At 36.0% G+C, this 52,008-nt stretch overlaps 4 protein-coding genes across 16 annotated transcripts in view; 3 read left to right on the forward strand and 1 right to left on the reverse strand.

Annotated features, from left to right (window-relative positions):
- The first annotated feature begins 8,667 nt into the window (after window positions 1-8,667).
- Window positions 8,668-9,487, forward strand: LOC105051250 (transcription factor CPC). Its single transcript, XM_010931601.4, has 3 exons — window positions 8,668-8,843; window positions 8,982-9,066; window positions 9,171-9,487. The coding sequence occupies exons 1-3, from the start codon at window positions 8,795-8,797 to the stop codon at window positions 9,256-9,258; spliced, it is 222 nt and encodes a 73-aa protein (XP_010929903.1). The 5' UTR covers window positions 8,668-8,794; the 3' UTR covers window positions 9,259-9,487.
- A 4,016-nt stretch (window positions 9,488-13,503) lies between these two features.
- LOC105051262 (tRNA wybutosine-synthesizing protein 2/3/4) lies at window positions 13,504-27,395 on the forward strand. 10 transcript variants are annotated; one of them, XR_003802057.2, is made up of 13 exons: window positions 13,506-14,048; window positions 15,385-15,575; window positions 16,438-16,768; window positions 18,198-18,597; window positions 19,390-20,565; window positions 20,661-20,790; window positions 22,087-22,322; window positions 22,425-22,560; window positions 23,956-24,032; window positions 25,862-25,966; window positions 26,094-26,208; window positions 26,788-26,894; window positions 26,994-27,012. XR_003802057.2 is itself a non-coding variant. In XM_019853856.3 (12 exons), exons 1-11 carry the CDS (start codon window positions 13,580-13,582, stop codon window positions 27,092-27,094), a joined length of 3,354 nt encoding a protein of 1,117 aa, XP_019709415.1. In that variant the 5' UTR covers window positions 13,507-13,579; the 3' UTR covers window positions 27,095-27,111; window positions 27,224-27,395. The 10 variants fall into 10 exon arrangements, 3 of the variants coding, with proteins under 3 accessions (XP_019709415.1, XP_010929911.1, XP_073108372.1); XR_003802058.2 differs by having other exon boundaries at window positions 26,094-26,193; window positions 26,994-27,008; XR_003802056.2 differs by lacking the exons at window positions 25,862-25,966; window positions 26,094-26,208 and adding an exon at window positions 27,224-27,395 and having other exon boundaries at window positions 26,718-26,894; window positions 26,994-27,111.
- Window positions 27,396-32,556: 5,161 nt separating this feature from the next.
- Window positions 32,557-40,692, reverse strand: LOC105051286 (calcium-dependent protein kinase 2). The gene is made up of 8 exons (XM_010931640.3): window positions 39,701-40,692; window positions 34,384-34,527; window positions 34,093-34,245; window positions 33,864-33,976; window positions 33,619-33,786; window positions 33,403-33,530; window positions 33,157-33,256; window positions 32,557-33,073 (listed from the first exon to the last, which is right to left on the reverse strand). Exons 1-8 carry the CDS (start codon window positions 40,452-40,454, stop codon window positions 32,999-33,001), a joined length of 1,635 nt encoding a protein of 544 aa, XP_010929942.1. The 5' UTR covers window positions 40,455-40,692; the 3' UTR covers window positions 32,557-32,998.
- A 7,632-nt stretch (window positions 40,693-48,324) lies between these two features.
- Window positions 48,325-52,008, forward strand: part of LOC105051295 (uncharacterized) — a 6,046-nt gene continuing 2,362 nt past the window's right edge. For 3 of the 4 annotated variants that reach the window (XR_012138774.1, XR_012138775.1, XM_010931653.4), the window contains exons 1-3: window positions 48,325-48,480; window positions 50,096-51,308; window positions 51,524-51,751. Coding sequence is in view for 1 of the 4 variants with exons in the window: in XM_010931653.4 (XP_010929955.1) it covers window positions 50,098-51,308; window positions 51,524-51,751 (1,439 nt within the window). In the remaining 3 variants the exon portion in view is untranslated. Of the gene's footprint in view, window positions 48,481-50,095; window positions 51,309-51,491; window positions 51,752-52,008 lie in introns of all 4 variants that reach the window. The other variant, XR_012138776.1, reaches the window with a different exon arrangement.

The raw sequence follows: 52,008 nt of genomic DNA on the forward strand, positions 1-52,008 counted from the left end.
TTTGGTATTATATAATCAGTGATCTTAGATTCCTATAGAATATCAAATAGATTATTCATGGATATCCGAGGATTTTTAATCATTGAACCATAACCTACCAAACGTAGTGATCTTAGATCACTGGTGATTAGATTATCATAAGATTCAGACCATTAGTGATTTTAGATTAGCGTGGTGATCTCATTTGGGTCACCAAACGCTATCTTGAGGTTTTGAGAGCTTAATCTTAGTAGAAGCATGATAGTCTATAATGTTTAGGAGATTTTGGTGATTCCTAATCTAATCCGAGGCAAGACAGGTATGTCCAACCCAACCCAATCTAACCCACACTCTCTATTTTATCCAATTTGACTTGAGATGGGTATGGAACATACATATGTATATATTTTTTCATGGTGAGGTGGATACAATTATTGATCGATCCAATCCAAACCCGATCTATTGCCATCCCTACCAATTATCTGTTGACATCTAGCGAGTTAAAGCCATAAAGAATCCTACCACAAATATTCCTTGCGCAATTCTTTTTTCTTATTTTTACTGGCTATATAGATACCTCTGATGTCCCCTCTAGATTAGGCATGGCAATAGGTTAGGCATTGGTCCGATCGCCCAATATTTATATCCGTCCTGTAATTAAAAATCTCATATTCATACCTATTCTATACATATCGGCCTCAAATCGGGTCAGATTAGATCAAGTAGAGATGTGGATCGTGTCAGATCTAGTCAAGTCAGATATATATAAATATTATAAAATAGTTATAATTTTAAAAAAGAGATATAGATTAAGATTATATTGGGTTAGATTCGAGACAGTGCATGTCATTATCCATATCTGATCCAAATCTATTTTGGATATTTTTTTTAAAATCTATACCTGCTCCAAGTTTTGAGTGGGTTGGATTGGGTCGAGTAGCTGATGGGTCGCTAAAATTGCCTTTCCTTCTTTAGGTTTGGCCTCTTTTTGGTCACGGTTCAAGCCATCCTCTACTATATTCTTAGTTCCATCTACTACTCACTAGGACTTGACTTGGTGCTCATGTCCACATATTGGTTCTTCAGAGAAGTCCATTTTGCATTTGCTTATTCATGAATAAGAGATTTTTCAGAACATATATTTTTTAATATTAAATATTTTTAATAATGTAAGTTCTTTTAATCTTATTTGTATTGGTCCAATTTTATCAGATGTATCTAAGGAGACCAATAATATAAATCATAATCAACAATATGTAAGTTTCAACAGCTCAAATTATTTCTCATTGTAAAAGAACAACCTCAAGAAAGTCATGAGGCATTTATAAGTTCTAATATTACATTTTATCTATAAAACTAATCATACAATACACTAACATAGATATATCTGATAAACTATAAATTTAATGGAAGGCCCTGATTAGATATGAGAACCCATGCGGATGTATATTTAATCCCATATTGGCTATACAGTTGGTAGATCTTGAATAGATATACAAACCTAATAAATCTAAATAATACTTTTCAACTAGTTTTTTTTTAGATGAGGTCATGGATTTTAATAAATGGTATCAGAATGATCTTGACCCATGGTCTATGTGAACTGGGGGATACTGCAGCATGGGTCTAACTACTACTCCACCTAGAAGAAAATTTTCAGAGCTAACTGTAGTGAATCTCAAGAGCAAAAGATAACTCAACGTATTAATGGACTAATGAGAATCGACAAGAATCACTGCTAGGACTGAGCAAATAATTGAAACTCGAAAAAATCCATCCAATCCGACCCAATAAACATCGATTTCGGTCGGTTGAAAGATATAAATTGGATGAAATCAGATTGAGATTTGTAAAAAAATGGATTATTTACAGTCAGATTCAGTTCCTATATTTTTAACCCATATGAAACCAAATCTTACTGATGTAGTATTTCACAAACTCACTTTTATTTTGGGATGGTGTCATTTAGACTTCAATACTTCATTCTAAAAAAACACCCCATCACCCATTTGAATTAATGAAAATATTAATATTGGATTGTTGATGAAAGTACATCCATTTAAGATAATTCTAAAATAAAAGCTTTCAGATGTAGTTGCTTTAAGATGAGTAAATCTTCTCTTTTTCTGCTTTATTTTGTACAGATTCAAAAATAAGCTCAAAATTTATAACTTATAATGTTTAGATCTTTTTTGCATTAAATTAACAAAAAAAAAATAAATAAACTTAAGTAGGCCAATATTGAACTTAAAATCAATATTGGGTCAACATTAAAGCCTAAACCGATACAACCCATCTGAACCCGTTATAAATCATTTCTTTCAATTTCAAACGGTTTATACATGATAAACGGTCGGTAGCGGGTTGAATTTTCTTCAACCTTATTGGGTTCAATCAGATAAAATTTTTTTCTCAATTTGATCGAACCTGTCTTGTGCTCAGCCCTAATCGCTGCAAGGAGCCCCATCTCTTGTGCCTTAGATTCAAACAAATAGCTTTTAAGATGACTCCCTCTTCCATCTCCCAATAGGCGGAGGAGGAGATGGTGGCGGTGGCCGTTTAGGGAGCTAGGAATGGAGAGCTTTTCTTGAGATGTCTTGAGATGTTTTCTTTCTAAGGAAATGGAGCTGCGCTGCAGCAAGCATAAAGGAGCAACCTAGGAGCTGTTTATAGTGGAAGAGGGGCTTTTAGTAAAGAGAAACCTTTGGCTTTGGAAGGGTTGGGAGATTTTACTAGGATTTTAAGGGTGGAGAGAAGAGATGGCCAATGGAAGGTGGCGTGGACCCTGATGGTCAAAGAAGATCACTGGTCCATACCATATCCAAGTCTATTTGGAGCATAGTTGTGTTCTTCACACAAAAGAAGGATATGCCTTCCTTCATGCCAAACAAACATTGGATTATCTGCTACTTGCTTTGAGATCTATGTAGGTAGATGAATGATGGGTTCGGAGTGGTCCAAGCGCTGTGTAATGGATTATATAATGATCATCGGATGCGAAGGAAGATATATCTTTCTCTTGCTCAAAGGAAACAATTTAAATTTTGCTGAACCAGATGATTTATATCCATCTATTTTAGGTGCAATCAATCATATTGGAAAACAAATTATTCTTAAACTGAAAAGGAGTAGAAGAATAAGTCATCTAAGGATCTGTTTGGATGGTTGGACTCAAAATCTTATAAAATTCGTCGCCCAAGCATAAAAAATAATGAAGTATAAGTAGATCAGGCCATTTATTTACAAGTATCCAGAACCAATGTTTGAATGGACTGGCCGCTGAGATCATTTTTTTTCCTATGGGATTCAGACCAGCCTACTCAAAAATAATTTTAGATACTTATAATATAAATATAGGGTCTGATATACTTATAATCCAATATTTTTTATGATTGGATCATGAATCTCATAAGATTTTGGATCTAACCATCCAAATAAATCCTAAATAATACCATCCGAGTGATTTGCTACGTATCTTGCCACTTTATCTGCCGCTTTATCTGGCTCATGATATATATGAATTGCTGCAAACAAGACACAAACCGCCATTAAAGTTCATACACCCATAAGCAAGGGATGGCATCCTTCAATAGATCGTTGTCTTGTAATAATTGTCGCCGAGTCTCCTCCCAAAAGGACACAAGTAGCTTTCAAAATTAAAATTGCATGCCGATTCTCCTCAAGCTCGTCTTGATTCAGCCCCCGGGACAGTGATATCAAAAAGAGACATCTCACCAACCGCCAATAACTCAAGAGTATGGCTTTGATTTATTTACATCAACAACAAAAGGCCCTCTGATCAACACACTGCACCGTGCCAGCATGCAATCTTTTTTTTTTGAGGGTAAAATGCCAGCATGCGGTTATAAGACAGTTCCACCATCCTTGAGTTATTGTGGTTATTGGAAAATAATAGAGTCGAATTGTAGGATGGAGTGGGAAGTCTAGAGTTGATATTATAATAGTAGAGATAAAGATGTCATATATATAGATTACTTGATAGATTTCAACTAGCAATTGACATGGTTGTAATCTCACTAATTGTCTCACTGTCCTGAAGCAAAGATCAATGGAGATGCCAATTATATTGAGTTCGGGGGGCTCAGATTTTTTTGTGATTGTTTTATTCTATATTTCAAAGCTTTTTCCCCTCCCCACCCCACCCCCACCCCCACCCCATGGTTTTTCCCATGGTTGATTCAAAAACATAAAATACAGCCGGGTTTCAGCTGGAATCTCTCTATTCTAGTTCTCCAAAAATAAAATAAAAAATTTCATATAATGAATGCGAGAAACCAACAATTGACTTGTATGTACTACATATTATGAGCTACTATCCATTAAAAGTTCTCATGATTTACCAACTCTAATACTAGGGCTTAATCTCCGTAACGATTTTTAGAAAACTCCAGGTTACGAACATAGAATGATAAGAATCAACGATAACTTGTATGGAAAAGAACTAATGAGATGCTGACCACCAAACTTCCGTGGAACCAATGCCAAGACGAGGACAAATTTCACCAACAACCTTGGAAAACTTGAGGCTTGAAACAGTCACAATTAATCTTTAATGGTCTTGAGCGAATATTCCTGTTGGAATCTGGCACCACGAGATTCGATCTACAAGAAGCTTAGAATAAGGTTCGGGACGACGAACGGAGTCCAACGAGATTAAGAACGGAGTTCAACGAGATTAAGAATAGTCCAAACGAAGTTCAGATGAAGAAATTATGCTTGAAGAAAATCTGCACGGAGATCAGATCAGTGGCGGGCGTGCGCAATGGCCAGCCCAAGCCCAGTGCAGGAGCGACGGCACATAGGCCCAGCGCATTGCTATCATCACGGTCCACGGTGGATCGCAGTCCATGGGGGTCCACATGGATCGGGAGAGTGTTCTCTTATGTTTCTCATGGTCCACGATGGATCGGAGTGGTTTCATGGGTATTTCTCAGGTATTTTGCGCTATCGGACGGTATGCGGCTGATTCTAGTGTGATCTAACGGTTAGGATGCTTCTAGGAGAGATCAAACGGCTACGGACAGCTGGGAAGTGTGATCTAGCATGACCTGGGAGGAGTCTTGCACGATCAGGGGGCCATGAGCATAGGCGGCATAGATCGGACATCCGTGAAGATATTAGGGCTTTCTAGAGAAGGGATTTAAGCCTTTTGAGCTGTTTGACTGTGAGGGAGTGTAAACCTGCAGAGAGTCGCAGAGCAGCGACACAGGTTCTCGGTCTTAGTAGGAGACCGAGAGGATATCAGTAGGGTCTCGATAAGAGACTCGGAAACATCTTAGCAGGATGGTGCAGAGACCGAGACCGAGGCAGGGAGCGCTAGAGTGCTATAATAGTGCATCCCTGGTAGCGCGGGGCTGAGAGAGGCTCGATGGTGCAGCAATCGATGAACGTATCTCAAGAAATCCATCGGGAGTGTCCTGAGTTCGGTCAGATGGAGTGGCCGACATAGGTAAGGACGGCTGGGAGTGCCAGGGGCATCTTAGGGAGATTGGGAGTAGATCTCAGGGAGCGTCAGAGGCATCATACAGTCAGGAATGTCCTGTAACGGCGAGATTACCTAGGGACAGACTAGAGCATGATGTAGCGGCTGAGAGTCTCACAGGATGTCCAGGAGTATCGAGGATCCTAGACCGGTAGATCTGTGAAGGAGTCTTCTTCTTAGGGTTATTGAGAACATTGTATGGGTGAGTGCTTTTGGGTTGTGAGAGAGGTTTGAGAGTTGAGAGTATCTCCTTTGTATTTTGTTCTCTCTCATGAGTGGAGCATTGCATGTCCTATGGATGTAGGCAGGTGGGCCGAATTACGTATATGATTGTATTTGTTTTATCTTCTTCGGTCTTTCTGCTATAATATATGGTGCCAGATCTCTTAGGATGATTTTGGACGGATGATCCATGTTCCATAGTTGACGGATCTATCCCAACAATCCCATTGCAGATATCATAAGGGAGATGGCTTAGGTGCTCCATGTCAAGAGAAGAAGGAGAAAAAAAAAAAAGAGAGAAAGGCAAAGAAAAATTTTATGACTTAAAAGCGGTTTGATAGTTTGAAGCAAAAGGTTATTGTCCCTTTCTCTAAAATATATTCGTGTGCTAAAGAAATTATAGGTTTACTATTGATGATAGTCAGAGAATTGTCCGTTTCTATCACTTATTTTCTGTGGTTCAATGAACAGAAATAATTAACTTGTGTTGGCAGTCAAGATATGGTTACTTAACGGCTTTAGCCTTGGTAGAAGGTTGAGCTTTTTCTCCACCAATACCCCCTACCCTAATCCATGGTTAGGATTTGTTTTAGGTTTTGAGGTTTTCGGGTGATGCAACATGTGGAAAGAGCATTCGTCCACAGCGTTTTATTATGGTTACTCTTTTGTTCTCGGTGACTCATCCAAGGCTTTGCCGGATACTGGTTGCGAAGTCTTGCTTCTCTCATTTATCAATTCACTCTATCCATCAGCTTTGATTACTTCAGGGTAAATTTTTTCTATTAAAACTCCAGTATCACGGTTTATAGTTTTGTTCTAATGCTCCGGAATGCAAGATTGTGGAAACCCTGCAACGCTGGGCATTGCTCTCGATTGTTCTCTGTCATAAGATTTTCATAGAGAAATTAGAACTATTTTCCTTTTGTATAACCAAGCCATGGAATATGTGAAGAGCCTGTCTCTTAGAAGAAAGTAATTCATTATATTGAATTATCCACCAATGAAAAATGTTTCTAATATCTCTATTATTGGCTCAATAAAAAATGTCCAGATGTAGGTGAAAAATTGGGCATTTGGAAACTTCAGGAGAAGGGCAATGACCAAATGAATAGCCAATAGACACTATCAAGAGAACTGCTTCCAAGAATTTGGCTCATTTATCTTTTGATGTTAGTCATTTTGTATTTTGGCCATTTTGATTTTTTTCATTTGGGAAAAAAAAATGGTGTCTGCTTTATTTGTACACTGCTATTTGATTTTGAGAGTTTTTTTTCCCTCTCTCTCTCTCTCTCTCTCTCTCTTTCCTAAAGTCTATGACTTGTGCAAGCAAGATCCTGGAATTCTTAGTCTCCTAAACTAGATTGGTGTGCATCAAGTCTGTTGCGTTGGAGAGAGGATATTTCTACTTCTTTCATCAGATAATTTATGAGAAATAGTCTCCTTGATGAAGCAATTGTTGGTTTCATAAATTTAGTATTGGGACATGCTGCCGCTCTTGTTTCTTATCATCGATGTTTCTATTTGTTATCAAATATAAAATCCAATGGACAACTAAGAGCTGATGATTCAAATGGGAATGGGCTTAGGTTAGCCGTTTGCAACACTTTCCAAAGACCTAGCCCAAAAATCCTGCCTCAACGTTATAGGGATGAAAGTAATATGGATATTATCCATTCAGATATATTTTTATATTCGAATCGATCCGGATATGGATAGAAATTTAAAAATCCGATTAATATCCATATCCGTACCTATATCCATAAAAAAAAAATAGATATAAATATGAATAGATAACTATCCGATCCGTATCCGAATATTCGAATTTATATATAATCCTATATAATATTATATAATTTTTTTATTATTTTTTTAAAAAAATATACAACTATATAAATATGTTATTAACTTGATTTATCATCTATTTAGTAATATCTTTGATTCTGTAGTCATAAAATTTAATTATCTAAATAATATCTATAATTATATCTACATTTTCAGTATCCGAATTGTATCCATATTCGTTTAAAATAAATATGGATACAAATTTTTGTATCTGAATAATATTCGTATCCATATTTATATTTATCAAACAAAATAAATATAGATATGGATATGATGATATTCGACCCATATCCGATCTATATTTAGTCATCATTCGTATAGATTTGCCTGCAGGCTAGCCCACTTTGTATTCCCATAAAAGATTCTAACTCTTAACACAGTGATAAGAGGACTAGTCTTAAAACAAGCTACAGAGTAGCCCTATAGGTTTAGAACCAGCTTCCTTTTATCCCCTAGAAAGATATCAACACTACAACATATCAATACTGTTGAAAGCTATGTTTTGTCACTTCTACATTAACATGCACCAATGCTCACCCTACATTTTCAATACTTAGTCAAACTAAATTATTATCCGATCCTTCTATTGCATTCCTTCTTAAAAGAAATCTTTAGAACCTATCTATTACTGCATCCAATCCCAGTACTTCTTCTAGAAGTCCTATCAACAAATGCCTCTCTCCTTGGACTTCCTGTCTCAGTCAAGTTCGTTTTAGCTAGGAAGTACAAGAACGAATTTAGCATGCCACAATAGGTGAACCACCAGTTTAATCGTAGTTGTACAATCCCTTTATCACATAACATTTCTAATACGATAAAAACTATCTAAAGGATAAGAAATCTAGTTAATTTGAGGAAAGTAATGGTGCAATTTCCATTTTCCTTATCCATGTGATGCAGTGTGGTGTGACTCCAGTCCAAGCCGAAGAGGTACATAGCAGGGGCACTAGAAGAAGGAAGTTACCAAAATAACCATCCAACGTCTCTTTCCAACTACCTATCAAACTTCAAACACCTCTTTCCATCAGCAGCTACCAGTCTTCCCTCCCATTCCCACCATCCATTCTACTAGCCACCCTCCTCCCCCATTCACTGCACTTAAGTATTACTTAAAGAGCTACCACACCTCCACGAACCCCCACATCATTTGATCCTCTTCCAAGGCTTCCTCCTCCGAAGTAGGACTGTAGGAGCTGTAGTGTTGGCTCGGAAGGGACTACTGTTGGTGTTTCCTGCACTTATTGAAAGATGGCCGACTTGGATCAATCATCTGAGGATGTCTCTGTAGATTCCAGAGGTACTATTTTGCAAACCGGTGTTCCTTTTCTCTTCTTAAAAGGAAGCCCCCACTTAGTTTCCCTCCATTTCTTTGATCTCTTGTTTGTTCCAATCGGTTTTGTTGTCCTCTTTCTGACATTGTGGATGTTTGCTTCAGATGGGAACAGCCAGGATATCAAGGTGGAATTCACAGAGGATGAGGAGAGACTGATTGCTAGGATGTTTAGTTTGCTTGGAGATAGGTTTGTGGGCGTTTACTCTGTTCAAGTCTCTCCATTGGAAGGAATTAAACATTAGACTAAGAGCTCTTTTGTTGACTTACCTTGTGAATATCCTTTTGACTTAGGTGGTCTCTGATTGCTGGAAGGATTCCTGGAAGAACAGCTAAAGAGATTGAGAAGTACTGGACCTCGAGATACTCGAACAGTGAATAATGGTGGGCAGGCTAAGGGCGGTTCTTTCTTTACTACTTCAGAGGGCAAGCAATTTTGGATGGTGCCCCGCTTGTGTGTCTCAGAAATTTCAGCTTGCATTCATGTCTGTGTAAAGTGGTTTTTGGGTCATATCTGGTGTTGTTGTTTATTGTTGTTTTGGTTGCTAAGGGAGAAGGAAATATCTTGTCTCCATGCTACTATTTTGTACAACAATCTTTCATATGTTGGTCTGGTCTGTAATTGAGAAATAAATGGAGTGCTATGGATTTTCGCTGAACTCTATCGCTTTTGAGATGGACTCATGCCATTCTACTGGAATCTTATTTGTCTCAAGCACTTCATGCACAAGATGTGGATGCAACCACGCCTTAAGACGGAAGGCTTTTGAAAGAATGAAGAAGAAGAAGTTTCTCGTGTCATGTAGCTAAACTGTTGTGCTGTGCAGCTAATCAATGACAATTGAGGATAAAGTACCAAGCGATCGGTGCTTTGCTTAGTTAAATTAAATAGACATCAGTCATTATCCCAAGGGGTTAGTGCACATTCACGATATAAAAAAAAAATCATCTGAAATAGTTTAAGATTAAAAAGTAATAATAAAAAAATAATGTCTAGAAGCGTGAATTGTATTTGATGACATATGTGGTCAACATGTGTAGACAGAGCATTCCCTTGGCTATTATTTATTGTTAGAGCTGCAACTCTTCACTGTGATAGCCATGGAATGAAGTCATGACAAATAACTGTAATTTATAACAGAGACCTTCACAAATAGTTATGAGATCCCGCCTACAGTACCTTGTTCATGTTGTCTTTCTCCCGAACATTACTCTGGTACTGCTACTACTTTTGTAAATTTTCTCACTGCACAACTATACTGTTGTTCTGTAAACTCTTATTCTATATCTAATATAGCTTCGAACCACTTCACTACCAAAAAAATAAAGAACTTCATTTGATCAAGATTTCAATTTTCAACTCTAATTGGTCCTCTGTTTGAATTTAACTCTTATCAAGTTATTTTGCTCGCGATTATGAACAAATTTATTACTGACATCACAGCAGGGTCATGAAGGGATACAAAACATAGGGTGGTGCCATTGCAAGATATGAGGACAGCAAATTACTGCTTCTTGTTACTATTTCCCCACACTCCTTCCCATCGACCTTAGATACCATGTTTCAAATAAGGCCCTAATTTGATATTTTAATCATATAACTTGCGTTACTGGGATAGCAAGCAGGTAGAGGCCAACTGGCTCAAACAAATTCCTTTCGTTCATATCGCAGATAATTATACAGCAACACATTTGAGATATTAAGAAAATAGACCACTGCTTATCTGCTTCATTTCCACATTGATGTTTGAAGAGTTTTGAGGATTAACAGAATTTTAAGGAGCTCTAGAAGTGCAATAAGTCAAACATTATGCCTGGGCAAGAATTATCATAGGGAATGCGGTCTTTATTTTTGGACATCATATACATAGCAACCAGGTGTATGAACAATTAGTATCGTATGATGCCATTGGAAACTGCAAGGATGTGGCAGATTTTGGAGAAAATGATGTTAAACTATTAATTAGTCATTCTGTAGTTTTATTATTTTTTTTCAAAGAAAATTAGTTCAAATAGTTGAGTTTTGTTTGAACATAGTATTGATCAAGTCATCTGAGGTTTGTCGGTTGATTATATTAGGTTTGTGTCTGAAATCTATTTTACTTATATCATGAGGTTGAAATTGAGATTCATTTTTTCTATAAGCAGTTTCATACTCAGGTTTGTCTTGTGGATTCCAGAGATTCTTTTGGGGACAACTGTTCTTTTCACCTTTCAAGGAAATGGTGGTCTTGAGCCTTTTTTCCATGCACCGGGTGGCCTATGCCTCCCATTATCATCAACAGGAAAAAAAAAGTTTTCTTTTCATGCATTAGCTACTGCAAAGACATGGTTTTCTGTCAAGTGAATCAGCATGGTGGGTGAATGCTACTCTGGGCGTACTGTGCATCTCTGCAAAGAGCATGCTTATTTCAATTAGGTCATTATCTTATGAGGTCATCATGAGTTTATGAAAGTATTAAATCATCTTAAGTTGATGATTGTTTGCATCGATTAAGTGCGATCTTTATCGGGATGATATGGTGGTAGACAGGATGTAATCATTCCTTTGCAGCTTCTTTTAGGCTGCATTATATTGGAATTGACTGAAACTTTTTGAGAGAGCTACTGGGGTGCTGAAAGCATTCCAACCAAATAATCTCTTCTTGCATCAAACATTTAGGTTCTCAATGGTTTTATGATCATATAGTATCATGGGACACCTTAGTTGACTAGCTTAATTTTTCAGTAGAGTCCTTTTTTTCTAGAGAGAAGATTTATTTGCAGAATGCTAATTGCAAAACTTTCCTGGAACTTCTTGTTGGTGGATATAGTTGTCCTGAAACTATCTATATGTAGCAGCTCATGGTTGCTATTAACTGAAGAGTTATATACCGATCAGTCTTCCCAGACGTGGAAACTTTAGGTGTGGGCATTCGGCATTGTAAATTTGGTGTTTTGTCTGAATTATCATGGATTTTGATTCAGCAGGGTGTCACCTGTGGAAGATATATGAGAATAATTTGGGGTATAGCTAGTAGTAGATTGAGTACTAAAAGCCTTTGTTGCATTAGCTTATAAGAAAGGGAACTGATCACTGCTAAATTAGATATGCTAAAGAAGAATCTCAAGGTTCAATTGGCACCAAATGTGTATTAAGCTCTGTAGACTGAACCATTGGCAAGCTTAACCAGTTTTTTGCTCTTAAAAAAAAATTAAAGAAATATGAAAAGCACTAAACTACATTGGAGTTTAATAATGCAATAGATGTCCCTCAGGCATCAAACAAGCATTTCTTGAAGTATTTTGACAAGAAAAAGAAAGAAGTATCCAATGGTAGCTTCATTTCCTACTACTCTCCATGTGTCCATGAGTGTTAACCCAACCCTACCTGATAATTGCTACATAGGATGGGAAATTGAGTACGGAATAGAGTGGCGAGAATTAGTGCTTGATGTCATAACCTTGCTATACGTTGAATCAGCCCTATGAAACCACACCAATCCTTTGGTGTCATGTGGACCACCAATTCTGTGTAGCTTGGGTTTTGCAATGAGCAGTGTTTATAAATTGCTTTTCTTAGGAAGCAGTTTAGTTATATGTTTGAACAGACTGCTATTTTATATTTCATTCTTATTGATTTTTGATTTTTACAATCAATATAGAACTAATGTTGTCCTATTCTTCTACACCACAACAATTTTTAATTGCTATTTTATGTGTTTTTGACATGTTTAATTTAATAATTTTTATCTGCATAAAATATGGATGCTATGTAAAAAAAAATAAATCTAAATGTGGATAAAACATAGGCTTAATATGTATTGGACAAATATAAAATGGTAGTTAATGTGTGAAAAAAATGATTGCATTTTTCTGTCTCTCAAAAAAAAAGAAAAAAAATGGAGAAAACCTCTTCTTGTTTAATTATTTTTGATAAAAATTTTATATTCGATTCTTTGTTTTCGATGGTCGATTTATGTTTAACCTTTAGTCCTATCCACAAGTGCCTATAAAACATGAATAATCATGTATAAAAATTGAAAGGCTTAATTACTTTAAAAATTTTAAATTTTTTTGAAAATTTTTATTTTTATCCTAAATTTCGATTCATTGCAATCAAATCATCAAATTTTTAAAATATTACAATCTCTCTCCTGACTACTACTTCCGTCTGAAGATCGTGACAGAAATAATTACATCACATCACATGACATATAATGAAAGCTGATATGGCATACAACTAGCTTATATAGAATCCTAAACTCTTTCTTCCTTTTTACCCTCTCATAGTTAGGGTTTAAACTCTTTTTTACCTTTTTTTTTCTCTCCTAATTAGGGTTTAAACTATTTCTTCTATCTTTTCCTCTTTTTTTTAGCTAGAATTTCTACTTCTCATTTTTCTCTATTTTTCTCCGCTCCTATTTTTTTTAAAATCTTTATCATTTGTACCTCCTCTTCTGCGTATTAAGGGAGAAACAAATATACCTTGAATATTTTATACAAATTGCTGATTTAATTATGCATGGAGACTAAACATGAGACACTATTTATGTTAAAGGCTAAATATCAAAAGTGAGCCCAACAAGGTAGAAGGTTGGGGAGTCCTAGTGGCAGCTGCTAAGTTTCCTTGTGCTTCATGGGTTTGGATCCGAATCAGGACTCTCGCGACTGTAGCTATAAAACCCTTTGGCGTCGGAGATAGAGAGATAGAGGCACCGGGAATGGAGTTCGAGAAGCGAAAGGCGCAAGCCCTGGCTGGCATGGCGGCGCCGGGGCCGGACAAGTCCCCCAAGGGCACGGTGGACGCCCCCATCGTCCCCCTTCTCGACGCCATCAACCGCCACCCCTCCTTCTTCACCACCAGCTCCTGCTCCGGTCGCATCTCCATCCTCGCCCACCGAACCAACCCGCCCCCATCTTCCGCCGATCCGACAGCGGGAAACCCAAAAATCCAGGCTACGGCGCCCAAGAAGAAGAAGAAGGCCGGCGGAGGTCGTTGGCTCTTCGTCTCGCACGACACTGTCGACCCGGAAGCCGTCGCCGACCTCCTCTTCGGGGACTGCCACGATTCCGAGGGAGGGGATCTGGTGTTCCGGTTCGAGCCCCTCATCGTGGCCGTCGAGTGCCGGGATCTCGCCTCGGCGCAGGCGCTTGTCTCTACTGCTATTTCTTGCGGGTTTAGAGAGTCCGGTGAGGGACGTCTCTTCTTTCTTTGCTTTCAAAATTTCGTTTTTGTTTGTGAGACTTCTTGATTGATCTATTTCGTTCCGATTTCCTTGGGGTTTAGAGAATCAGGTGAGTGATTGCCCCCCTTCTCCTTCCAAGATTTCATCTTTCTTGGTGGCTGTCTCGTTGTTGATCTTTATTATTGCAAATTAATTGGAAAAAAAAAGTAGGAGAAGAAAAGAGTTATTAGAAGAAAGATTTAGTTGGGATTAAGTGAATTCTTGGCCACAATGATATGTGGCAAAAAAATCATACAAAGAATATTTTTTCTTTTTTTCGACAAAAGGGCATAATCTTTCTTAATTACAGAAGCTAATTTCAAAACCGTATTTTGGCTCCTTTTTGGAGCTTTCATATAGAATAAAGCATCTTCCATAACAAATGTTCTCCTTCGGACTGAAACCTAGCCACTGCTACTTGAATACAAAGCAACAAAAGATATTTTTTAGAATTTAAAAGTTGCTTGCATTAGACTCTTGTGGCAAAGTTGAACGTTGCACCTACCCAAAAAATGCATCTCTGCTAGCTAAATCTTCAGTTTTGCATGTGGGCAGTGGCCGCTGCTGCCATCAGTTACATTGATTACATTAATTTGCCAATAGTTCATGGCGTTCAGCAATTCTGCAATATGTCCTTTTTCCATGTTCTGATTTGAAGGATCCCCAATACCTCGATGAGCTTACTCCCATAAGATTATTGATGGTACTTGATTCTTCCTGAAATTTTTGGGCAGATTGCTCCCTGCTTCATTGACTTGTTCTTGAGTTTATGCTTTACTTCATCTTCCTTTCTCTTTTCTTTTTCTAAACTAGTATACTTCAAGTTTTATAATGTATGGTTATCAATTTAAAATTTGTATTCTTCATTCTTACATACTAGTTTAAAATGTAAGAGTCATTTTTACAAATTTAACTATTAGACTATAGAAGTGTGTAGACACGTATAGAATCATGAATTTATATATGATTATCTTTTATTTATCAAGTTTTTATTGATGCCACGAAATACAACGTATGATCTAAGGATTTAAATTGTAAAGCATTCATTCTGTTCAATATAGCTTGGTCTGATGTCACTCCATATGTTGCCAAATTTCTTGGCAGTGTTTATGAAAGTGCTATGTATGCAGCCGCCTTTCAGTATATCTTTTTCTTGGTGTATAGTTTTCTCCTATGCTAAGTGCTTCTTTTTCCTTATGCCCTTTCTATATCTTTATGTTGCACCCGTATATTTTATCTTTACACTTATTATTTGTTTCCAGCATTCTGTCTATTTTTTGACAACATTCTCTGTCGCTTAGGTATGACAAGCATACAGAAACGTATTATGGTTGCTATACGGTGTTCTATTCGCTTGGAGGTGCCATTGGGCCAAACTGGTTTGATTATGATTTCACCAGAGTATGTTCGATACCTTGTTAGGATTGCTAATGATAAAATGGAGGAAAATAGGAAGAGAACGGATGGCTTTCTTCATATTTTACAATCTAAGGTAAGACCTAATTAAATATCTCTTTTTTTTGCTTTGTTTCATGGCACCATGTAATTGTTTGCAAGAATCTATACATGCAAGCATTACTTGGTTCTCTTCTGCATTATTATTATTATTTAGCCTCATAATTTTCTGGTAAGTTGTCCTAAAATATTGAGATTAAAGTGCCTTCCCTCCCTGATCAATGGAACCACCCGATCCAAGTAGTCTCCTTTTCCGGTGCTTTTCTGATGCCACCCTCACTCTCAAGTGCTTTCAACCAAGTTGCTATCTTGTAGGTCAGTATCAGCTGTTTCATTTCAATCTCACATCAATGGTTCTGAGCAGCCTTTTTTTTTTTTTTTTTTTGATTTTGCTGCCTTCCTCAAGACATCTTTTATCTTATATATATGTGTATATATATAAGTTAATCAAGGACCTAGTTTCAAACTTTACATGATCATAAAGCTGATTATGGGGTGTTAGATGTGCTTCTTTTGTCGGACTGATCCTCTAGGTTCTGGAATTTGTTGAATTCTTTTTTTTTTTATTTTTAAGAACAGTAGAGAAAAGAAATGGGAAGTGTTAAGAGAGTGATATTGGTTTGGAGTACATCTTCATCCAAAATAATTTTCTTAAAAGCTTATATTAACAAACAACAGAAGCAACACCTGTTATCTACTTTCTCCCTTTCTTATTTTCTGTACAGTTAAGATAGATAGAAAGATAGAGAAACTGAGATAGAAAGGCCAGATGGTTTTGATAGCATTTGTAGTTTTTATAGTTTGTTAGTTATTTCCATTTATTTTAAAATACATTATATAGTTGTGTTGGTAGTTCCATTTTGACCATGATGGATCTTGAATCTTGATGGAGCTAACAGGGTCTCCCAGGAACGGGAAAGGAGATGATTGATTTTACTAAAAAGGGTCAAGAACAGATTGCTGATAGAGGAGATTCATTAGATTTTGAAGCTAAGCCTAATGCTGTATTGTCAAAGATATCAAACGAGAATCGCACTGCAAAGTCCCATACAGAAGGTAATATCTTGGGCTTCATCAAAGATAGATGTGATTCTGAATCTGCTGGATATTCTGGAGAAGACAAATGCACTGTTGCTTCCTGCAAGAGCTCATTAAAAGGCTCTAATCCTTTACATGATGCGGAAATTGGATACAGCCATAAAGAGATGGCTGACATAGATCCTAACATAGGTAATAATCTGAAAACCACTTTAGGTCAATTGTATATTTCGTGGCTGATACTCTACTGTGTTTTTCTGACTTTGATTTGAAAATTATCAGTTATTTAGTATTAGTGGCATATCTTCTGCAGCATGATCACTGTTTGATGATGTCTTTTGTCTGATTTGTTTATGTGTATGCCTTTCTACAGCACGGTAAAGAAAACTGTTGTCTCTTTGTGATACATTTCCTGAAGTCCCAGGTAATGCAATGCTTTTGGAAAAAATGGCTAACATAAATATGCACCAACCTTAATTTCAAAATTCAGAGTTTATTTTGTGAGAAAGCCATGTCAACCTCTACTAACTGGATAAATTAATTTAGTTTTCTGCTTCCATCAGTAACATGGTCAGATTCATACTGAAATGAACCATGCTTTTATAATCCAGTAAATTGATGACCTTTTCATGAGTCTTCTTTACATAGAATTTATGCTGAACTGCTGTTTTTAGTTAGGAAAAGCAGCTGCTGAGCAATCTGATGACTAGTGTTGTGGTATGCAGAAACAAAAGCAACAAGTCTCATCACATATAACACTGGCTGCTTTTATCAGCGCTGACTCCTTTCTTTTATTGCATGATTAGTGCTGGTCCTGATATGCGCATTAATCATCTCTTCACTTTAAGGGACTAAAACTTGCTGTTTCAGATTCATGAGAAGATGAAGTGAGGTTGCATTTGGGTGGTGGAAATGCTTCTGATTGTTTCCATACATCAAAACATGGCCCACTAACTTAGGAGGTGAATACTTGCACATATGCCTTGTTTCAAAACTTTTTGTTGATAGGAGATTGATTTAGCATGCCATACTCAAGCTCTTGGATTTAGTTTTGTTTTGGAGGTTGAGTGGTCTCTTCCACATAACAAGTTAACAAAAGAAATATATAGTTGATGTCTTCAGGACTATATGGCTACCTATACTAGACAAAATGCAGGCTGATTTTTAATCTAAAGTTTCTATTATAGTTGTAACAATCATTCCTACCTGGGATTTCTGCAAGAAAATATTACAATTTTCTTGTTTGTTTTTCTTCTGATTGAAGTTAGAAGTTTTTAGATGAAATTGCATTTGAATGTATGAATAGATAACCTGAAGAAGCTGTAATCAGAAGGCCAAGATATAAATGAAACTATCTATTCATTATCAAGAACACTGCACCATCCAGCTTGAGAAGATGAGAACTCATTTCTTCAATCTGTGGATATACTATGTTGTGTTTGGTCCACCGATTCTCTTGCTTTTTTAACTACTAAATTTGCATTGCTGTGCATATACGTATAGTGTTACATCACTGTTTAATAATGATATTCAACTTATAATTTTATTCCGTTACATGCTTCCAATGATTAAACTTGCACCACTCTGTTTTGCTATAGATTAAGTTGCAATTTATCAACAGAGTTGTCAGGAACACCAAAGTGCTTTCTTTCTGTTGTCATGTTAAGCATTGTTGGTGAGCCGATTGAGAAGCTCTTCCTCTGGGGTCAATCAGCCTGTACTGTAAACAGTGGAGGACAGGAACATATCCTTGTCTTTGGTGGCTTTGGAGGCTTAGGACGACATGAAAGAAGAAATTACTCCCTAGTGCTTGATCCCCAGTCAGGCCTCTTAAGTGAAATAAATTCTACAAAACCCCCATCTCCACGCTTGGGTCATGCATCTTCCATGGTGGGGGGAGACATTTATGTTATTGGAGGGAGGGGTGGTCCTTCTCAAATTCTTAATGATGTCTGGGTTCTGGACACCACTGAAAATAGGTGGTCATTATTAGAATGTACTGGCGGTGCGTTTAATCCGAGGTAACTAGCTTAACCGAGCCTCAATTTAGACATATTGCTTGCAAGTTTTTTACGGTGCGATATCCTTAAGTTATTAAGTTTGCATCCTTAGGTTATTAAGCTAGCTTAGCATGTTATTTCGCATTATTTTACTAATGAAGTTTGTCCAAATCATCTTTTATCATACTTCAGTATCGAACCTTTCTTCTTCCTTTTTTTTTTCTTTTGCTTTTTTTTTTTTTCCCCTTTGAGAACTATAAAGTTTGGAAAGTGACGGTGGTACCTTACCAACTTGGCAAATGATCTCCCTCTTTTATTTACACTATCAAATCTCTGCAGAATGAAATAAGCAGAGAACAGTCTGAAGAGATGGTGTCCCTTTATTGTGGGACATGTTGAACAGATTTTTAATATTAAATTTCCAAATCATACTCATATATTAATAAGATTCACTCTCAAGGAACTTGACATCAGTATTTTTGGTTCTTAACTCAAGTTACAAAAGAGTTGAATCAGCATTGAGCAAAAATAACATGCCTTTTAGAATTGGAGTAATTTTTTCTTTCTTTATAAAGCTTGGTTGGTACAAAAAAGTATGTTTCTAGATTATTGACGTTTTTCTGATCCCTAATATCAATTGAGACATTTTTATTTTTGTTCTTTAATTTCAAACTGTAACCTGAGAGATTGCTTCAGTTCATACTCCGTCGTGAAGTTTGTTTGGTATCAGTTGTAGAAATACTGAACCGCCATAAATAAATTTAGAGATGCAATTTCATCTTCTTCTTAACATATCTGTTCTATGTCCTACAGGCACCGCCATGCAGCTGCAGCTGTAGGCTCAAATATATATGTCTTTGGAGGTCTTAATAATGAATTGATATATTCATGCATGAATGTCTTAAACACTGAAACTCTGCAGTGGAGCGATGTTAGTATCCAAGGAGATTGGCCCTGTGCACGTCATTCACATTCTTTGGTGGCTAGCGGCCCTCAGTTGTTTATGTTTGGAGGTTATGATGGTGAGAAGGCACTAGGTGACCTCTACAGTTTTGATGTTAGAACGTTACAGTGGAGAAAAGAGGCGACATCTGGGAGAGCTCCTTCTCCGAGATTCTCGCATTCTATGTTTATCTATAAAAATTATCTTGGGATTGTTGGTGGTTGCCCAGTTAGGCAACGGCATCAAGAATTGGCTTTATTGAACATGCATCATCTTATCTGGGTGCATGTGGCTGTTGACTCATTTGCTAGGGACCTTTGGGTTCGCAGCTCAACCTGTCTTATTGGTGATGATCTTGTTATTGTTGGTGGTGGAGCATCATGTTATGCATTTGGAACAAAGTTTAATGAGCCAATGAAAATTAAGTTACATTTATTAGAGTCTCTACACAACCTCCCTTCGGATAAGGAAAATAATCCGTTTTTATGGTATCATGAGACCAATGGAAACATGAATATACAACAGAACAAGCATATATCTGGCATGTTTGATAGTTCTGATGTAGATCGTAGGATTGACATTTCTGCCAAGGAAGATGGACATGATGTGGATGGGAAACACCTCGTTATAAAAGTTGAGAAAAAATATGCTAAACCTGCGAAGGATATGTTAAAAAGGTTTGGATGGTTGGATCTTACTAGGAAGGTTTGGCCAAGTCAGGATGCATGTCATATTCATTTGCCTGTTAGCAGAAATTTTCATGTCTTCTATGTGAAAGAACAATTTAATTCAGAAAATAACTTTGATAATTTGGAAGCATTTCATCAACTGGGGGAATTTTCATTCAAGGGGCTTTCTGTAAATGAGGTTTCTCAATCAACAGCATTGAACTTTTTGTTGTCATGTGGTGGTTCTTTACAAATTGATGATGTAGTCTGCATGAGAAAGGTTCACAAATCTCCTGAAAAGATGATAAAACAATCAGTTTGCTCTTTGCTGAGGACAAAAAGGATGCCTCTGCAGCTGTTGGAGCAGTTGCCTACAAGGTCTATTCTTTTAACAACATATAATAACTGTATAAGTGATTTTGGAATTTAATTCTAGTTCTCTCATTTTATGATTACTATCCTTTGCTGTTTAGGTGGGAAAATCTTGGGGATATTGTTGTGCTACCAAAGACATCTTTTAAGGATCCTATATGGGACTCTGTAGGGAAGGAGCTTTGGCCTGTAGTTGCCAAAGCGCTTGGTGCTAAGCGACTTGCACGGCAAGTAAGTGAAAGTAAAGCAGCCAAAATTTCACTTTATAATTCTTTTCTTTTACATAGATCAGTCTGTGATTTAATTACTTCGCCTAAATTTCGCCTCATATAAGCTGATTGATTTTTTTCCTACTATATATGCAAGTATTCTTTGGATGATTTAGGATTGCACAATTTAGAATGCAGGATTGACTTATGAGTCCACATCCAAGTCTGCCTAATGCCCAGCTATCTTTCTGGCTAAAGTAAAGCATCTAAAGCTGGCAACATCTACAATTTTGTTTGACCTTATTTTCTTCATGGTGAAGTTTTGAACCTTGATTCTAGCTTCTCTACCTAAAAGAACAATACATGCTTAAGGTGTAAAAGGAACATTTATAGGGCCAATAGCATTCATTTTAAAATGGCTTTGTACCTTAAGTTGTTGTACTCTCATGGTAAAAACTAACAACCTAGTCTACAGATAACTTCATACATAAGTGTTCCACAATGTATTCTTCAAGTTTTGACCTAGGTTGTAATGAATGATTGATCATCATTAATAAGCATTCTTTGGACATTCAAACAGCATGTGTCACTTGTCATTGGTAAATCTTGCATTATTAGTGTCAATATAGTATTTTGAATACATATTATATAGTTAATTAGAAACAGCTTTTAAATCCTCATTTATCGGATAAAGTTTTCATTGATGTTTAACATAGGAAATAGAGAAACAAGTAAACTAGATCCTATTTTCCTTTTTTCCCCTTTTGGAAGAAGATCTAGTTTGATGATTAAGCACATGGGTTCCAATTTTGCTGCCGTGATGTTTGTATTCAAGTTTGTTAATCATTGGGACGAAAAATGCTTCCTGCTTACTAGGTTAAATTTTCTAATATCGAAAACATCTTTGCTTCCCCACAAGAGAACCTTTGTGGACATTTTTCCCGGGTTGACCTCGGGAATTTACAGTCTCACAAAATAATTGCCACTGTTATCAGCCATCTTCCATGATTCCATGTACCTTCTCTGAATGTGTTCGATTTATAATTTTCTCAGTGTATGCATCTGCCAAAATTGTGGATACATACTAGTTGCTTGAGTTCACTGAGTTATGACCAACCTGCCACAGATTTTTTTAGATGCTGCCAGAATGTTGACAGGGTTTATTGGATATGTGGGTGCTGTACCCTTAAAGTTAGAAACAGAAGCCTGCCCGCTTCTTGTCTCCATACAATATCTGCATTTGTATTGATATACTTGTGTTTGGGGCAGTCTGTTTTCTCATGTACTTAATGATATGGATTTGCTAACTTGTTATCAGGGTCGAATTTTGCCTACTGGAACAAGAGACAGCACCCTCGAAATTCTTGTGGGAGACAGTGGGTGGGTTACTCATCAAGAGAATGGAATTTTTTATTCGTTTGATGCAACGAAGTGTATGTTTTCATCTGGAAACCTTTCTGAGAAGCTTCGTATGGCTAGTCTAGACTGTAGAGATGAGATTATTGTGGATCTATTTGCTGGAATTGGATACTTTGTGCTTCCATTTCTTGTCAAGTATGACCGGATTTCCTTGACTTTAGGTTGTTTATTTATTTAATGCTTATTCAATGCTAAGTGCTTTTCTGCCCGTAGATTGATAACATAATTCTTGTCCAGGGCTAGGGCAAAACTGGTTTATGCATGTGAGTGGAATCCCCATGCTTTGAAGGCTCTTGAACATAATATCAGTGCAAATTCTGTGGCAGATCGGTGTGTCATACTTGAAGGAGATAATCGTGTCACAGCACCCAAAGTAAATACTGTTTTTTTTGATGTTTTAATCATATATACTAATTTTTTGCCTAATAAACTTTTTTTTTAAAGTATAAGCTTCTGAAAATTGTATTATGGAAGTGAAATATGTTTCTCATCTTGTTTGTTCTCTTCTAAGTGGCAGATGTATATTTTGGTGCATAGTTTTGCAATATTACAATTTTGCAATGTTTGTTTTTATCTCGTATAATCTGAACTATAGAATAAACATTTAAAATACCAATATGCACAAAGTCATAGGATTATCAGTAACCTTAAGTTTCTGTTGATTAGTTTAATCTACATATATTCATTCAGAACATGTTTATACCCTAGTACCAGGCAAGTCAAAAGGATCTAAGGTTAAAAAAAAATAATCAACCAAAGTAGCCTAACTGAGCATACAAGTTGCAAATCTTTTTTATGTCTTAAAATGCTAGTCCAAGTCTTATCAAAAAAATGCTAGTCCAACACAAGTGTTGGCACCATGCTACAAACATATGCCATTGCCTATCTCAGCCCACACAAGCACAATCCTTGATGCTTTCATACTTGTTCTCAAAGACAGCTAGCAAAATTAGCAAAATTTCTAATTTAAAGCTGAAGGCCTAAATATTTCCATGATATGGGAGAGCAAGCTTTCACAGCATGATAACATAGTCAAGGGGCTCTAGCTGTTTTTGATGCCTTTCCTGAACACATAATCCTGAACTCAAAGTAGCATACAAGTTTCTGGACAACCATTGAAAAGAGGGCTGGCCCACCCAATATTTCTGCCCATGGGAGGGCCTGGCACCAAAGCATGTTTTTCCACTCCTAACCATGATGTCTTAGTCGCTAACCCTATTTTTGCCCTTCTGAATTCTCCTCAGATTCTCCTTTTTTGGAGTATGTCTGCCTTCATCAAGTCTTGAGCTCTTTCTTAGTTTCTGCTTTTCTACTATTTTTTAAAAATATTGGGTTTTTGTTGGGATTAATTTTGTCAGTCCCAGCCTGGATCATGAGTGTGAGCATTATTTTGCACCAATTAGAACTATGCTTTTGGACTATGAAATGAAACACTTTGTTGGATATCTTGATCTTCCTAGCTTGGTATGTGTGATGAGCAATGATAACAGAATTTTGTTCCACACAGTCGATGGTCCTAAGTTTCACTTCAGGTTTGCCTAGGCGGTTTATCAGAATTAGTTGCTATTATGTGTTGCAATAGGTTCTACTTATTACATTACGGCTGAGTACATGATGGAAATTTTTTTACTTCCTTAATCTGGATTTCAACAAATTACTTGGTTTAGCTTAAGTGCCTGCTATGACCCTTCTTCCTGTCTTCCAGATGTATAGCATGAGTAGACAAGGGGGTTTTATTTGTGCCTAACAAAAATTATTTCTGCTTTAGGGGGTCGCTCATCGTGTTTGCCTTGGTCTCCTACCTTCAAGTGAGTGTAGTTGGGCTACTGCTGTGAGGGTTTTGAGGTAATGAATGCATCTGGCTGGTAATGTTTCTTTCACATGCTTGTTTTCTACTTACAAAATCAACTAATTTTTTGTGAGTATAGTTTGTTCGACATGGTCACTTTTCTGGCATTGTTTTGTATGTTTTGTTTTAAAATGTTTATCTTTAGAATATTGATATGACGATATGACATACATATTTGGTTCATTGAAATCCAAAAGGGACTTTTAATTAACTACCAAGTTTTGTCCAGCATTGTGCGAATATGATATGATTGAATATTTTTTACTTTTAATATTTTTGAGATGGGTGGTTTGGTGGTGGAGTTCCATAGGTGTTGTCCTAAGATGCAAATTTAGTGGAATTAGATAAAAAATAAGACTCCACTCCATATTGATGCTGACTTGATCAGTTTTGGTAATTGTGGATTTGTTTGACTGCTAGACGGGCTAAATATGAACATGGCTGGTGCTTTGTGGTGTTGTATAATTATTACATGCCTTGACTTTTAAGGATAGAAGACAGCAATAGAACCTACAATGTGTAAGATTAGATTTCTGAGGTCCAAGTTTGTAGGGTTGAACTTGTGGAGAACCCATTGAAACAGTATGGACACAAGCACTTGACAGACCAATTTAAAGTTAATTTGAGGCATATCATGGGCACTAACATGCTTTCGAATGGGTTGGAATGGAAGGTGATGCTCACAATGCCTGCTATTGAGGTTCTGACTGAGTGCATCGGCTAAATTAAATCTTTATGTTGTATTGGAATAATATGTTATCTGAAATGCTGGAACATGCGTTAGAGAGGCAGAGGAAAATTATATGTATTGAAAGCTTGAAGTGACTCAATACATAATGAGTTACATGCAAATGCATTGTTTAAAATTCCTATAATCTATCTATTCATTACATTTAGGGTAAATTACAAAACCCCCTTGAGGTTAGGTCGAAATTACAGTTAAGCTCAGTAATTTCAAAAACTTACACTTACACCCCTGAAGTTTACTTCAACCCTATAGTTTAGTCCTAACCGTTAAGCAATCCGTTAATGGAAAATGAGACCGAAGTGCCACATAATTAAAATTTTCGAAAATGACAGAAATGCCCTTCACCAAAGGTCTAGTGGGATAAAAACCCTTCTTCCTTTCCTTCTTTCCGCACCCCTCTCCGCCACCCTCGACGGCCTCACCGCCCTCGAGCTCATCGGCACCGACCACGGGCCGCCTCTTGGAGGTCTTCACCGTCCTCGCCGACCTCCACTGCACCATCGTCGAGGCCAAGGTTTGGACCCACAATGGCCGGATCGCCGTCCTTATCTTTGTTCGGGATGAGGATTTTGACTCCCCGATCGACGATCTTTAGTGGATCCACTGCATCGAGGCCCGCCTCAGCCACATCCTCAAGGGCGACCATGACATCTGCGGCGCCAAGACGGCCATTGTGCTTCTGCTGTCGCTCACTCCAATCGCCACCTCCACCAGCTCATGTTTGCCAACTGCGACTACGAGCGCATCTTCTTTGCCGAGACCACCTTCTCGTCCTCCTCATCGTCGTCGTAGCCGTCCATTTCGGTCCAGCACGGGACCGAGTGTGGGTACCCGATCGTCAACATCTAGTGCAGAGATCGCCCCAAGCTGCTCTTCGACGTCATGTGTACCCTCACCGACATGGAGTACGTCGTGTTCCATGGCACCATCGATACTGATGGCGATCGAGCCCACTTGGTAAATTATTCGGATTTTTCCTCATTTTTAAGTTAAAATTTGACTTTATTCGGCAATTTTTTGGGGGATTCTATTCGAATTATGGGTTAATTCTTGAATTTACCAATTATTTCTTTCCAGGAATTTTGCAACAGGCATCTAGATGGAAGCCCAATCAGTTCGGAAGAAGAGCGGCAGCATGTGATCCAATGCTTGCAAGCCGCCATCGAGTGCAAAGCATTCGAGGTACCTTTCTCACCGTTCTTTGCAATAAATTAGCTTCGATTCCCTCCTAGAAAGAAAGCCTGATAGGCATCCGATTCTCTAATCCCAACTACAATTAGATTTGATTCCTCTCGTGGGTGAATCTCAGGGATTGTGATTGGAGCTGTGCACGATGGACCGGCGAGGCCTTCTCGCCGACGTGACCCGGGTGTTCTGGGAGAACGGTGTGAAAGTAGAGGGTAAATTGGGTGTGTGAAATGCTGGTAAATTCCATTTATTGAGTTATAGTAGAGGGTAATTTGGTCATTTCAGATTTCTGAAACGGTTTAACTAATGGCGTTAAATTTCGGGGTGTAAGTGTAGATTTTGGAAAAACAGTGGGTGTAACTGTAATAAACACAAACCTCAAGGGGGTTTTTGTAATTTGCCCATACATTTATATTACATGGTGTATCTTTTCTTGCTTGGGCTTATGAACAAGTAAAATAACTAATTCTCCGGAATTAATTCTCTTTGTCAAAATAAAAGTTAACCCTGCTACTGAAAAACAGCTGAGAAGGGTGGCCTTTTTTTCCCCCAAGATTTTCAAAAAAATATTTTCTTTTATAAGAGATATTTCTCTTTCCAATGCTATTTGGGGCATGGAAATGTTGGTGTTCAATTGTTTATTATCTGTCTGTTCATATATCGGGGTCCAAGCAAATCTTTTGACGTCTGTTTTCTGTGCCATTTTGACCTTTGAGCCTGCATTTTTGCACCCTGGTCTTATCAGCTGTTTTGCCAAACCTGAAATAAATGGTGTCCGAAGTCTTTATCAGCTTGCACTGTATCCTGGTTTCCAGGGTGGAAGGTGGTATGCTGCATGTGCATGGAAACGTCAATGACTCGGAGGAATTCTCATGGTCAGAATATGTTGTTAAGTCCATAAGGAGCATTGTACAATCTGAAGGTATTGATAATTCATGTAAAGTTAAAGAGTACTTAAACAGCATGGAAAGCTAGCTTGCTGTAATCCAAATTGAACATTTATATAAGTTATCTGTTTCAGGGTTACATTGGGATGTTTCGATAAAACACATAGAGCGAGTGAAGTGGTATGGGCCTCATATTCGTCATCTTGTTGCTGATGTAAGATGCAAGCAAGTATAGATGCATCACTTGCATGGGTAATGCATATCAAGGAAAAATCATCCCTTGTATATCCTAAAATTTTGTATTCAGTTTCATGGGATCAGACTGTAATAATCTTTGTTTTTATCTATCCCACTTGTGATTCAGAAATATGAAATCTGGAATACATTACAACTGGGAATATGCTGCTGGAATCTCTCCGATACTATTTGCTCCAAATAAGATTTGACTAGTGGAATTAGAATGTACATGGTAGCAATTAGTTATGGTGGTGGTGCAGTTTCAGAGTAGTGGAAATCAATTTTTTTTCCAGTGTTTTCATGCTGTCCTTGGATTCCAGTGGTATGTTTGCCTCTCTGTTGCTAAACGGAATCAGGTGTACTGGATAGTATGATGGTCGCTCTTTCGAGTGAAATGTGTTTTTGCCAAACATTCCATGGGATGGACTGTGCTGCAATTTGGCTGCTGTATGCTGGCTGTTGCATGGTCGATCATCCGGGTTATCTGGCTCTCTGATGCATCATGACCTAACAGTTTTTGGTTTACATGGGGTTTGTGTTGGCAATGCAAGTATGTTAACTTCGGCGTGGTATGGTTGCGCTTTTGGATGATGCAGGTTGGTCCAGTTTTGTGAATCTCTTGTCAATTAGAATGTGATCTCTATGTTGTCAAATGAAATGTGTTAATTGTGCACAGAAGCAATAATTCTTCCATTGACATCATGGGGGTTATGATTTTCAATTTTCCAGGTAATAGTATGATGTTTGGTCAGAGAGTCTTACAGGTGCTGCCTCAATTTTGCTGACCTTCCACATGCAACAGGGACATGGCTGCAGATCGTCAGGCCTCTAGATTGTTTTGATGCAATGGGCATGGGTAACTAGCAGAATCATCGATGGAAGAACATCAAGGTGGAGGACATTAGGCGATGGAATGGTTTAAATTTCAAATGAGCAAAAATCATTTAAGGTCATTGGCTCTGAAAATGATAAAATGCAGACGGTAGCTGAAACTATTTTTTTGTTCAATTTTCTCTCTCTATTGCGAAGGGAAAGGGCCAGAGGCAGAAACAGATATCACGTGTTTGGTTTTTTTGAAGTAAATATAGCTCTTCAAAACATATTGATCTACATTTTACACTATTCTCTAATTGTGGCATAAATAAAAAAAATCATGATTCATTTAATTTTTTTAAATAGATATAAAAATATGTGACTTAGGAAAGTGCAAAAATTTTGATGTTTTTATTTTTTAAACAGCAGTCTTAAAAAAATAATCAAATACATAAAATGAACCATGTATTCTTTTCATTAATTTTGCACCATAAAGATAAAGAATCTTTTGTTTTTTATAGAAGAATTTTGATTATTTTAGTGAGTAAATAATATTTTCTGGACGATCCAGATGTGGCTTATGTCGCTTTTAGTAGAACTAATTGTGGTTGAATAAATTTGTGGCCACAGGTTTAAACCTCAAGAATCTTCTTTCAACCGTTTCAGCCGTGTCTATTTGCCAGATTCTTTTATTTTCCTTGAAAGCCAGTTATGCTTCCTGTAAGCCAGTTATGCTTGCTGTTAATTTTTTATGATAGTTATTTGCGCTCATAAAATATCTTTCTAAATAGTTGATGGTGAACAAAAATCATATGGGATGGGCATGCATACGGCAGGGTTTTTTTTATGCTAAGTTTTTTTTTTTTTTCCTCCGACCTTAAAGAGAAAAATCTAAAAATCAAATATGGATAGAACTCTTCCTATTAATTGAGTCTATCAATTCGATTTAAATAAAAAAAAAAAAAAGTAAAACGATTTTTACATATATATTCTTCTAAACATTCAAATTTGTATAGATATCATTTTAAAATTGATATCTGTATGTATACTTTTATAAAATATTTTTTTTGTATATATATTCATATCATCTAACATCGTTAAAAATTAATGATTTAAAATTAAAATAATTAAAATATTCTTATAGATATATGTGTAAAAAAAAATTTTATAAGCATATATATGCAGATGGTAATTTATGAGGATATTCACGTAAATTTGAATATTTAGAAGGTTATATATGCAAAAAAATCTTTAACATAAATACATCTCTCTTGGTTTGTTAATTCTTTCCTTATTCTAATAGAGAAAAATTAACATATACAACTAAAATAATAAATTTACTTAATTTATTAATTTATATAGATAAAATGACCTTTTTATCAAATGATAGATCAAAATTATTTTATCTAGAAAATAAATAGATCGTAACCATTCATATTTTCTCTAATGGATAATAATATGCTTCTAAGAAAAATATCTAAATTTGATATTAGATGAATAGCTTGTACATTTGCATAGAATGGACATAGTTATGAATTTGAACATTATGTAACAATAAAAATTTATAATTTTATTATATTTTATTTTAAAATTTTTTATCAAAAATATCTTTGTGAAGTGTATAAGATATATCATATTGTTATAAAATGGATATAATCATCCCATCTTGCATAAAAAAATATATAATAGTATTCTAATATATAAAATATTATATAATATCGTTATCGTATCGTTATATTATGTAATATGTTACTACATTGTAGAGTAAGAGGGTCTGAATCCATCTAGATGGAATAGATAAAAATTAAATTAAAATTTTTTACATGTATATCTTTCTAAATATTTAAATTTGCATGAATATCCTCATAGAATTGCTATTTATATATATACCCTTATAAATTTTTTTTTTCACATCTACCCACAAGATATTTTAGTCATTTAAATTTTAAACTATTAATTTTTTAACGGTATTAAATGATGTAGGTATATATATAAAAAAAAAGAAAAAAAAAAGATATACATGCAAAACAAGTATTTTATGAGGATATACATACAAATATCAATTTTGAAAGGATATTTATGCAAATTTGAATGTTTAGGAGGGTATATATGCAAAAGATCCAAAGCAAAAGCTTCAAACGCCAAAAAAGCATGTCTATGAAGAGAGGTCATTTGTATCCTTTCTTTTTCCTCAAATCTTCTTCATCCCTAAGTTCTTTTCTCTTTCTATAAACGTGAAAGCTTGTTCTGTTTTCTAATAATAAATTGGTCAATACCTACCTATGAACTTGTATATATTAAAGAAGCTTACAGTATGTATTGATAAACCATCTATTATATATCATTTAGCCATGTATTATATATCGGGGATCATCATAGTTTAAAAATTATATATTGATTTATTCAGAGGTGTGTATTGGAATATCGGATGAATATTTTACTAGATATATATCAACTGACCATATACTACATATTAGTGAATATCATGTTCGAAAAATTATGTATCGATTTACTTGTAGATATGTATTGGATTGTTGATGGATGTTTATTAAAAAAATTTATAGTATGTATCAATAAGTTATCAAGTGTGTATCATTTAGTCATGTGCTGATAGTCGTCATATTCTAAAAATTATATATTGATTTATTTAAAGATACGTATTGGAGTATCGGATAAATATTTTTCTAGATGTGTATCAACTGGCTGCATAATATATATTGATGAACATCATATCTGAAAAATTGTATATCAATTTATGTGTAGGTATATATTGGGTTGCTGCTATTATGTACCGATAAGTCATTAAGTATGCATCATTTGGTCATGTATTGTGTACTAGTGAGCATTATATTCTAAAAACTGCATATCGATTTATCTAGAGATGTATATTGTAGCATCAGATAAATTTTTTTTTTAGTGTATATCAACTGACCATATAATATGTATTAATAAATACTACGTTCGGAAAACTATATATCAATTTATCTATAAGTATACATTATCGTAGTTAATTATTTATCAAAAAAGTTTATAGTATGTATCAGTAAGTCCTTAAATATATTATTTGACTAAGTATGATGTACTGATGAACGTCATATTCTAGAAACTGTGTATCGATTTAACTAAAGATGTGTATTGAAAAATCGGATGAATGCTTTGTTAGATATATATTAATTTATTATATACTATGTACTGGTGATACTATGTTCGAGAAACTATGTTTTATATGTAGATGTGTATTGGGCTTGAATATTAGAAAAGGGATTGATGCTTTTACATTTCTAAGAAGAAAAGAAAAAACTCGAGGATGAGGAAGATTGGAGAAAGAAGAAAGAACATGGACAGTCTCTTTTTGTAGACCACCTTTTTTGGCACATAAATTTTTTTTTATATTTTTTTAACTTATGAGATTCATAGACTCCGTGAGAAATTTTATCCTTATTTGACTTTTGATTTTTCTCTCTAAGAGAGAAGAAAGAGAAAACATGGTATAAAAAGTGCCCCACCCCATATGATCCATTATGCTGTCCGCCTCTTATGAGTTTTGTTTGTTGATGGCCCCTCCAATCATCTCTAATCTTTCCAAAAGCATTTAATAGCAACCGGCTTCCTTCCTTGTTTGCAGGGAGAAGGCTATTTTAAAGAACATCCTAAGGATTGCTGCAAGTTATCCATAATCATATTTATATCATTTTATAAATCTGGGCAAAGTTCTATAATAGGAAAGTCAACTTTTTATGATAAAACATAATTTTCTTTAGAATCAAACTCTCAAATAATTATTGCCTTCATCTTAGGAAATTATTAATTTAAAAACTCAAGGCTCTCTTCTATTTTAGTATTAAAGAAGTTGCTTTTCTATTTAATAGTTGATTTTTTTAAAAAAATGGAGGCAGAATTTTATATTTTTGCACTACATTAAAATATCATTTTCCACGATAACAGCAGCAATGTTTAGTCTATTTAATCCTTTTAATTTGATTCAACCCATTGTAAATTGGGTTACGTAGCATGTCATGAAATGATTAAGTTTGAGTTTAGATTTTTAGCCCATTTTATAAAAACATCAAGTTTGAGTTTACAGATTTTTAATCTATTCTATATCCAACCCAACTTGTACATGGTCAAACCCGATCTAATTGCCATCTCTAGATAAAACAATGATTTCTATTATGTCTGCAGCAAAAAATGGTGAGCATATTTCAGCTTTTGGGAATTTAAATTGCAATAAGTAGCGGTTAAGACTGGGTCATATGGCTGATATCAAGATTTACATTGGTTTTTAGCCCAAAAAAAGGATTTACATTGGTTTAAATAAATGTGAGAGATCAAGAACTGAGTAGCGTGTATTGATTTAAATAAATATCTCTAGCTGTCATGACTCGTGAGATCAAGAACTGGGCAGTGTCTGAGGCCGGCATTTTTTGTTTGTTCTCTTTTTTTTACCTTTTTTTGTCAATAAGACACTGATCTTCAACACAGGACAGCTCACAGAACCTAAGGGGAAAAGGAAGCCAAAGAAAGAAAGAAAGAAATTATGCACCTTCTCATGTCCAACTTCTAAATTTTCAAGGTGCTTATTTTCTGGTGTTGAGACCATAAACAGAAGCATAAATCCTGCTAATGTTTGAGAATTTTTACAACAAGTTATAACACAAATTGAATATCTTCATATTGAACAAAGGCAACTTCATTGCCTCATCAAGAATTCAGAGTACTTTATTATTCCCCCTACCTCTCAGGAAAATGAAAGTAAAACCCTTCAAGACAGAAAAATAGTTCCAAACGTTACAACGCAGAACCATGCAAAGTCTACCTCTACCAAAACCTGAGATTTTTTTGCAAGCGAACTCACAAGCCCGTTCCTAATCGCATGATACAAAAACAAAGCTAGGTATACACATAGCATCCACTATCTAAGACATAGAAGATACAAGGTGGAATGTGTACCATCTTCTCAGTGACTTTGTGATCTCAATGGCATTTGATATTTGACTTTCTTAACCTGGCTCATGGTTCATCATGTCTAGATTAAAACCAATAAGATCTTGCTTCAACTGAGCAGTGTGACATGACGTGCTATAAGAAGTCACATAAGCTCAACTGGCTGCTGCATTCCACCCTTCATCATTGCACAAAATTCCTCATAGTTAATCCTTCCATCCTGCAGTCAAAATAAAATCAAATGAGAATACAATTTATGTACATTATTAACTTCAAAGTTCAAATTAACCATACTCATTTTACATTGTCTGTGTCAATTTCTGATATTATTTCCTTGATAGTAGATGCATCACCGATCCCATGCTCCTTCATCGCTGATTCCAATTCATCTCTTGTAATAAACCTGGTTAAAACAAAAGGGCAAAAGATATGTCAGGCAATCCGATAGGAGAGTCCAATAAAAGCATTTAAACAATTTAAAGTTCGGATTGATGGTAGCTGCCTATGGAAAAATCAATAACATGAGTTGTGCAAGCATTTAAGACACACCCACTATTATCTTTATCAAAATACTGAAAAGCTCTGTATAGATGTTCATCTCGTTCAAGTCTGTGCCAATGCATCGTCGCAGTGATGAACTCAATGTAGTCAATGGTCCCATTTCCATCCACATCAGCCTGAAAGGAAATCATTTAGTACAACAAGAAGGATAATGGTGATGAGAAATAAGAGAATGCAAATTTTGGTTCCTAATTATCATCTTACAGCATCCATGAGCTGCTTCACTTCAGCTTCTGAGAGCTTTGACCCAAGTCGGGCCAATCCTGCCTTCAGTTCTTCATAAGTGATGGTACCACTCTTGTCAGTGTCCATATTGATGAACATCTGTTTCAGCCCTTTAATTTCATCTTTGGAAAGATTTTCAGCAATAACCTGTAAGTGGTTCAGATTGTGTAAGCAGCGCACCAGGACCATGCATATCTAATCTGGAACATTTCCTACAGACCAACCTTTAGTGCCATCTTCTTGAGCTTGTTCATTGCTCTGAACTGTTTCATCCTAGAAAGAACAGCATTGTCTATAGGTTTATCAGATGCCTCTCCACCTTTGATCCATGGATGCTCTGAGCAGCAGTCACAACATTACATAAATATGATGTTGATAGTCAAACAAATGTAGCCAAAAGTACCAATATAGTTTCACAATAGAAAATGATGAACCGCTTACACAGATACCTACCAAGAACTTGTGCTGAAGTAATTCTTCTCTTCGGATCCTGTGTCAACATTTTCTTGACCAGGTCTTTGGCACTATTTGATATAGACGGCCATGGATCACTTTCAAAGTCAATGTGCCCTTGCAAGATAGCATCAAATATCCCTTTCTCCGTTTCTGCAAAACCAGCATATTCACATAGCAAAAGAAGATACATAAATAATATGCAAGCTTGAATACACTCATGTCCCAAATGGAAATAATATTAAGATAATACAAGCCGTAAAATAAAGTTGATATTAGTGTTATCCTTACCAGCCCAGAAAGGGGGAACACCACTGAGAAGAATATATAAAATAACACCTGCACTCCATACATCTATTTCTTTCCCATAATTCCGCCGTAAAACTTCTGGAGCAACATAGTAAGCACTTCCAACTATATCTCTGTACACTTTTCCTGGAGTAATTTTCATAGCAAACTAGTGAGCATAATCTGATTACCAGAGTTCAAAAGCACAGCAAAACTCGGATGTATCAGAAAGCTTCTTGACAAATATCACAAACTAAAAATAACTCACAATCATGAGTGATGTTAATTGTATTCAAGCTCAAAAAAGAGCAAACTCCAATGACAAGTAGCATGATTTCCACTACTGACACGACACCTAGATGGCCTCAGCTATATGTTTCTAGAATGTATCGGTCATCCCATATGATATATAATAATTAGGAATTGGGGAAGCACGATCAAGTTTTTTATCTAAAATGAAAAATGACTTTCCATCTCAAAGTAATTAGTAGTCAGTTGAATTTACCTATGAGAATCAAATCCAACTAGGCTAAAGATCAGCATTCCCATGTCTTACCTACAATTATAGTGCAAAGGCTTTGGACAGACAATCAACTCCATGTCTCCATTATCCTTGCAAGTGACAGGTCTAACTTCTTGAATCAGAAAGGAGAACCATCTTAGAAATCAGTGCTTAATCCCGGATGCATATGAGGCATACTGTTTCCTTACTTCCATATCCAGGTTTCATTTCTTATGGGAAGTATCTTATAGCTTGGTATAACTTTCCATGAGCATTTATTTGAAATTTTAGAGTGGTTATGATAAATCAGATTGAATGGTTCTTAAAATTTTGTAAGACTTAGCATGTGAATATCGGTCTATGTAGGTCCTCATAGCATGAGTGAAGGAAAATTTTGTAAGCAGTCTGTAAGCAGGCCATGAGAAACATCAGAATACAGAAGGATTATCAAAGTGGCATAGACTTAAGTTCGGATTATTTAGATGTATAAGATAATAGAATTTATTGTTAATTGAATGTCTAGATTAATTTAAGTTCTCAGAGACCTCTATAATATGCATTGTGAAAAAGAACACATAACTTCTATTCATAGTGACTCTCGAAAAGAAAAAAGGGATAGCCAATATTGCATAATTATTACAACCCAAGCCTTACACCTTTTGGTGTTGCAAATCACAAAGCCCCTGTTTAAGGAAGAGTGAAATATGATTTTTGTCCAACAAGATATGTGAACACCAATCCTTAGCCACCTTAAGCAACATTAGTCAAAAAAATATTTTAAAAAAGGCAATTGTTACTTTAAGTAATAAATATTTATCAAAATAAATTACATTCTTACCATCTTACATCAACTCTGCCACAAGAGCTTCAAAGTTTTCACCAATTCATGATGCTGATTATTTCATCCATAATGAATAGGGGGCCATTATGAAAAACACAATCAACTCTCAGCAATGAGGGAGACAATTTTTGAATGTAAGCTGAGTATGCGTTAATATGTCAAGGGATAATCATCTGTCTCACGTCCACATCTCATCTTATACATCTAAATTTGAGGAGTTGATAATACCTATGCCATCTCATTTAGATACCTATGGTAACCATCATGTTGAAGATGTTTATGATGAAGCTCCAGTGGATGGGGAAACCATGATTATTGAATAACAGGAACCATCAACAATGTAAAGAAATAAGATAACCATAATCAGTAAGCCTTGCTAGGAATCACACATCCTTCTTGGCCATATATTTCTACTGAGGCTACCTTTTCTTTCATTCAAAGTGCACTTGGGTTATCTTATGTCACTCCCCCTTTTCTAACTTTCCAAACAAATCCAAGTCCCTGTCCATATTGAAGCCCTCAGTTTTGTAGCAACCACACATTCATCTTAGTTTCTTCCAATTTTGCCCATAGCTACTAGCCATACCTCTTCTTCCTTCTATGTCCTCCTCTACATCTTACTTCCTCCAGTGGTCATCTAATGTGCTAAATTTTCTTTGCTGTCCAATATTCTAATCCATAGGTTGCAAACTTCTATTCTTATAGAACTTATTCTCAAGTTCCAAATTTGACTATTATACAACACCAACACACTCTCAAAGTCCCAAAGGCGAAAATCATATATCCCTCCATCCTGCAAACATGCCTACATCTTTTTTCCTCTGTCAAAAGGATCCAAGACAAATTTCTCCTGTGCTCGAATTGGTAGATGATTCACAAACATCCTCCTTAATTTATTTCCCAGCATCTAATCATCCAAAAATGCCCTCATTCAGAAACTTCAGGGTTACCATTTTGACTTAATCTCACCATCTCTCTCTCCCCCACACAGTCTTGGACCTCAACATTGCACCACCAAACTTCTTGCTATTACATTTGATTTGCTGAAGAACTACTACAACAATTTTTTAAAGCAATCAAGCACCTGCTCTGCCTTCAAATTAACCTATTACAGTTTAGCTTTAATAATGTTCCACTAACAACATAGATTTCCTATGATAGACAATATGTCATCAACATCATAATTTGAGGTCACTTTACAAAGCTGCACCTTTCCTTCCTTTTGCTTCTTGAGGAGACAACAGAAATTTTCCTCCTCATTCCCTACTGAACCATGTATGACCATCTATTATTAATCGAGTCTCTTCTTCCTACAAGTAAGCACTTTTCATAATATGCCCATTACAACACTGATCTTCACTCCTTTTACATAATAAACCAATGCACCTTTACCATTGGATGATACACTAAAAAGAATAACAAACTGTTGTAACTTCTAGCTCCATACTCTCTATTTCGTTTCTTGATTGTTGAAGTTCAAAGTCGACATTTAGATTGCTTTTTCAAGTTGTAAATTCTTATTGTAGGTCAACTCTTCTTTTTCCAAAAACAGGAGCCTAACAAACATGGTTTGCCGTACTGGCCGGTATAAGTGCATACCAACCATACCATACATACCGTATTGCACTGGTATACAGTATGGAGGGTGTACCGAGTGTTGGTATGCTGAACTAGCCTCCATACAGGCCGTACCGATATAGCAACAGGATCGTATTAGTATGGGGTCCAGTTTCAAGATGGCAAACCTTGCTAACAAACATGAATGCAAAACAAATCATTTTAAAAAAAAATCTTGAAAACTTGATTCGGATCACAAGAAATACAGTTTCTTACATTTTCATGAGCTAGATACATGAAGTCTCTAAATTGAGTAAGGTTGGTGACAATTTTGATCAATAAGCCTGAATTGTCCAATTTGAATAGCAGATCAGCCATCTAACAACAATAGTTGCTAAACTTATCGGAAAAAAAAAAACACTCATGATAGGTTGTGACTGTTACTAATGCTTCTTCATCATCTTTGACAATTTATGTCACATTAGAATGCATATTACAAGCCCATCAACAGGTTTATGTCCATGAGTACTTACACCGAGGAGTCAATAATTCATCAAGAATATCCTCTTCATCAAAAGCCCCTTTCCATGCACCTTAAGTTATATCCAGGTGCCTTGCTAGAGCCACATTGGCATGCCATAGAAAAGGCTCATAGTAAAGATTAAGAACAAATCTGAAAGGATTCATATATGAAACTCAAAAGTTGAAACCTACTTTCACTCAAGGTACCCATAGTTGAAGAAATTGCAAGATGTTTTCAAAATTCATTGTGATTCTTTTCAGTTTAAATATATGTAAGAATTAAAACAATAAATATGATTTTGAATATGAATATCAATGTAGCCAGCATGAAAGATGGCATATGTAGTTTCCAAACAAAGAAGTGCAAATATTATTTTGCATATAGCGGTGATGAGTAACAAAGTACAAACATGAGGAACATCCCAATAAACTACCAAGGAGTTTGTTCGCTGCCTTTCAATGAATATTCCAACACAAATGAGATACAACTCACAAACAGAAATATTGGTTTTTGCATCTGCTAATGCTTCTCCTATGAAGAATCTTTGGCTGCATTAGTATTCCCATTTAGCTTTAACTGGAGCAGCATAAATGCAAGTTTCTCTTCTTGGAGACAATAACCTCTTGAAAACTCTTATCAGCAGATGACTTGATCTTAGGCAATTTCAAGAAGGCTCCTTATGTATATTTATTGACATTTAATGCAGCATACGGAAATAAAAAGCAAAGCATTAGAAATTAAGCATCGGAAATGCAGCAGTGCCAAGACAAACTATTTGTGATGTAAATCTCATGGAATATGTACAGAAATGAGGACCTAAGGAACTTGACATTGATGGCCAACAGTTAATATAAGAAACTACTCTGGTCACCTTGCATCAGTTTTATGATTTACGAAAATGAGATGGATGAAGATGGTTTGAACAGAATTAGACCAGGGTGACAAAACCACCGAATATTCTATTTGTGTGGACTTCTATGCCAATTATATACAGATGCGCTGTGGGACATCAAAAAGGCCCTATGGTAAATAAGATGACGTGCGTGCTATCTGAAAAGAAAAGGAGGGGACATTTAAGCATATGTGGAATAGCATTAGAAGTGGAAGTTAGATTTGAATCGAAAAGTGAATCTCAAGTGCTGCAGAATGAAGTGATGAAATTCCAATAAAAATTATCCATTCAAATGCAATGAATACCAAAAGATGCATACGCAAGTGGGACTATTGACTTCAACCAGAGAGAGGGACCATCAAAAATGGCCGAAAGCTGCAAAAGCCAATTTGAAAAGGACTATGGCAACTAAAACTTATATATTGTAAGCTCAAACTTCATAAGGCTATACAGTATCAATAGAAATTTGGTCATGGCTATTCTAATTGCATGGTGAAATTGCATAAATCAGAAGAACTTCTGAGTCTCCTAGACCATAGCTGGCGGATCAGTTTAGGTTACCATTCTCTTCCACAATGATCCTTCCATGTCAAGCTATGAAAAGTAAAAAAAAAAAAGGGAGGGGGGGTGTGGGGGGGTTTGTGTTGAAGAACAGTTAACATGTATTTCCATTTGGACTTGTGTAGGACTCTGTTTGCTGAAAAGTTATGCAGCAATCATGGTACTTAACTGATTCTCTAAGGGTTAAATGGAAAAAGACCAATTAGTAAAGATAAGTCAGAGGATGGCAACAAGTGATTATAAACACCCAGATGCATTGGAAGTTTGAAACTACCAACAACTTAATAAATGTGATTTCTTTCAAGAAAAGTAAGACCTGTGTTCTTTAATACATTTCAAATTCGATGAATTAACAAGAATAATTAAATTCACAAACTACCAGGAATAAATTTGTCAATTCATAAAGCAGTGGAAAAAGAGCAGCAAGAAGAAGATTGTTTTTACCATCCTCAATGAACACCGAGAGCCCGAAATCGGTGGCCTTGAGCATGGCCCCCTCATCCTTGGTGGCAAGTAAGAAATTCTCGGGCTTGAGGTCGCGGTGCATCACGCCCATGAAGTGGCAGATGTGCACGACGTTGACGATGGCCCGGCAGATGGCGGCGGCGGCACGCTCAGAGTAGTGACCCTTGGCAATGATCCGGTCAAAGAGCTCCCCTCCCTCGCACAGCTCCATCACCAGATTCACCGAGTGCCGGTCCTCGTACGCCCCCTTGAATTCCACTATATTTGCCTGCCCCGTCAGGTGCTGCATGATCTGCACCTCCCGCCGGATATCCTCCCGGTCGTTCTTGCTCGACAGCTTGCGCTTCGAGATCGACTTGCACGCGTACCGATTCCCGGTGGCGATCTCCGTGCAGAGGTACGTCACCCCGAATTGCCCGCGCCCGAGCTCCTTGCCGAGGGTGTAGAGCGACCGGACGTCCTCGAATGACTTGCCGAGGACGGTGTCGGCGGCTCGCGCCGCGGCGATGGCCGATGCGGAGGCGGGGGCGGGAGCGGGAGCCGGAACAGAGGGCTTTGGAGGTGCCTGGCGGACCTCTGCAGGCGGCGGCGGCGGCGGCGGCGGCCGAGGCTGGTTGTAGCCATGATAGGAAGAAGAGGTTTGGCTGGCCTTGGACTCCTGCTGGTGGGAGCTGTAACCATTGGCTCCTCCTCTGCGTCCTGGCTCCTTCTCTTTGCTAAAGCAGTGGCCCATCACTCAGCAAGAATGCCCAAGAAACCAATTCAAGAAAAGGTGAAGGGGAATTGGGGAGGAATAAGAGAAGGATTGGATGGGATTTGAAGGAAATTTTAGAGGCTTCGTGGGGTCAAACCAGACAGGCTTGGAAGTTGCAAACAAGGCTCAAAGGTGGTACAAGTTGGGGGACAAGATGGACAACCGAACCGACAGAATCGCCGCCGCCCACTAATCGTGACTGCAACTAATTCAGAACAAAGGGCAAACGTTCCTCTTATCCAATCTGGCTTCTCTATATCTTTTTTTCCTATATATTTTTCTTTTCCTTTGAATGTTTGCCTTGGTATGATGGAGAGCTGGCGAAGGTGGGAACCGGGAGGACTTCCATTATTGGACTCCGCGTTGTGATAAATAATGGACTCCAATTAAGTGCACGTCTCAAGAATGCTCTGAACCGATGTAGCCACAGAGGGTGCAACCACTATTAAAAGGGGGTGTATTTATCGGGTGCCGTTTTCATTAATTAGAATCGTCGTTAGGAGAAGATAAGTCCGATCAAATGCGTCCACCGTATTTTTACGTTGCGTCGGCTGTCGCGGTTTTGCGTTGTTGGACACCGGGGGTGACGTTAACTTCGAAGTTCTGGAGCGGGGAGAACGAGCGGGAGTCGGCAGCGGGGGAAGATGATTGGCGCCGTGGCGTGTAACGCGTGGAGAGAACCTGACTCCCGTCACTCGCGTCGAAGGTCAACGTTAATGACGGGGTTAGAAGTGATTGTTAGAAGCAAATTCCTGTCTTTAGATTGATCAACTGTCTAATATCGCCGAGAAAAATTAATATGCCCATGACCCACGTGCTGGACCGAGTGACCCGTTGAATGAATTCCTCCAAATTTATTTATTTAAAATATCAATTTTGAATTCCGATGTATTGGCTAAAGATTTAAAGCTCTTCTGTCCTAAAACCACGATCGCTAGAGTCAAATCTTACCATCACCATAATTTACCATCTCAATAAAATTACCTTCATTAAATAAATTTATTCTTGAAATAATCGAATCCATCCATCGGGATAAAAATTATTGAAATATTTAGGCATATATCTGATTCTTTTTCTATCATTTGGATGTACTTACAAAATGATTCTCAATTAAATGCCGAACATTATTTTTTGGATGGATAGCTAATAACCTTTTTTTTGAGGAAAGATGATTGATAGTCTCCTTCTTGCATAATAATATCTATTAATTATGCAATCCTAATTACTAGACATTATCCTAGCAGGTAGAGAATGAAACAAACAGGACCAAGTAAGGACTACAATATGGAGAGAATTTTTAACTTCCCTTGGGCATCAAGACAACATGCTCTATTTTCTTTTATGTATTTGACTTGGCTCACAATTATAAGCTAAATAAAAAATCATCATATTTTCCGATTGCTAATCTTTTGTAGAACTATGCTTGTAAATTTTATCATATATTTTGAAGGACTGAACTTTTACTGTATTTTTAGATCCCAAATTTTATCAAAAAGAGGAGTAACATTGCCAATTCCAATGCTATTCCAATGGATTGGAATGGAACTAATGCAAGAGAAATCAATATAAATTGATGTACCAAAAAAAAAAGGTTGAATTGTTGAAATCATCATTTCGTTATATATGAATCTTAATGATTAATGAAAACCTGATGCATTTAACCATCACATGGATTTAGAAGAGAAAGGTGTAAGATGTTTATTATGTCACCATAGTTAGGTGAGAGATGAATTGCTTGCTCCATAATGCAGTAGGAATGGTAAAAAGGAAGTTATTCATGGTCCTTTTCTATGTAAACTCTGATCAGCTGCAAATGAAAGCAAAAGATTTCAAGAGGAAAAGTTGGACTGGTATTTTGTCCTAATTAAAAATAATTTTTAAGACATGTCCCTATGAATGTAGTGTTTTATATGGGGCTTATTATTAAATAAGATAAGGTTGTAGCGTAAGCCATCCTTGATGCTTCTCTTTTGGACTTTGCTTGATATAGCTAAGCATGTCATGGATAAAGAGATAAACCAGATGATGGACCAAGAAACCCTTTTGATATTTTTCCATCTAATATCCTCTAGAATCTTGTTTAAAGACATGAAATATGGTCTCCTTGTCAATAGACCGTATATACCATAACCTCTTGAAGTATCACTAAAAGATTTATCCTTTCTTTTGTGCCAAGAAAACTATACTACTTTACTTTAACATATTTATTTTATATTACAAGATCCTTTGCATAGATTCTCTATTTTTATGTGTACAAGTGTGGACTTGGTTGTTTGATGATATTAAGTGATTAACTTCTAATTATTTGAATACAGTTTTTGAGTGCATGTGCAATGCATGTGACTTTTTTTCTAATTAATTTTCTGAGCCCTCTTAGAGAAAGTGGTGACTAAATTATCTTTTGTTATTTGAATATATTTAAAATATAATATCTAAATTTTTTTAATAGTATGTTAATTTTATTTTCTTTTCATGATATTTCATGAAGTTGATTATATAATGGATGGTCTTGGAGTTTGCCTTTTCATATCAGGGTAAGTGTAAATCAAGAAACTTATACAATGGAGTCTTGCTGTTAGAAAAATGATCAATTACTTTTTGAAACAAATGAAAGTGAACATTTACATATATTTGGTATAATTTTTGAACATTGCCAATCAAGATGAAAATGATAATCCTAGCATCAATGGAAGAGAAAACTGTACAATTGCAAATCCATGGCACATCATTTACCAGGTGTGGAGAAAAATCATAGAGGATAAAAGGCTAAGATGATAGAGAAATGGATCAAGCTAACCATCCATTGTCTAGCCCGATGTCATCCATCTAAAGTAGGAAGAGAGAAGGATCACAAAACTTGGATCAAAGTAGCAACTAGGACATTTGATTTTTGACATGTGTCTCATGTTGGACATGTAACATGTGCCAATCCAATACTCCTTATTTAAAGAGATCATGCTATAATACCCCATCTAGCTGCACCAATCTTAAAGCAACCTCAACAAAAAGAAAAAGAAAAGAGAAAGAAAAACAGAGAACTCCCATTGGGAGTTCTTCTCTTGGGTAGACTTTTAATCGGAGTTGGAATAGGAGGCCGGAAAGAAGTCCAACTCCTTCCCCCTCCATGTCTATTTAAAGGGATGGAGTCTCTTGTAAAGTCCCCCACCATCAACCACCAAACTTCACCAGTCCAACTTCATCCGAACACCCTTTTCGTGTTGGCCTTAAATCCTCATCGAAGATAAAGTAAAACTCCCATCTCTTATTTATTTCTCTTCCCTAGATCTTCCCCCATCCTTAACAAGCCACCACCAGTTGGATTTTGTCGGAAACTACTAGAAAAATTAGTTTGGAAACCCTTCCCTGTTTTGTTTTGCTTTTTCGCCCATTTCTTTTGAAATTTTCGACACCAGTAGCCATTGCCGACTGTCGATGTGGGGTCCATTGGCTATGCTGTCGTAGCCCCAGCTACTGTCGGCCAGAGCTATGCCAGCAGTGCTCTTCTATCCAAAATTAAAAGGGGAACCAAATCCCCTATTTCATCATGGAAGAAAGAGAAGAAAATGAGAAAAAAAAAATAGAAAAGAAGAAAGAAAAAAAAGAAAGAAAGAGAATTTCTCTTTTTTCCCTCTCTCCCTTCTTTGAGTTGGAATCTCCATTTTCTCTCTCTACTTTCTCTCTATAAGAAAATCTTACTTTCTCTCTCTATAAAGTCTCTCTCTAGATAGTGTCTCTTCTATGATTTTTTGGATTCTTAGAAAGATCCTCGATAGCTTTCATAGATCTTGGCGAAGGAATCTGATTGTTGACTGTCAGATAGCTAGTCCTATGAGGATTTAAAATTTTTATTTTGAAAATAATTATGATTAAATTTTGATGAGAGTACGATTTTGAATATTAGACGTTGAAAGAGAAACTTTTAGAATTATGTAGATTCGTTGGAGTACATGTGAGGTAAGTAACGATTCATTTTCTTTAGATCTTTTATTTAAATTATATTATTTTGAATATGAAATAAATTATTAATTAATTTATAAGTGATTTATGAATCTCACAAAAATATATTTTGAATAAAAATTGATATAAAATTTTAAAATAATATTTTTTTTATACTATTGTTGTAATTGTTTACTAATTTGAAATTGTATATGTATATTTTGATTTAATTATGAAATATGTGTTATTCAGTAAAATTTTTTTTGATATGAATCGGATTTGGACTCTTGGTCCAACCATATTCTAAACCCTTGCTAATTGGGGGTTTTGCATTAGCACTCTGAGCTCATGATTCTATTTCTAACCTGATCATAAGGTATAAGCATAGTATTTCGGTCTGACCATAGGATATATAAGTGTGATATTCGATCCGACCACAAGATATAAGTATGGTATTCTAGTTTGATTATAGGATATAAGTGTGGTCATAGTGAAAGGTTGATGAGTTAAGTGAAATTTATTTTGAATTAGATTTTTGAATATAATTATTTTTTGAAATCTGATATATGATTATATATTTGAATATTTGAAAGATACTGGTATTATTGAATTCATATTTTGAAAATGGATTTGATTACATTTATGCACTATTTAATGATAAATTGTACTTTGATATCTGCAACCTATATTACCATATCAATTACTTAGTCAAGATAATCATTGCTTACTAGGTTGTATATCTCATTACTCTATATTTTACTATTTTTATAGATTAAGAGGACTATCTTGACTTGGAGATTCGATATGAGAGAGTGAATTAGAGGCTAACTTTGATATTTTATTTTAGATTAGGATTTATAGAGATTTGATGCAAGATCATAAAATTTTATTTTATAAGATATTTAATTTAATTATTTAAAATAAAATTATATATTAATTATTTAAATTTTATTCTATTTTTATCTTATGATATCGTGATGAGATGTCTTGCATGCTCATGAAGAGAGTTATTCATGAGATGCGGCGATTGCCATGACCCCTACCTCGCGATCTCGGATCAAGGTGTGACAATTAATATGATTTCAGAGTACAAGTGAATAAATTATGACATATAAAATTAGACATGAATGTGGATGAGTTGACACCAGGGATATTGGGATGATAACTTATATATTGATTGTGACAACTTAGAAATTTAGAATTGACAAAAGTGCATTGGTGGATTTGAATTAGAGTGTACAGTAGAAAGCATAGTGGTCTGAATTATTTTTTTAAGCTAATCAAAATGAAAATTTTGGTTTGAAAGATAATATGGTAAAACATTCGATCTTGAAATTGGATGACTATGAGTTGAGATAAAGATAATCTTAAATTTTCGAAGACTCGAGCAAGAAAAAATTTGGATGATGAAATTTTTTTTAGAGGGAAGAATGTAATGCCCCATCCAAATGCACCAATCTTAGTAGCCTTAACAAAAAGAAAAAAAAGAAAGAAAAAAAAAAGAACTCCCAACGGGAGTTCTTCTTTTCGATAGACTAGGAGGCTGGGAAGGAGTCCAACTCCTCCCCCCTCCATGTCTATTTAAAGGGATGGAGGTCTTTGTGAAGCCCCCCATGCATCATCGACCATCAAACCCCATCAGAAAAGTCTCCAACTTCATCCGAACATCCTCTTCATGTTGGCCTTTAATCTTTGTTAGAGATAAGGTTAGAACTTCCATCTCTTGTTTATTTCTCATTCCTAGCTAGGTCTTTCCCCATCCTTAGCGAGCCATCATCAATCGGATTCCATCAAGGACTGTCGAAAAAATCAGTTTGGAAATCCTCTCCTATTTTGTTTTGCTTTTCCGTCCCTTTCTTTTGAAATTTTTGGCACCGATAGCTATTGCTAACTACCAGTGTGGGGTTCACCAATTGCACCGTCGCAGTCTTAGCCACCATTGATCAGCCATGTTGGTGGTGCTCCCTTGTTCTGAAATTAAAAGAGGGAACTGAATCCCCTATTTCATTATGGAAGAAAGAGAAGAAAAGGAGAAAAAAAGGAAAAGAAAAAAGAAAAAGAAAGAAAAAGAGAGAGAGGGAGTTACTCTCTCTTCCCTCTCTTCCTTCTCTGAGTTTGAATCTCCACTTTCTCTCTCTACTTTTTCTTTCTAAAAAAATCTCACTTTCTCTCTCTATAAAGTCTCTCTCTAGATAGCATCTCTTCTAGGATTTTTTGGATTCTTAGAAAGACCCTCAATAGCTTTCATAGATCTTGGCAAAGGAATTTGACTGTTGACTATCAGATAACCAGTTCTATGAGGATTTAGGATTTTTGTTTGAAAATAACTATGGTTAGATTTTGATAAGAGTATAATTTTAGATATTAGGCTTTAAAAGAGAAGCTTTTAAAATTATATAGATTTATAGGAGTACATGTGAGGTAAGTAATAATCTACCTTCTTTACATCTTTTATTTAGATTATATTATTTTAAATATGAAATAAATTATTAATTAATTTATAAGTGATTTATGAATCTTATGAAAATATATTTTGAATGAAAATTGATATGAAATTTCAAAGTAATATTTTCTTGTATTGTTATTATAATTATTTATTAATTTGAAATCATATATGTATATTTTGATTTAATTTTGAAATATATATTATTCTATGAAAAAAATTTTAATATGAATCAAATTTGGACTCTCCGCCCGATTATGTTCTGAACTCTAATTAGGGGTTATGCATTGGCACTCTAAGCTCATGATTCTCTTTTTGATTCGGCTACAAGGTATAAATGTAGTATTTCTATCCGATCATAGGGTATAAGTATGGTATTTTGATTTGATCATAAGATATAAATATGATATTCTAGCTTGACTACAGAATATAAGTATGATCATAGTAAAAGACTGATAAGTTAAGCGAAATTTGTATTGAATCAGAATTTTGACTATATTTGCTTTTCAAAATCCGATATATGATTATATATTTGAATATTTGAAAGGTACTGGTATTATTGAATTCATATTTTGAAAATAAATTTGATTATATTTGTGCACTATTTAATAATAAATTATACTTTAATATTTGTAACTTATATTATCACATGAATTATCTAGTCAAGATAATCATTGCTTATTGAAATGTCTGGCTCACTACTCTATATTTTACTGTTTTTACATATCGAGAGGACTATCTTGACTCAGAGATTTGATATGAGAGAGCGAATTAGATACAGACATTAATATTTTATTTTAGATTAGAATTTATTGAGATTGATGCAAGATCATAAAATTTTATTTTATAAAATTTTTGATTTAATTACTTGAAATAAAATTAAATATTAATTATTTATATTTTATTTTATTGTTGCCTTATGATATCGTAATTAGATGTCTTGTATGCTTATAGAAAGAATTTTTTATAAATATACGGTGATTGACATAATCTCTGACTTGCAATCTCGGATCGAGGATGTGATACATGCCATATCAAAAATTTTCAATCAAAGCCGATGAAGTTAGAACGAAGAAAGTGACTTAGGTTCACTTTGGCAACCAAGCATGCTACCACTCTTTTCCTTTTTTTTTTTTTTTTTTTTTTCTTTCCAAAAAAAACTTTTGTTCCATTACAATTATCCCTTTTTCACCCAAACTACTTTGCAAGTTGTTGGTAAATGACTAATGGCTCTGATTTCTAACACGTGTCCCACGGTGAACATGTAATCTGTTTCAATCCAATAAACGGTCCTGATTAAAAGAGAATAAGAGATCATGCCATGCTACGAAGGTCACACGAAATAGATGGTCTTAAACAGTGAACCACGATCTCGTCACCGTTCGCGAAGAGGTAAGCGCCTCTCCACTGCTACGTGGCTGGCAAAGGAGGTGGCATGTCGGCATGGACCCGAGAATTAGCAGTGACGGGATCCACTCATCTAAATCTGGTGCTTTTAGCTTCTCTTTCCTCCAGCCCTCCGAAGCGCTCCTTGGAAAAACACGGAGCATCTTAGGGCTCCTCCGTAGGGTCATTTCTCTTAATATTTTTCCCCTAAAAAAATTCAGTCACGGAGATCGAGAAGAGGTATCCTTTGTTCCATATGAGATCGAATCTTGTCTCTGTTTTTTATTTATGATGAATATTTTATGTTTCTAGACCTGTTTTTTCTCTATATTTCTCCAATTCGTTTTCGGTTTGGGAATCTCGACTCGCATATGTGTAACTGTATAATCTATTTAGAAAATATTCCTGGTTTTCGGTATCTATAAAAGAATTTGAATGGGATGAGATGCAGTTTCTTTTTTAGTATTTTGTGTTCTGATGATGATTAAGGTTTTGATATGGGTTCATGTGATAGTGTCATTTCCAATTAATTCGAAATTGGGCACGATAGGATCGTGGCTCTGATTTTATTGTGGTTGCTTTTTTTAATTTTTAGTGGTTTTTGTGGGTTCGGGATTTGAGTTTTCTGTCCGATTTGAATTTTCATTGACATTGCATTTAGGGTGTGTTGATTGGAGTTGATGGAATTTGTATTCAGATGGAAGTGGGATCATCTTTTATAGTTGTTATGGTTTTCTTTATCGCAGCGGAATTGAAATATGAGTGCTTTCACTGATTAGATTAGATTACCTTTGAGTGTTTTGTTTAAAAGGTTTTATTTTTGGGGTAAAGTTGTGATCAGGTATCCATATGAGTATCCTCTTCCTTTGTGATCGTGAAGAAAGTGGGGGAAGGTTTTCTATTGTCGTGATTCTTTTTCTTTTCACTGTCCCCTTTTTATTACCTGTAATTATAGAGGTATTAACTGGAGGGATTATCCTTTTAAGGCGGCAATTTTTGTAGGACGCTGAGCTGCGAGTGTCATTAACAGATCATATTTTAGTTTTTTAGTTTTTAGTTTTTTTTTTTTTTTGTTGAAAATCAATTCTTGGAGTATTCCAAATTGGGACAGTGAGGACTGCGGTGAACGCGTTGCATACATAATGAGCCTTTTGTTTTGAAGTGAGGGGATCTTAGATCATGCTTTCTATAGATAATAGATCTTTGAGGTGGCAGTATTTAGCATGGCTTTATGAGTTATCAGCTACTTAGTTTCAAAATGTCATTTGCTATTAATGTGTTTAATCACATGTCAGCCAGTTGGGCAGTCATGTTTTAGAATTTAGACTCCGGGCTTTGTTTAAAACAAAATATATTGGCTGTTTTAGTTTATTTAAGGGTGTGGAGAAGAATGAGTGGTAGACATTGGGATTTGGGGCTGGAGGAAGGGAATATCCATTGATTTTTTTTTGGTGAAAAAAGAGTTCTCTATATTAGAAGTGTGAGAATTCTCCTTTATTTAGATTTGGCTCTTGGCAGCGGTTCTGTTAATGATTAATGGTGGGGAAAAGAGTTAGCCGGGCTTTCTTTCTTTCTATCCTTTTGCTTTTTTGAAATTTACATTATTATGCAATTTTATCTCATTGGATTTATTTATTTATTTATTTATTTTTCATTTGGCAATGGCTTGCTATGCTATTGATGGTTGCTTCCATATAATACAATCGAATAAGAAGTATGGGTTATTGTTGTTTTCTCAAATGTAGACTGCAGAGAGTTGAAGACAGATAGAACCTAGTTATATATTGTACTCGTTTGATTAGTTAGCATATAATTCCTTTATCTCATTATTTTTTCTGTCTGATATATTTTATAGGGATGGATTTCGGTTCTCCTGATAAGAGTTTAGAAGAGACCAGCCAAGAAGAAGGGGCTCAATATGTCGGAGAGCTAGACCGTAACTTACTTGATAACAAGGATGAAAAGGATGGAAAAAGTTTTCAAGGTGAAACTGAAGCATTGGATTTTAGTATGCAAGGTTACACAAATCAGGAGCATGCTGGATTCCCTCTGTTATGTGGTAATCCAGCTTTTCTATCACCCGTAGAGAAAGCTGAAGAAACTTGTTTGCCAGTTGAGTTAGATATGCAACATGAAGATTTGGAGAGGAAGATTACAGACTATACTGATGATGGATTGAAGTCCACAATCAAGGAATATGAAAACCATGATAAAATGCAAGGGGCTGACTATGTTAGTCTTTCTGGTGAGCAGGTTGATAAAAGTGCTAGTGGATCATCAAATATACTGGAATCTAGAAATTCAGATCCATGCTTTGATAAGCCTGTCTTATCAGCTGATAACAATGATAATTCTTATGAAGTAGTGGATGATGGAACCTATGGCTATCAAAGTGCAAAGTCGCCAACTTTGATGGCAACAGAGAATGGAGATGTTCGAAACATATCAGGGAATTCTCAATCTACAAAGGGTGAGCTTGGCAATGAGGAAATGAATCATTTGAACTTTAGTCATGTTATTGAAATGAAGGAGAATGACTACCCTGTGGAGACAGTAGCTTCCAATAATGATGGGATGGTAAGGAAGTGCATTGGTCTGCATTCTCCTAGAAAAGTGCAAAATAGTACACCATCACCGGAGAGAAATATGTCTGATCCTATGGAAAGGTCTCCCAACAACCAACCATCTGCAAGTCAAGAGCCCGCCTTTCCGGAAAATAATGAGAAGAAATCAGCTCCTGCAATCCCATCTAAAAGGAAACGATCACCTTCTCCTGAAAAGCATGCCGTGGTTCAGAAGAGAGCTTCTTCCCATGATCGTTTATCTTCTTCTGTAAGATGGAAATCTCCTTCAGGAAGGATAACACATCAACATTCTCATCACAGAGATGATTCTCCAGGAAAATGCTTGTCAGCTTCGCCTCGAAGGCGAGATTCCCCACGAAGAAGAGAGAGATCTGCATCTCGATCACCTGCGAGGAGAGATTCTTCTAGATCCAGAAGAGGCAAACATGGTAGATCTCAATCAAGGTCTCCCAATGCAAGGGATTGTTATCGAAGATCACCAAGGTGATTTTTTTTTTTTTTTGCTTTTTACCCTCTATTGCTTCTGATCATGTGATTCATCTTCTTGAACATCCAAGGCTAAACTCAAAAACAAACAAAAAAAAAAAAAGGTGATTCTATGTGTGCAAGCTAGTCTAAAACCAATGATAATCAATTGGTTAATTATTGTTTATCCCTTTCCTTTAGTTTGTCAAAACCTATTGGTTGTGATGTGCCAGGAGAAGGCATTCTCCAAGGCGCAGATCTCCACCAGCAAGTTATCATTCTCGTTGTCGCTCTCCAAGGAGGCCTTGGTCACCACCTCCAAACCGCAGCACTGGAATTGGCAGGCCTGGAAGGAATTTATTTGTTGCAGGTTTCAGTTATGTTACTACTGAAAGAGATTTAAAGAAGAAATTCTCGAGGTTTGGACATGTAACAGATGTTCGCATAGTTCGGGATAAGAGGTAACTTTGTATTTTTTTTAAATTAGTTCGAGCTATTCATAGCCATCTCTGTAACAAAAGGTTTGCACCAGCATCAATATCATTGGAGGCCCACCAATTTTATATGTGATTCTTTTTTGGAAAAAATCATTTTATCTTTATGAAGCATGTAAAGGTGGTTGTCCATTTCTTATTTAGTCCACATGCTTTTATCATACCACATCTACCCAATTGGCTATGAAACATGGATTTTGAGAGTAGGTTCACTTTTATGGTTC

This window comes from Elaeis guineensis, chromosome 2 (assembly GCF_000442705.2).
Source record: "Elaeis guineensis isolate ETL-2024a chromosome 2, EG11, whole genome shotgun sequence".
Taxonomy (NCBI): domain Eukaryota; kingdom Viridiplantae; phylum Streptophyta; class Magnoliopsida; order Arecales; family Arecaceae; genus Elaeis; species Elaeis guineensis.

Excerpts from the sequence above, each read along its gene's own strand:
- LOC105051250 (XM_010931601.4), top strand. The coding sequence starts at position 8,795 with ATGGCCGACTTGGATCAATCATCTGAGGATGTCTCTGTAGATTCCAGA. Across the intron at positions 8,844-8,981 it reads TGTCTCTGTAGATTCCAGAG|ATGGGAACAGCCAGGATATC; the intron begins GTACTATTTTGC and ends TGTTTGCTTCAG. Across the intron at positions 9,067-9,170 it reads TTTAGTTTGCTTGGAGATAG|GTGGTCTCTGATTGCTGGAA; the intron begins GTTTGTGGGCGT and ends CTTTTGACTTAG.
- LOC105051262 (XM_010931609.4), top strand. The coding sequence starts at position 13,580 with ATGGAGTTCGAGAAGCGAAAGGCGCAAGCCCTGGCTGGCATGGCGGCG. Across the intron at positions 14,049-15,384 it reads TTGCGGGTTTAGAGAGTCCG|GTATGACAAGCATACAGAAA; the intron begins GTGAGGGACGTC and ends TCTGTCGCTTAG. Across the intron at positions 26,895-26,993 it reads GAGCATTGTACAATCTGAAG|GGTTACATTGGGATGTTTCG; the intron begins GTATTGATAATT and ends TATCTGTTTCAG.
- LOC105051286 (XM_010931640.3), bottom strand. The coding sequence starts at position 40,454 with ATGGGCCACTGCTTTAGCAAAGAGAAGGAGCCAGGACGCAGAGGAGGA. Across the intron at positions 33,787-33,863 it reads TCAAGAAGATGGCACTAAAG|GTTATTGCTGAAAATCTTTC; the intron begins GTTGGTCTGTAG and ends AACCACTTACAG. Across the intron at positions 33,257-33,402 it reads TTTGATAAAGATAATAGTGG|GTTTATTACAAGAGATGAAT; the intron begins GTGTGTCTTAAA and ends TGTTTTAACCAG.